Source organism: Culex quinquefasciatus, chromosome 3 (genome assembly GCF_015732765.1).
Source record: "Culex quinquefasciatus strain JHB chromosome 3, VPISU_Cqui_1.0_pri_paternal, whole genome shotgun sequence".
In the NCBI taxonomy this organism is placed as follows: domain Eukaryota; kingdom Metazoa; phylum Arthropoda; class Insecta; order Diptera; family Culicidae; genus Culex; species Culex quinquefasciatus.
In genome coordinates, this window is record NC_051863.1 from 119957949 (window position 1) to 120016545 (window position 58597).

General features: G+C 37.0%; 2 protein-coding genes across 3 annotated transcripts; one reads left to right on the forward strand and one right to left on the reverse strand.

Moving 5' to 3' along the window:
- Positions 1-6153: 6153 nt before the first annotated feature.
- Positions 6154-50529, forward strand: LOC6042325 (phosphatidate cytidylyltransferase, photoreceptor-specific). The gene is made up of 7 exons (XM_038259886.1): positions 6154-6915; positions 16691-16815; positions 30618-30714; positions 46367-46543; positions 46615-47223; positions 47284-47418; positions 48565-50529. The coding sequence occupies exons 1-7, from the start codon at positions 6784-6786 to the stop codon at positions 48652-48654; spliced, it is 1365 nt and encodes a 454-aa protein (XP_038115814.1). The 5' UTR covers positions 6154-6783; the 3' UTR covers positions 48655-50529.
- Positions 30849-38275, reverse strand: LOC6042328. Of its 2 annotated transcripts, none has more exons than XM_038259888.1 (5): positions 38124-38275; positions 36952-37790; positions 31507-31815; positions 31308-31444; positions 30849-31245 (listed from the first exon to the last, which is right to left on the reverse strand). In XM_038259888.1, the coding sequence occupies exons 2-5, from the start codon at positions 37660-37662 to the stop codon at positions 31173-31175; spliced, it is 1230 nt and encodes a 409-aa protein (XP_038115816.1). In that variant the 5' UTR covers positions 37663-37790; positions 38124-38275; the 3' UTR covers positions 30849-31172. The 2 variants fall into 2 exon arrangements, with proteins under 2 accessions (XP_038115816.1, XP_038115815.1); XM_038259887.1 differs by having other exon boundaries at positions 37858-38275.
- Positions 50530-58597: the final 8068 nt, after the last annotated feature.

A 58597-nucleotide genomic window follows, 5' to 3' on the forward strand; every position in this document is an offset into this window, starting at 1 on the left:
ACCTTATTCGAAAAAATATACACAATTTACCCGACGCAGCGCCTTCCGATCAACGATGATATAGGAAGGGCTTTGAAAAACACAAAACAATTAATTAAGATCACAAAAAAATCACACCAATTACTCAACGAAAATTACGCTCAAGACACAAACTATTCAGTAAGTCATGCTATCATTCGATTACCACAATCACTCACTCCATAAAAATAGCGACACAAAAGCACACCAAAAAATTAACCTGAATAATCACGACTTCGCGTCCCCACTTCCAGCGCAACAATCTCTCAGGTGTTTTACAGTAAATAAGAAATTTACTTGAAAGCAAATTTACGTGCCACACAAAATTTTTCCAAAAATTGAAAATAACTAAACACATCGTCAAATCTAAAACTATAGAATTACAATTTCTACCAGAGACACAAAAATGTAGGCCAATAAAATATGAACCCATCATTGGTATTATTGAAATTTTGAAAATTTTAAATTGAAATTTGGGATTTTTCTCAAAAATATAAAGGGAATAAGTGAAGGTAAGTTAATAGTTAGGACCCGGTGCCTGCAGTTCCCGTTACAGTTTATATGGAATTCCAATAAGAATGTAACAGAAAAATCAGGCTTCGGGTCCAGACTGTTAAAAAATCTATCGGATATATATTTATGTAATTCCAATTAGAACTGTAACGAGAATTGTAACGTGGTCTGGCCCATTAAAAATTGTAAATTTCCGGTCAATCATTCAAATCAAAGAGTCATGTAAATAGAATTAGCGCTGTTTGAAATGTTAGCGAATAAATCGATGACAATTCGCTTTTTTCTTGATTGTAATAATTTTGTTGAAACTTTCGTAAAATGAAGATTTTTAGATTTAGATTTTTTATTTTAGAAATTACACGGATGTCACGCGTTGATTTTAACAACAACTCATTTCCAAGTAGGGGAACAGCATCTAATTCCAGCGTGCGTCTAATGTTGGCAGGTCAGAACTTTGACATTCAATTAAAGCCAATTAAAAGCGTTTTCAACTGAAATCGAGTGATAAATAGCTCAAAAAGAAGTGAGCAGACAAGTTTCTATCAAAAGTTTTGCAAAATTAGTTGTTTAAATAGTGAAAATCAGCACATTGGATAGAGTTAGGAGCGAGTGCTTAACCTGCCAAACATACGAAAATTTCCCCTATTTCTAAACATTTCCCATTGTAACAGCAAAGTTGAATCGCAGTGAAACATTTCAAAACATTTCACAATTCATTCATCCGTTTCGTTCCATTCACGCGATCAACCACGCGAGTTCATTGAGTGCTGTGAGATGTAGTTGAAAGACCTTTGTTTATTTACTTTTTTCCCATTCATTCTCTTCACTTTTGGAATGCAGTGAGAAGTAGAGAAGTGGGAGAGTAGATAAAAACGAAAAGTTATAGTTCTAGATTAAATTTTCAAAACAACCTATTCCTCATGGGTTTCCTATGCAGATAGGATCTTTTGAAAATTTAATCTAGCGTTATATGTGAACAGTCAATGTTGTGTTTATCATATCAATTTGGATTATATTAATTGAAATTGTGTTATATTTTGATTCAAATAAATAAATCTATTTTTCAATTATGAGCAGTTCTCTAGGATTTCGGTCATTCGATTTTTTTTGTATTTTTTAATCCGACTGAAACTTTTTTGGTGCCTTCGGTATGCCCAAAGAAGCAATTTTGCATCATTGGTTTGTCCATATAATTTTCCATACAAATTTCGCAGCTGTCCATACAAAAATGATGTATGAAAATTCAAAAATCTGTATCTTTTGAAGGAATTTTTTGATCGATTTGGTGTCTTCGGCAAAGTTGTAGGTATGGATATGGACTACACTGGAAAAAAAATGATACACGGTAAAAAAAATTTGGTGATTTTTTATTTAACTTTTTATCACTAAAATTTAATTTGCAAAAAAACACTATTTTTAATTTTTTTTATTTTTTGATATGTTTTAGAGGACATAAAATGCCGATTTTTCAGAAATTTCCAGGTTGTGCAAAAAATGATTGACCGAGTTATGATTTTTTTAATCAATACTGATTTTTTCAAAAAATCGAAATATTGGTCGCAAATTTTTTTCAACTTCATTTTTCGATGTAAAATCAAATTTGCAATCAAAAAGTGCTTTAGCAAAATTTTGATAAAATGCACCGTTTTCAAGTTAAATCCATATTTGGGTGACTTTTTTGAAAATAGTCGCAGTTTTTCATTTTTTAAAATTAGTGCACATGTTTGCACACTTTTGGAAAAAAAATATTTTTGAAAAGCTGAGAAAATTCTCTATATTTTGCTTCTTCGGACTTTGTTGATACGACCTTTAGTTGCTGAGATATTGCAATGCAAAGCCCACCATTTTGTAATGTCGATATCTCAGCAACTAATGGTCCGATTTTCAATGTTAATATATGAAACATTCAATATTACGCCCTTTTAAAATGTAAGTCTTGATTTGAAAATTTTGAAAATAATGTTTTCGAAAAGATCGGAAAATTTCACAAATGTTTCATATATTAACATTGAAAATCGGACCATTAGTTGCTGAGATATCGACATTACATAATGGTGGGCTGTTTGGGTGAGACTTAGAAAACATCAATTTTCCTGTTTTAAAAACCTTTGCATTGCAATATCTCAGCAACTAAAGGTCGTATCAACAAAGTCCGAAGAAGCAAAATATAGAGAATTTTCTCAGCTTTACAAAAATATTTTTCCCAAAAGTTTGCAAACATGTGCACTAATTTAAAAAAATGAAAAACTGCGACTATTTTCAAAAAAGTCACCTAAATATGGATTTAACTTGAAAACGGTGGTGTGTGTGCAACCAACCAAACGGAACCACGCGGTCGCTTCTTACAAATTGAGTTGTTTCCATGTATTTTTTTAGATCTACATTCTATACATGCAAATAACTCGCATAGGCATTTGGAAGGTGTAAGCTCTGCCGAGCTTCGGTGACCCATTTCTACGCTGGCTAGCCGAGCGCGAGGTACTTCAGCTTTATCGACAAGCCCCGCCCTGAAGAACGTTTGGACCAATCGGATTCAAACGTTATTTAGAACTTCCGAACTCTTGTCAAATGGACAAGGACCCAGCGCGTATATAGTTGATAGTAAAAGTATTCCTAATTCCAGTCATAGCTCACCAAGTCGCGATGGCCTATTGGTTAGCATTTTTGCTTACCAATCCAAAGGACGAGGAATCGAACCCCGACTCGAGCGACTTTGATTTTTCGATCATGTTCAGAGTTTCAAGATTTATATTTCCTGTACTTTCTTGTTGGGAGCAGATGGGAATCGAACCCAGGATCATTCGCATACAAAGCGAATACCGTAACCAGTCAGCCACAGCCGCTCCTTGGATTTAACTTGAAAACGGTGCACTTTATCAAAATTTTGCTAAAGTACTTTTTGATTGCAAATTTGATTTTACATCGAAATATGAAGTTGAAAAAAATTTGCGACCAATATTTCGATTTTTTGAAAAAATCAGTATTGATTAAAAAATCATAACTCGGTCAATGATTTTTTGCACAGCCTGGAAATTTCTGAAAAGTTGGCATTTTATGTCCTCTTTTTGCAAATCAAATTTTAGTGATAAAAAGTTAAATAAAAAAATCACCAAATTTGTTTTACCGTGTATCATTTTTTTCCAGTGTAGTCCGTATCCATACCTACAACTTTGCCGAAGACACCAAATCGATCAAAAAATTCCTTCAAAAGATTCAGATTTTTGAATTTTCATACATCATTTTTGTATGGACAGCTGCGAAATTTGTATGGAAAATTATATGGACAAACCAATGATGCAAAATTGCTTCTTTGGGCATACCGAAGGCACCAAAAAAGTTTCAGTCGCATTAAAAAATACAAAAATTAAAATTGAAGAAAAAAGACCGATTTCGTAGAGAATTGCTCTTATATTAAAACTTGGGATATATATTTTTTCTTAAAATTTGGGATATTTGTTAAGAGGCTTTTGAATCACGATAAAAATTTTTTTTTTCGTATTTTTTGTTTTCTTACTTTCAGCATCAAATTCGAGTTCTGCAACCCCATTTTAGTCAAATTTGAATGGTTGAATGGTTTGAATGGTATTAAATAAAAAAGACTTTTTTCAATATTTCAACACTGCCATTTTGGCCACCATCTTGGATTAAAAAAAATCTTAATCACTTTAGAGTATTTTAGGGGTCATTCTGAAACATATCAATAAAAAATAAGACAACGAAGAACATTTTTTTTCGTGATTCGATTATCCGAAGAGAAATTTTGCCAAGGCCTTCGAATAATCGAGTCTGGACTGTAAAGAAATTATTATTTAATATTACATTTATGAACTTCTAAACCATGATTGATGTGTCGCATTTGGCAAAACATGACACAAATATTGGTCAGTGAGCAAAGAGACAAGTGCCTTGGTTCATTCGAGGCATAGATTATTAATCAAGTAGATGTCCCACTTGGAAGTTGCTCCATATACCTAGTTGGCGACACCCCTTTAGCGATCTGCGCGCCGCCATCGTCAATTTACAGGTACTAAATTGGAAAACAAAATCATAGTACTCTGGGCACTTGCCTGTTGAAAAATTGTTTTGTTTTTGACAAAGTGTCACCAAATTGGGTTCAACACGTCCTTGAAAAAACTATTTTTGTAATTTACCTTTTAAATCCCAAAACACGTAAAAAAAATTGGCCGCCAGGTGTGTACTCCAGCAGGGCAAGTAGCAGTGGCAGCAGCAGTAAAGAATCTGACTAGAATAATAGAACCGGAAACGGGAGGAGATGACTCTCTTCAAGCCGAACACGGGCAGTTCCCACTCTATGGCGAAACCTCTGCAGATTTGCACCACTCCCCCGGCCAGGTGAAAAAGTCTCGAGTGATGGCAACGAAGGTTAGCGAACTGAGCTACAGTACGCTCCTCAAAGAGATGGTTGTTTAGAATCCTTTACCATGTGTAGATGCTTCATTTTATTTATTTTTTCCAGACATGAAGAATGTAAAAAAATGCCAAAATGCAGCGCAAGAATAGACAAACAAACCTAACGCGGATTCCTCCGTTCATGTGCATCAGATTCAAAGAGGCCACCTCCGTATGCTAAACTACCCGGCTGACATTGAACCGCAAGAAGAATCTTCAGCTTTGGGAAAAGTTCTGGAGCTGCTCCAAAATCTAAGACCAGTGTTTCCAAAAGTGGGGCCTGACAAGTTCCTGGAGTGGCCGTGGGCCCCACCTTTGATGTGTGAAAGGTGGGGCCTAGGCGAAAATAGTTTGCGAATCATTGATCTAGACAAATAAAATTTAATCAGCATGTAGTTGTATGATATTCGTTTTATTGGGTCAACGTTTTATTATCATTTAACAAAATAGAACAAGAAACAGTTTTAACAAAAATCGAGGCATTTCATCATGGGGCCCAGCATGTGTTTAGATTAGACTTGTGTTTCCGCTCGCCTCCGCTATTCCGGCAACGGTGGATTGTCGCACGCCGTGGTTCTTGTAGAACCAGGCCCCGGGAAAAGCTTTGCTTGAGTTCTGTTCACACGAGAAAGCTGTGTCCGCTAGTAGCACCGACAGTTACGGTCAGATTCTAGAACGCTGCGCAGTTTCCGTTTGCTGTGATGGAATGGTTGGCAGGGTCTTCTTAATCAGGTTTAGAGTGCAACCAGGCCCTCGCCTGTAAAATAAATTTTCACATAAGCAATTTTTCTGTTAAACTTTGTTTGACTCACTTGCTAACACGTCTCCAAGATGACCGGATGGCACCCTCGGAGGAATCGGCTCCGTTCGTAGGATTTTTGGTGGTCAGAGATGTCCGCACCGGGTTCTTTTTAGAGGAAAAAAGCCAACGATTTGAAGTCCCACTTGAAATGTTGACAGAAAATAAACAAAGTTTGAAAAGCAGCTGTTGCTACGATGCAACCGTAACACTTGAACTGAAACTGGGGAAAAATAATTTTCCCTTTGGAAACATCGAAAAGTAGTACCTGTGAATTGCCACCAGGTGCAATTTTGGCGTGGCGGTAGTGTCGCCAGCCCCAACAGGGGAGTGGCGTATCTATATATATTTAGTCTATGTTCGAGGTGAGCTCTCTTCTCATCGGCCTGGCAACACTGCTGTCAGACTGGGCCAGCAGAATCAGTTTAGTCTCGGTGGTGGTAATGTGTAGAAGTGGTTTGTGATTGTGAGTGCGGTCTCGGCTGATCATAAAACGAGCAAAGGAAAAGTAAATTAAATTTTCAGAACCCGCAGTCGGTCCGGGGGAAAAAAACGAAAAACAACAATCATCACACGGCTAGTGAAAGCAAAGTTTACGGTATCGAACTTTAGTTTGAGGAAGGTGGAGTACCTCAAACGTCCAGAATCTCTCCGACTAACTGGCCAAGGTTTGGGCAGCAGCAGCAGCAGTGTGATGGCGAATGTAAACAGAGAAGCATCTTGGGCAAATTGAAGCGACAAATCGTGGTTGATTACATTAGTGCATGGTGTAGAAGTAAATTTTATCACTGAAAGAAAAAAAATTACAGTTAAATCTACGTAATTTGACAAATCAAAGTTACAGTCAAAGGTTGTTGAGGGTAGAAACCAGTTCGAGCTAGGAAGTCAAGTGCAAGGTGAAGGAAAAAGGTCGTCTCAGCAAGCTTTAGACTAGTGGAACCGACTGGTTTGAGCAGCAGGTGCTAGTTTTTAGTGCAGTGTCAAAGTGCACAACAAGCAGTTTGCTTAGATCTCGAGAGGAAAATAAAGCACAGCAAATAAAAATGAGTGCGGAAGCGGAAATCCGACGCCGGAACATCGGTGAGGGAGATTCCCTTGGGGAATCCTCGCTCAAACCGGACGACAAAGGCCAGAAACCCGCCCAGGAATCGACCACGGCCGAAAGCTCCGACCACGTAAGTTGGCCAACTACGCAGAAAGGAAAAAAAACCCTCCAGGATTTTTCCATTCCTCGCAAAAAACGGGATAAATTTATCGATTTTTCTTGCCAGTATCATCCTCGCCCTTCTTTCGCCAGCCAAGCTTCTTCCTTCGGGGAACGACATTCCGCGAGCCACACACACTCACACTCTGTTTGGGTTCATGGAGCGCCTGCCCGGTGAACGTCCCTCCTCACCCCACTGTTTAATCCCCCTCCCGAATGTGTTTTCATTCATCACCGGAGAGATTTGTTCCCAGCAGCTGTGCAAAATGATTTCACTCTCTCTTTGGTTCGGATTCGCACAAGGACATCCTTGTCCTTACATTACAAAAGATTTTTTTTTTCTGAAAAGTTCGAATTTGTAAAATTTTAACCATCAAACTATCTTCTTTATTAAATACCGTAATCTGGGGCGAATCGGGACTACAGTCTGAATAGGGACAGCAGTTTTTAGAGCACTTAAAGCTTTTAAATTTGGAAATGGATGTACACATTTTGTTGGTCTTAGTCTGGTCTAACCGAAACCAACCAGAAAAATCACAATATTGTGCTCCAAAATGGTTAAAACTGCTGTCCCAATTCACCCCAAGTGTCCCGATTGACCCCAGTTTACGGTACTAAAGTTGTTTTACTTTTCTGCCAAACTAATTAGTTAAATATAATTTAGACAAAATTTAAAATAATTAAAAATAATAATACAATCAAAACCTCATGAACTCTTGGGAAATTCACCTCACCATCCCTAGACAATGTAGACGACACTATCAATTTCACTAATTGAATTTACTGTCGTGTGCTGGCTGTTGTCCTGCAAATCGATTGAAACCCCACCGCCACCCCGCCACACGACCTGAGAGCTGTGATGGATACGCTGTAGGTACTAGGTGGATTGCGAAAGCCGCCGAAGCCGTAACACGCCGGGGAATTTCGTAACCCCGTGGGGGATTTAGGGTTTCAGCTTAGTGTTTCGGATTGATTCTTCATAGAATTGTGATTGATTGAAAAAAGGTCGTTTTCAGTGATTTGATAGGTCAATTTAACTCAACTAAATATTAGGATGTAACTAAATCACCCATTTTGAACAGACATTACAGGACATTTTTCAAAAAACATATGAATCTTTTAAAATGAGGTTTTTATTGGCCTTATGCAAATTTCTAGAATATTACAGATTTTCTAAAATTGCTGGAGATACATTCGAAAAAAGGAACAGATTGTTTGCGAGTATTTTCCTGTTTCCGATTTCTCTAAAAACAAACTTTATCTGCATTCATTGAGATAAATGTATTAGTGACAGTTAAAGGTTCCCTCAAAACTCTGCAACTGCACTTATATCAATAGTTTTGTAACAGGTTGCAAAAAGAAAACTTTTCAGCACGAATCGCTCATTAATACGACGAGTGCTGAAAAAAAAACTTTTTTTTTGTAACGAGTTAAAAACAGCATTTTTTGGCAATTTAGGAAACCACTCTATTTTCAATAAAACGTTTGTTTCCTCGATTGAATGTATTTTTTGCCGTCAAGTTAAGTGTCAAACTCCAAAATAAAATCACAAGTTATTATTTTTAGATATCAGTTCTGAAAAGTTTAAATTTTCAGCACTTAAGTAAATACTGAATAGTACAGCAAAAAAAATGTATAAAATTTAAATAACAAGCCTAGGTTTCAACATTTGGATGAAAAAAGTGTTTTAAAATGTATTTTATACGCGTCCAACTGTTTTCCAATCATTAGATTTTAAAATATCGAGGTATTGTCGTTTTTATTTTATAAACGCAGGAAAATGCATTTTAATTAGTTTTCTGTTGATTGAAGTTAAATTTGCATTCAAATTTGAAACTTTGAAAAATATTTGCAACGGCCTTAAAACATTTAGCTATTCAAAATCTCATTCTTATATTTAAAGTCAAATCTGCAATTAATTTTTTTTTCTAGTTTTAGCCATGTTGGGGTAAATTTGTCTACAAAAATAACAATTCTAAAAAGTTAAAGTAGTTATGCCGGAGATGTAACGGAAATGGCGTTGAATAACGTAGTTCCTTTGAAGTTGTTTGTATCGAGAAATTCTAAAATACTAACATTGATTAAAGCGTTTGGAAAACGCTAGTTTTACTGCACAAATATCTGCATTCTATGTACTTGCAGTTTACATTCACATACCGTAAACCGGGGTGCCATTGATAGGATTTTAATTTATATTTTATTAATTTTCCAACTGGTAAAATTTGTCTCAAGATTATTATTTTTTAAACATGTACTAGGATAGGCCACACAAGGTCCATGCGCTATTTTTGGAAAAACGTTTTTTCAATTGCTGGAAATTCTTATTTTGAATTCTGGGTGGCTTTGATATTCACAGTTTCTCTCGTTAAAATCGCATTTTTTGTATGCAAATTAGATTTTTGCCTTTCTTACTAAAGAAAGGTATAGGTTTTACTTTAAGCCAGGACGTCATTTCCAGCTTCGTAAATATGTCGATTCAGCATGAATTTTAAACCGAAAAATCGCTAAAAAATCACACTGCATCGATTTTCGACGCTCTATCGATTCACCTTGATAGAACTCGTCTATCTCGAACCCTCGAATTTTGAGAAAATAAATTCCGTGGAGGTCGAGTGATGTTCGTATGTGGTAAAATTTTGCAAAATTTTGTGTCGCGCCGTTCTCAGCTCCCATAAATCCGATTTCGATTCTCCTAAATGCAGATGAAAGCTAGTGTGCTGAACCTGGGCGAGTTGCCGCGCAAATTTCGAAATATCCATCTGTTTTCGGATGCGGCCAGACTTTTCCAGAAAATACACAGTTTTCAAATGAAAATATGGTCCAATTTTTCATTTTCATATCTTTTATTTATCTCAAAAATTGCATTTTCGAGCTCTACAACCTCCCAAATTTTCATCCAGATTCATAATATGGTTCTGGAGTTAGAGCCGTTTGATTGACCTACCATAAGAAACAAAATCCCTAAAAAAAGGTAAAAGCCCACCTGGTGACCTTCGCCAACATTTTTCATTTCTGATTTTATTCGAAATTTCTTGCTACATTCATAGTACAGACCATGAGTGAGCATCTGAAACAAATTCGACATCGATCGGCAATCCCGATCAATTTTTAGAACGATTTACTTTTTGCCTTTCTTACTAAAGAAAGGTATAGGTTTTACTTTAAGCCAGGACGTCATTTCCAGCTTCGTAAATATGTCGATTCAGCATGAATTTTAAACCGAAAAATCGCTAAAAATCACACTGCATCGATTTTCGACGCTCTATCGATTCACCTTGATAGAACTCGTCTATCTCGAACCCTCGAATTTTGAGAAAATAAATTCCGTGGAGGTCGAGTGATGTTCGTATGTGGTAAAATTTTGCAAAATTTTGTGTCGCGCCGTTCTCAGCTCCCATAAATCCGATTTCGATTCTCCTAAACTGCCGTTCTACGCATAGTTGTCCCATGTTCAAAAAAGGACAACTGAGAAAAACGCGATTGAAATTTTTCGACCGATTTCTGTGTTTCTACGCATAATTGTCCCGTGGGTTCCTTTTCGCCCTATGTGTCCCTAATCGCCCCAGTTAGCAGTTTATCACCCTTATTTGTAATTCTATTGCTATACAACAGGTAAACAAGACATATTGCTTAGTAAAACTAAAGATTCCGTGTAAGAAAATACTTGGTGGGACAATTATGCGTAGAAGTTTAACGATGGGACAAACAGACTTGGTGTTGTTTTTAATGAGTTTCCGAACAAAGTACCAGATTATATGTGTTTTTCTTAAAGTACACATCAAACTAAACTTAAAAATGTCAAAAGGTCAAAATCGTCAAAAAATGACATGGGACAATTATGCTTAGAACGGCAGTAAATGCAGATGAAAGCTAGTGTGCTGAACCTGGGCGAGTTGCCGCGCAAATTTCGAAATATCCATCTGTTTTCGGATGCGGCCAGACTTTTCCAGAAAATACACAGTTTTCAAATGAAAATATGGTCCAATTTTTTCATTTTCATATCTTTTATTTATCTCAAAAATTGCATTTTTCGAGCTCTACAACCTCCCAAATTTTCATCCAGATTCATAATATGGTTCTGGAGTTAGAGCCGTTTGATTGACCTACCATAAGAAACAAAATCCCTAAAAAAAAAGGTAAAAGCCCACCTGGTGACCTTCGCCAACATTTTTCATTTCTGATTTTATTCGAAATTTCTTGCTACATTCATAGTACAGACCATGAGTGAGCATCTGAAACAAATTCGACATCGATCGGCAATCCCGATCAATTTTTAGAACGATTTACTTTTTGCCTTTCTTACTAAAGAAAGGTATAGGTTTTACTTTAAGCCAGGACGTCATTTCCAGCTTTGTAAATATGTCGATTCAGCATGAATTTTAAACCGAAAAATCGCTAAAAAATCACACTGCATCGATTTTCGACGCTTCGACGCTTCGTCGCCAAGTCAAGTCAAGTTGAGCTTCGAATACTGGCGCCAGAATGCTGGCGCATATGTTTCGGCTCGACTTATACTCGTTCGTAGTAGCTTGTCTACCGATGTTTCCTTCAACATGTAAGATATCGTAGCTTTTCGGTTTCTTTTGCTCTGTCCGTTTTTGCATAACTGTCCAATGTTAATGCAAAAACTTTTTTGACATAGGACATTCATCCTGGTACAATCAATTTGTTTCCCGTGTGCTCCTTAAATCGCCTTTAAGTAGGCTTCATTTGTCGTGTCGTTTTATTAAACAGAGTTCGTTGGATTCCAATAGGAGCTTTCGAAGCTTCTAAGCTTACTATCGTTTTCAAAGTTTTCAATGCTCGCGACGCCAATGGCTATCTACCTAAGGTATTGCGATTGAGTGTGTAGTGGTGCGGTTGTAAAAATATCTATCTCTGACTCTCTCACTTTCGTAGACGCTGAATGGCAAGCTTCCCACTGTGCGGTTAATGGCCTATCAACAATCACTTAACTTAGAAAATTTCACTTAGCTTAGGAGTTTGAATCAATGGAAATGAATCTGATCTTCTACAATGAAAAGGAATAAAATTAGAAACTTGACGTATGGTTTGGAAAATTTCAAAATCTACGGTAAGTTGACGTTTCCATATCAAAGGTAAACAAACAACTGCATAGCAACGTATATCAGCCCAGCAAATTTTCTAAGTTGATTGTGGGTGACGGCCGTAAGTTGTGTACATTTTCTAAGTTTTACTTTACTTAACTATTCTAAGCTTAGTGATTGTAGATAGGCCATAACTCGGTTTTGCTTTGCGCCTGCTTTGTTCGGTTTTTGGGCTCGTAAACCAAAACCGCGGTGTGTGTCGTCACTTGCGCATTGGAAGCTAAGAATTTGTACGATTAAAAATATTCGATAGGTGAAAATTGCGTTTTCAATTTCTTTTAGAAAACACATCATTAATAATACCTTGCTTTCATCATAAGATTTTGTGTATCAAGTCGATGTTGTGAATTGAGAGAAGTTATATTCTTTAGTAAGAAAGGCTCTATCTCACCCCTGGTGGGATTAAATCGGGTTTTTACTATAGTATTAACTTTACTATAGTATTTAAGAAAAAAATCAGTGTTATTGTTTAGTTAACTGTATATAACTTTATAACTAAATTCATGTAAGTTTGAGGTAAACTTAGGTTAAAAATATCGGGAAAATTGCCCAAAGAATCTAAAACTGCATTCCACTTCGAGATTTAAACTCATTGAGAATATCATGACACTTTGAAAGGGTCTAGCTCAGCAATTCTCAACGGGGGTACCGGGCCTACTTGATTTACATGGCAGGGGGTACCGGCCTAGAAGAAGGTTGAGAATCGTTGGTCTAGCTCATTTCCCCGAATGAAATTTCCCCGAATGCCATTTCCCCGAAAATCATTTCCCCTAAATGGCCACATCCCCGAATACCACTTCCCCTAATCAGCTACATCCCCGAATGCCATTTCCCCGAATATCATTTCCCCTAATCTGCCATTTTCCCGAATGCCATTTCCCCGAAGTGACACTTACGCCAATTGCCGTTTATTTAAATTTAAATTTTCATATTCCCTAATCATCATTTTCGCTAAAGCCTTTTCCATGACTAACAGTTATTTTCTTTTTCAATTTTACCGAACAAACAGCTTTTTGGGTATTCTGTTGATTAAATGTTGTAAATTGGGTAGTAAAGCTCTTTGTAAATTTTTATGAACAACGGTAAAAAACAAAATTAAAATCCATTTCTGATAACTTTTTTTTCATTTTTATGCAAATAAAAAGTTATTGACAAGACAACATTTTTTCGATGGATCAACTATGGTCCCCTTGGAACGAGCTGTCAAGTAGAAGCTTTTATGCCAAGAAGGGCCGTGAAGTGATTTCCAGTGAAAATCCATTTTAAATCCTTTGCGGTCGTTCAAAGGGTCATTGTACTTAGAAATATAAGCCTTATCGTTGTGAACAATAATATCACAAATTATAGCGGAATAAAAAGGAACAACTTGTCTCTTTGTATTCATAGTAATGCATTCTGCTAAAATGCGCAACCAAACCACAACAAATTTAAGCTTAATTTTAGGACTCAATTACAGTCCAGACTCGATTATCCGAAGTTTCGATTATCCGAAGTTCGATTATCCGAAGGTTTGTATGGGACTTCGAATAATGGAATCAAAAACAAAATTTTGTTTTCGTTTTTTTTCTTCTTTTTCTTGTTTTAAACATCAAATTTGAGTTCTGCAACCCCATTTTAGTCAAATTTGAATAGTTGATTGCCTATTAAATAATAAAATGCTTTTTTTTCAATTTTTCAACACCGCCATATTGGCCTTGGATTTAAAAGTTCTAAATCACTTTAACGTAGTTTAGGGGACATACGCTCGACAATAAAAAATAGGCATAACAATTTTTTTTCGTGATTTGATTATCCGAAGTTTCGATTATCCGAAGTGAAATTTTTCCGAAGCCTTCGGATAATCAAGTCTGGACTGTACCAGATTTTTTTTGTTCAATTAACATTTGTATTCAACCGCATAATTAGATGTTGTTTTTGAGAAATTTGCAAGGAAATTTGTCTTTTTTCGAATTTTGTCAAAGAACCCAAAAATCGGACAAATAGGTACATAAGGCTGGTTCAAATTTTATTTAAAGTTTTTGTTGATTATACTTTTCGCCGAATCCCAAACCAGCAATGTGAATAAAATGATCAGTGTGTACGGGGTTCTGTACTACGAAAATCGCAGGGTATGTTTTTTGAATCATAAAAAATAACAAAACTTCTATTGCATTATTATTATCATGTCTATAAGAAAAAAGTATTTGTTTTGAGAATAAATGTGTAAAAAAAGGTCTGTAACAATATTCATTGTATTTGAATTTGTATTGAATCCCCCCTAAAATGCTACGTCTGTTCTGAATGAAGCCAAAAAGAAAGTTAATCATTCAAGGCCAATACGAACCTTTAAATATGTTGTTTGATGTGATAAAAATTGTTATCATTTTTTTTCTTTTAAAATGCCATTTCCCCGAACGCGGTCAAGCGGAAATGTCCGGTGCACAGGAGCGCGCGCTCCGGGGCACCGGGCATTTCCGCTTGACCGCGTTCGGGGAAATGGCATTCAGGGAAATGGCATTCAGGGAAATGACTATTCAGGGAAATGACTAATCGGGTAAGTGGCATTCGGGATTGTGGCCCATTCGGGAAAATGGCATTCGGGGATGTGGACGATTAGGGGAAATGGGAAATTCGGGTAAATGGAATTCGGGGAAATGACTATTAGGGGAAGTGTCTTTTCGGGGAAGTGGCATTCGGGGAAATGTCCCTTCGGTAATATGGGTTTCGGGGAAATGTCATAGATTCCTTTCTTCTTGAAGTAATTTGAACACTTCTCTGCCACAGTCAGTTTGATTCCATTCGCTTCTGTACTTGTTAAATTTGTTATGTTCATTTTGCGGAAAAAAATAAAACCTATCTCCCCGGCTCTCAATATCACTCCGGTTTACGGTACGTTGGGGAAGCGATTTTTGTTTAAAAGTTCTTAGCGATTTAAAAAGCATTCTTTAAATATTTAATGAATTTGGCAGTAGTCTATTAAATAAGTTAATTTTTTTATTTTGATTTGCAACAATATTTTTTGTCCTTTTTTTGAATAAATAATTAGCCTTATTATTTATTTCTTTCACAATTGATAAATTATTTCATGAAACTAGCACTGCCGACAAATACAATTTGTAAAGCTCAATATCCAGAAATGAAAACTTCTAGAGTTTTATAAGCTATGGTATTTCATAAGTTTACAGGAACTATCAAAAAAACTCTAGACTTTATCTTCTAGAGATTAGAAAGGTATTTGAGAGATTCGAAAGATTTAACTTTTCTTTTTAAAGTTTAAAAAGGCTGACAAATGCTACGTCATTTGAGGATGGTGCACATATTTGTTTGCCCGGTGCACTTTGCAATTGTTTGGCGCCATAATAACGAAATCTTCGCTTGCATCGAGAACGGGTTCAACCATGAATCACAAATGGGATTGTGTGCTTTCACACCACGTACACTGGGGGGCGCCTCGACCAGTACGACAAAGCTATTATTTTATATATACTTTCGTGTGTTTGGTCAACACTTAGCCGGCGCAATACATTTAATTACAATGAATGTTGTGTTAAAATGCCGTGTTTTCAATGTTGTACAAAAAATGTTTAAAATTTCAGAACAATGGTACTAAACTTGAAACTGTTTTTTTTTTCCAAGTTGACCTGCTTTAATTCTATCTAACATGCTTCAAGTGACAAGCACAATTTGTTGATACGATATACCAAAACAAATATAACACAACACCTGATTCATTCGCAGCATTCACCATGTGCTATAATCGTCCGATGTGTTGTTACGTCACTTGTCGCGATAAGAATTGATACTAATCTAACTGTTCAACCTTTCTTTACGATTATCGCATGTTGCACAGTTAAAAATAGAACAAAAAAAATTGTTACATTAGCATTTTCGAATACTTTTGTAAAACAAATTGCGCTTTTTTGAGAGTATTTACAAAAAGTTTTTAATTTCATGACAAATAACGTTTAATTTTGGTACTGTCTTACGAGACGTAATCTGTAATCTAAACCAGAAAAGTTTGCTGACGAATTATGCCCCAAGGAGTGCTGAATGGAACACAAATTCGTCAAAACACGCGAACGAGATTCCGTAATTGCTTCGTTCCATGGCGGTCAAAGTGGGGGAAGAGATGTCTAGCTCATGCAATTTACTCCGATAAGATTAAGCTAAACAAAATGTGAAGAACGTAATGTGGTCGCAGCTCTGTGAAACCCGATAGAATTCCACAGATGAATAAGCATTCAGAGACTTTCTCTTCTACTTTCTTCTAAGCGCCCGCTTCCCCCCCACACGAGATCACTGAGGATTATTTATATTTTTGCCTCAGCTGATGTGGTAGAACCTTCGTGAGAGAAACACTGCAGAAGAGTCAATCTCGGTTCGACTTGGGAAAGGCGTGATTGGGTTCAAAGTCTAGCGTGTAACGCATGTTCCGCGTAGACTTGGGTGAATTAATCTTTTCTTTTTTTCCTCGCTCTCTCGATGACAGACGTGGTGTCATTGTAGTCATTGTTTTGTTGTTTCACGTCATCGTTTAGTTGTTGGCACTATACTCTAATTAACAACCGGTCAATTTGCATTGCAATTGAGTTACACCTTGAGCTAAATGATTTGTTTTTTTTTACTCTCTCTCTCTCCCTTTTTTGATTCCAAAAATAGATTGACTCCGAGGAGGAAAAGCTACCGGAAGAGAAATATGTGGAAGAAATGTCCAAAACGTTGCCCCAAGGGACAAACAAAACCCCGGAAGTCCTGGGGCAAGCGCTAAGTGGACTGCCGGACAGGTAAGAATGATTTTAGCTAATTTTTTTTTTATGAATAGGGGAAATTCACATGTTATAATCTAGAGGTGGGCAAAACCGCTCTTTTTTAGGAGCCGCTCATTTTCGTTCGCTCTTTAAAAAGAGCCGCTCTTTTGAACGGTTCTTTCGCTCTTTTTCAAAATTTGGATGAAATGGGTTTTTTCAAGAATCGTGTGATTTTATAAGTTATTTCACATATGACTTTTATAAATTAGGCCGTACCAAACATTTTTTGAAGTATATTATGTCCCTCAACGGAACGGAATCGACGTAACACCTTATAATGTGGCCCTCTTAAACCTTGCGGTTTCGTCAACGGATCCACAGGCGTGTATCGTTCTTTTTGCGACAAGACTCCGCCTCCCGGGTCTCCTAAGTGTGAAGGTATGGGCACAGGGAGAGGGCACCGAATACCTATATTTATACTTAGAATTTTTATGTCCCTCAACTCTAGCCAAAGTAGCAAAAAAAAAAAACAAGCCATGGTATAAACATTTTAATGAAAAAAGAGTTTTGAAATGCATTTTACACATCAATCATTAGATTTCAAAATATCGAAGTATTGATGAACTTATTTTTTAAGCCAAAAAAAAAACTTTTTGCATTCGGTGCAAACGGAATTTCACAAAAAATTAAAATATGCTTGATCGATCCCACAATGCTTTTTAATTTGTTTTCAGTTGATAAGACTTCTATTTCCATTAAAATTTGAAAGTTTTTTGAAAAAAAAAAAATTGTTTTGCCCCCTGATTTTTTGGACCGATTTTGAAGGGGAGGGGTGACATAAACTTTGAAAAATATTTGTAACGGCCATATTTGATGAATAAAATAGATAAACCAAAAAACGAGAAGATGCCCTAGAAAACCATAGATCTTGGTGGTCTCTTTGTCAAGATTTCTACTCAAAACTAAACATTCGAGTAATTGAATGGCATCCATACTGAAATCTAGGATGCTGGAAAAATTGCTATTGATTTTAAGATTGAGTTTATTTCTGAAAGACTAATGCTGATATTTTATTTGGAGAAAACATTTTGTGAACTCTTCTCTACATTCTGATTTGAAAGATCTATAAGGTCTATAAACGCTAACGTTTAATCGGACAAAATGATTATTTTTTTCCGAAATTTCTCAAATATTCAAAAGATTTTTGGTAATATTTGACAATTGTACAATGAAAAGTTTACTCCATTTTATATATAATTTCATTTACTTTTGGGATTAATTTTTACAAGCATTGAAATTTTTGAAATTGCACTTTTAATTCTCAAAACAAATTTAATACTACATTTTTTGGAAATTCAATAACTTATATTTATAACAAAAATCATTCCATCTTGAACCGGTTCTTTCAAAAGACCGGAGTTTGAAAAAGAACCGCGGTTCTTTTTTTGTGAGCCATGGCTCGTTCGCTCTTTTCAGTGAACCGGCTCTTTGAGCGGTTCGCTCTTTTTTTGCCCACCTCTATTATAATCGGTCTTTTTGAATTAAATTTATCTGTTGAACATTGCATTTTTCTTCTCATCCTGATTCTTTGATAATAAATCAAGTATATCTTCAAAATTTTCAAATATTATTCTTGATCATAACGTTTAATTTTCCAAAGACAAAATGTTTTTTGAATGAACATGTGGTTAAACTATGAAGTTCTTAAGTTTTTAGCACTGAAATTTCGATATACTCTTTGATATTTTAATGCAGAAATTATGAAATGATAGTTTTTTTATCATTCATTTACAATACTGAACATAAGGAAGTTTGCTTGCAGTCTTCGCGAGTTTTCTTATCTTGACGAATGTTTTTTTTTATGTTTTCAATTTTCAAACTAATCCGCTGAATGCTTTTGAAGTTTTTTTTTGACTCTTTCAAAGAATAAACGCGATTTTCTTCAAAATTCGAGAAAACGATCTCATTTTTTTTCATTCGTTACATATGCACGGCGTGTTTTCTGGGCAACCTTAAGGAGAAAAAATAGTCATCACTACTTTCAAAAGTGTCTTATAGGAAATTTTCTCAGCTTTCCAATGCTTCTAAGAGCGAAATGTTTCATCGGGAAATTTCTGAGATATCTCTATTTTAAGTTTTTTCTTTTAAAATCATTGATCATTTATTGGAAACTTTTAAATAACAGTCCAGGAAACTTGTCAAATGATGTGTTTCATGTGTATTTTACTGACCAAAATGTGCAAAATAAGACAAGAAACAACTTTGTAGAAGGTTGCAAACCGCTAAACATTTTGAAAATTAAGTTTTACCCGAATTTTTGAATATGTGGGATTTATTCAAATAATAAAATAATAAAACCGTATTGAAATACTATTTTTACAAGAACCAATGACATAATTGTTGTGTACAAATAACACCGGTCTGCTCTGATTCAGCTTGGAATTAGCTGATACAGCCGAAATTTCTACAGATTTGAGATTGCTAGGGTATTACAAGATTTTTATGAATAAATATCATATTTCCTTAATCAAACACTAACTAGTTGCATGGATACAAAACATGTTTTATACTCAAAATTATACTGCAAATTACGGTTGCTAGCTTTAGGAGAAATACTTTTCATTAGTATGAAATGATTGTTTCTGTTTTTTTGTATTAAATGATCAAGGAATTAGCAATATTTTAGAAGTTTATAAGACTCTCATCTTCAATCTCATCTTTAAAAAATATATATGTCTTGATTTTTGTTAAAATAGTTTGAAAAGAAAGTTTCTGTTAGATTTTTTTTTGTTAAAATACTATTTAATTTTTGTTAAAACAAAAATAAATGTTTGTGACGTTGTTTTCAGAATTCTGAATTGGAAGACTTGAATTTTATTGCTACTTTTAAGTGCATTTTCTACAGAAAACATTTTATAAATTTTATCTTTATTTTATACTCATGAAAATATGACTTTTGAAGCTTACTACAGTAATATGTAGTACATTTTCGATTTCAAATCATATTTGTATTTATGTTCCTGGTTAATGTTTGCTTAAGAAAATATCAAATTTGTTCATTTAAATTCAATAATACCATTAACAATCCCAAACCTGCCAAAGTTTCGGTTGAACAAGCTAAATCAGAGTATACACGTGATATTTGTACACAAAAAATATGTAATTATCAAATAATTCTTGTAAAAAATACATTTTTACACTGTTTTATGATTTTAATTTCTGAATAAATCTCATATATTCAAAAACTTAGACAAAACATAATTTTCAAAATGTTTAGCGGTTTGCAAACTTCTACAAAGTTGTTTCTTGTCTTACTCATCAAAATGTGCAAACATTTTGATGAGTAAATGACTCATGAAACACATCATTTGATAAGTTTTCTGAACTGTTAGTTTAAAGGTTCCAATAAATAATAAAGGAATTTTAAACCAAAAAACTTAAAATAGAGATATCTCAGAAATTTCCCGATGAAACATTTCGCTCTTAGAAGCATTGGAAAGCTGAGAAAATTTCCTATAAGACACTTTTGAAAGTAGTGATGACTATTTTTTCTCCTTAAGGTTGTTCTAGAAAACACGCCGTGATATGAACAAAACCTTCAGAATAATTAATCATTCAAAGAACCATTCAAATGATTTTGTATATCTTGTAAATTTCAAAGCGCTAAGACCCAACCTTACTTCTAGACTAAAAATTGTACGAAATAAATTTAAATTTTCAATCTTCTTTTCATACATTTTTTAAATTCGTCACATATCAACGAAAACTAAGCAAATCAAACATTCAAAAAAACATTTAAATGTGAAGTCTTTGAAAATTTTTTCAACAATTATCTTTTTAAGAAAACTTTTTAGTGAAATCACGTAAACTCTTTAACCCACTAAGATCCAAAACCGCTTCTAGATTGATTTTGACCTAAAAAAACAATTTTCAAAACAATTTTGAATCTTCCTAAAGAATTGGAAAGCAAAACTCTTGGATCTCGATTCGATGAACAGATTTTAGGGTCGACTTAGGCCTAGTTCATAAATAATTTCCCCTTCTTTTATGTCAAAATAAGCATGCAGGAATATTTGTTAGGTCCCGAACGATATTTTAAGTCAATTAGTTGCAACTCAATAGTAAATAATTCCATTTAACGGTTACAAATGTGAAAAACACGCATAAATCCAAAAAGCGGCTGGAAAAATATGTAAAACACCAAATATGCAAAACATAATAATTTCAAGGACTAGAAAAGACTTGACACTAGCTGTAATGACAATGCTGTTGCAAATAGTTTTTGTCACCCCTTTCCAATCAAATCGGCTGTAAAAATCAGGAGACAAAAACATACCTTTTGAAAAAAAAAAACGAAAATTTACGTGAGCAACTCTCTACGAAATCGGCCGATTTCGACAATTTTTATTTTTTGTATTTTTTTATTTGACTCAAACTTTGTGGGGGCCTTCCCTATGACCAAATATGCTATTTTGTGTCATTGGTTCACCCATACAAGTCTCCATACAATTTTGGCAGCTGTCCATACAAAAATGGTATGTAAATATTCAAACAGCTGTAACTTTTGAGTGAATTTTCTGATCAATTTGGTGTCTTCGGCAAAGTTGTAGGTATTGTTGAGGACTATTGAGAAAAAATAGGTACACGGAAAAAAATTGAGGATTTTTTATCAACTTTTTCACTAAAACTCAATTTCCCAAAATACGTATTTTTTGATTTTCGAGATTTTTTGATATGTTTTAGGGGACAAAAATCCGCAACTTTTGAGCCATAGAGAAACATGGTCAAAAAATCTGCCGCCGAGTTATGAATTTTTGAAAAAATAGTGATTTTTGAAAAAAATCGAAGTTTCATGCAAAAACAAGTTTGACATTATTTTTTAATGCAAAATTGAATTTACAATCGAAAAGTACTCTACATATTTTTTGATAAAGGGCTCCGTTTTCTAGATATAGCCACCGAAAGTTTGATTTTAGCGAAATATTTGCAGTTTTTCAATTTTTAAAAATAGTGACCATGAGCGACCACTTCTAATGTCTCTTAGACAATTTTATAGCAAATTTTCTGAACTTTTCAAAAAATATATTTTTAGAAATGGTCACTCATGGTCACTATTTTTAAAAATTGAAAAACTGCAAATATTTTGCTAAAATCAAACTTTCGGTGGCATAGCCATCTAGAATCTAGAAAACGGAGCCCTTTATCAAAAAATATGTCAAGTACTTTTCGATTGCAAATTCAATTTTGCATTAAAAAATAATGTCAAACTTGTTTTTGCATGAAACTTCGATTTTTTCCAAAAATCACTATTTTTTTCAAAAATTCATAACTCGGCGGCAGATTTTTTGACCATGTTTCTCTATGGCTCAAAAGTTGCGGAATGTTGTCCCCTAAAACATATAAAAAAATCTCGAAAATCAAAAAATACGTATTTCGGGAAATTGAGCTTTAGTAAAAAAAAAGTTGATAAAAAAAATCCTCAAATTTTTTTTTCCGTGTACCTATTTTTTTCTCAAAAGTCCTCAACAATACCTACAACTTTGCCGAAGACACCAAATTGATCAAAAAATTCACTCAAAAGTTACAGCTGTTTGAATATTTACATACCATTTTTGTATGGACAGCTGCCAAAATTGTATGGAGACTTGTATGGGTGAACCAATGACACAAAATAGCATATTTGAGTATAGGGAAGGCCCCCACAAAGTTTGAGCCAAATCAAAAAATACAAATAAAATCCATTTCCGGTTTTGGTAGAGAATTGCTCACGTGCAATCAGCAGAAATCATTCAAAATTTATTTGAATTTTAGTAAATTTCGAATAAACAGTTCAACAAAAATCAAATCATTTTTTGAAAACATTGTTTGTAAATGCATTTGCAACAACTTTTCCACTGAAATCTTGTTATTTCAATTTTTTAAATTTTATTTTGTTGCCGGAGCCTGTGGTGAAGGGGTAAGCGTGGTTGCCTCTCACCCAGTCGGCCTGGGTTCGATACCAGAAGGTCCCGGTGGCATTTTTGAGACGAAATTTGTCTGATCACGCCTTCCGTCGGACGGGAAAGTAAATGTTGGCCCGGGTCTAACCTAGAGGTTAGGTCGTAAGCTCAGTCCAGGTGTAGGAGTCGTCTTCCTGTGTCCTGCCTCGGTGAAGTTGCTGGTAGGCACTTGGACTCACAATCCAAAGGTCGTCAGTTCGAATCCCTGGGTCGATGGAAGCTTAGATGTAAAAAGAGATTTGCGATTGCCTCAACAATCAAAACTTTCGGACACCTAGTTTCGAGTAGGAATCTCGCAATCGAGAACGCCAAGGCAATGCTGTAGAGCGAATAATTTGATTTTTTTTATTTGATTAGAATTTGTTGCCCACTCGTAGATTTTGGCCAGGATCGAAGGACATAACTGGAGTTTTTTTTGAAAAGGTCCAATAAACCAAATTTTTAGTTTTTGCTTTTGGGTGTTTTTAGAACCGCCTTGAGTCAGGGGTATTAAAAAACACCCAAAAATCAAAAACTGAAAATTTGGTTTATTGGTCCTTTTCAAAAAATACTTCAGATAATTTTTTTTTAAATTTGCATTGGCTTGAGGACAAGATAATTAATTCATATGAAAGTATTTAAAAAAGTATGAATGAATACATAAAAAAAATCAAATTAACTGCCTTTACACTGCGAAAATTCAAATAAAAACAAATGAATGCAACAATTTGTGGTTTTGCTTACTTTACAACATTGCATTGTATTACATTAGAAAGCCATAAATAATCTTGCATTTTAATAAAATGTTTGTTTTTTTTTATTAAAAATGCTTCACTTGGGTAGAAAATTAATTTTTTGCAGTTCCATCCAACTACTTACTTTTCCTGTCATTCTCGAACGACCAAACAGCCTACTTTGCTCTACCAAAAATAACAGAATCAAATAGTTACCCTTTTCAAAACAAATGGTGAAAAGGTCTACTTTTCAGCACTGCAATGAATGCTAAAAAGTTGACCTTTTCAACACTTGTTTGGAAAGTAATACTTTTCAATGTGCTCGTGCTGAAAAAATCCTCTTTTTGCAACTTGCTGCATAAACTACTTTCACTACTCGGGAAAACTACGTTTTGCCTTCCTCACTGAGGTAAGGCTATAATCCTGCTCTAAAAATGAACTTTGTATAAAAACGTCGTAGACCCAACTTCATGTATACATATCGACTCAGAATCAAAAACTGAACAAATGTCTGTGTGTATGTGTGTGTGTATGTATGTATGTGACCAACAAACTAGCTCATGTTTCTCGGCACTGGCTGAACCGATTTGACCCGAACCTGTTGCATTCGACTTGGTTTAGGGTCCCATAGATCGAGTTTTATACAGATTGAAGTTTCGATAAGTAGTTCAACAGTTATGTATAAAAATGTGTTTTCACATATATCCAGATCTCAATTAAATGTATGTAAACTAAATCCGGGTCCATCATCCGACCCATCGTCAGTTAGGTTATCAAAAGACCTTTCCAACGAGCCTAAAACATTGAAGATCTGGCAACCCTGTCTCGAGATATGTCCACTTAAGTGATATTGACGTACTTTTTGGATGCCGGATCTCACTTAAATGTATGTAAACTATGTCCGGATCCATCATCCGACCCATCGTTGGTTAGATTATCAAAAAACCTTTCCAACGAGTCCAAAACATTGAAGATCTGGCAACCCTGTCTCGAGATATGGCCACTTAAGTGATATTGATGTACTTTTTGGAAGCCGGATCTCACTTAAATGTATGTAAACTATGTCCGGGTCCATCATCCGACCCATCGTTGGTTAGATTATCAAAAGACCTTTCCAACGATTCAAAAACATTGATGATCTGGCAACCTTGTTTCGAGGTATGGCCATTTAAGTGATATTACTATTTATTTTTTTTCCGGATCTAAAAAATAGATGAAATTTTTGTACAATTCCATCATATCAGCCATTGTTGGTAACAAGTGAGGAAGGCTCCAACCACATAGGTGGATTAAGTTAGTTTTGTTTTATAAAAACACCCTTGCAAGAAAAGTAATTTATTTATAATACTTATTTTTTTACAAACAAGGTCAAGCATGAAATAATGGCATTAAAAATAGCGGTCTTGTCTAACTCTAGAACCGTCAGTGAGGGTGACTATAGGTCAAAAATCATGCACCTCTCGTAGTTTCATAATAACAAAACCAATTTAAGTAACATCGAAAATCTTTTAACGTAGAATTGTTCTTAGATAGTTCACTAACATTTTCCTAAAATATGGTGGAAGTTTATGAACTCTACCTTAAATGCCAACCGTTTGAAAACTGACCCAAGAGATGGTGACATTGGGTCAAATGAAACTAACATGATATGGTGAAAACAAGTCATCCCACTTGTTCGAAGGAATCGTACTGAGACGCTACAATGTTTGAAGTAGAGATTTTCAAGCATTTGGGTACTTTTCGAGCAAATCCAACAAAAAAAAAAAAAAAGATTTTTCGAGAGGGCATTTTTGGCCAAAAACGTACCTCAATTTTACACAGCTTGCCAAAATGGCAAGATTTGTTCTAGGAACGAGATTTTTTCAGCTAAGTCATCTTAAGATGTCCCCTACTCAACCCTTTTTTTTCGCAAATGTTTATCATGAGTCCACACTGGAGTACTTGTAAACTACTTGATAGCGTGTTTGTTTTGTATTGTTACCATGTAGTGTAACATCCGGTGCAACTTATTATCAAATAGTTGTTAGAATTTGCGAGGCATTGGACATGACATGGTACAAATACAGTTAAAAAATTTTTCAGTAATTAATATAAATTTTATTCCATATTTTAAAAAGCTGCAAACTCGCTTCACAGCAAAATCATAACCTAAACCCGATAAAACTGTTTCAAACGAAGAAACCCATAACGGCGGTTCCACCCAGCAGCAACTGTCATTTCACGGTTCATATGGCGATACCACCTTAGCTTAGAACGAGCCACTTTCGGAGCCGAACAAAATAAGACCTTCTTCGCGGGCACCGTACTGTGTGCCGCCTTTACGCGTGCACAAAAAGAGGCATTTAATTACCACATTAATCGACCTTAATGAGAGTGTTGCATTACCTGTTGCTGTTACCGCGAACCTTACTTTATGTGTCTGGGTGAACAGCAACGGTGCATCTACTAGAAGTTTTGAGGTTAGTCGCTGGCGTATTTGCGGTCAAAATGGGGGTTTTTGGAGGTAAATTTAGATTTGCTGGATGAAATGCTGAATTTTCTTTTAAAAATGTTAATGTATTTGATAGATTTGATTCAAAAAAGACTTCAAACGAAATTATGCCCACGATTTTCAAAATGTTAGAAAGATTACCTCACACGTAGCCCATGCCGTGAATGGGTGGAATAACACTTAATTAGATTAGACAATCGGAAGTCATGCCCATCGTTGCTGGTGGTGGTGACGTGAAGTCACTTTCGATGAACTTGAAAACGCGCGCGTTGCACGTAAGCATGTCTTAACCGTTTCTGTAATTCTAAGTTCCCAACAAATTCGGTGGTTTTATGCTGACGTCACTGTATGACTGTGTCAATACACACCTTGAGTATTCTTACTTGTGTGTAGTTTAGTGAAAGCAGAAAATCTTGACCAGTTTACAACCCAGCAAAAAAAGATACGTGCGAAGTTGTGGAGGCCATATTGCACAGCGCCGCCGGTTTAAATTTAGACCCTTCAGTTTGGGGGTGGTGTGGCGGCGAGACGACACACTGACTGCAACGCGAGAGGCTACCCTTAAGGTGGGAACAGAATGCGTACGTTAAGTGACGTCAGAATGAACTTATTTTGATATAGTTAAAATCTTGCCTTTGCCTTTTTTATCACTTTGCAAAACACATTCTTTGAAGTTTGAAGCTTATAGGACCTCTAAAAAACTCTAGAATTGTACCTTTTTTGCAAGCCGACAGGTTCATTACGTTGAAACCTTAACGTACTGTTAGGAAAAGATAAAAATTTTGCACGTCGAGGTTGAGAGCGAGATTTTGCGTCATCACCTTCGAGTACGTCCAAATTGTGACTAAAAGTTGTTTTCTATGGACAAGTGCATATTTTGAGATGCTGCGCATAAATACATCGAATTATTGTTTTTGCAATTCCGTCGTGAAACAACTTACTTTTCCTGTCATTCTTGAACGATGAAAAAGCCTACTTTTCTGTACCAAAAATAACAGAATCGAATAGAAAAACTTTTCAAAATAAATGCTGAAAAGTTGTACTTTTCAGCACTGAAATGGATGCTGAAAAGTTGAACTTTTCAGCACTTGTTTCGAAAAGTAATACTTTTCAACATTATTTTGTTTTAAACGGTTAATTGACAAAATACATGAGCATTTGACTTATAAGTCTTCTCAAAGGGTGTTTTTAGGAATTGCAAAAAATGTTGTATGGAACTCGTTGCAAAAATTGATTTTTTCAGCACTTGTCATATTTATCCAACTCGGTGAACCTCGTTGGATAAATGTATGACTCGTGCTGAAAAAATCTTCTTTTTGCAACTTGTTGCATAAACTACTATTTCGAAATCGCTGACATTTTGATAAAGTTTGTCAGGAAATGAATATCTATCTGCAACAAATTATTCTTCTTTCGGCATTGTGACTCTTTTAGATATTTGATTTCTAGGGCATTTCAAAATACGGCTGCGTTATGCATGCGTCGTTATATCTCCGGAGTCATCATTTCAAATTTCAGTTAATTAGGTCCATGCAGTCCTGCGATAAGCGTAGTACCCGTAAACTAATATCGTGTTTCCAGAAAAAAAACACGTGTTGTAAATTTGACAGTTGTGTTTGATCTAATATACTGCCCATTAGGGTGGTCCAAATCCGGGCTATCTCGGGACTACCCCCTTAAATCATAGATTGACCCGTCAAAATGTTTGGAGAAAAGCAACTGTTTCAGTTTTTTTACCTGTGGAGGGCGCATTTCTTTGTGGACCACCAATCAGTGAGGTACTCCTCGATATTAGCTCCTGAAAAGTGCAAAAAATGCCTCATGGCAAGACAAAGAGGCGGTCCTCACTAGCAGGATCGGCAGATTTGAAGAAGCTAAGGAATGCCGAAGTGCAATAAAGCCAGGCAGTTTGAGCAAGGACGCTCAAAATTCGTCTGGAAACCAGTTCGCTTCCCTTCCTGTGGACGTAAGCAAGAAGGAAGAATTTGAACGATCACAAAAATCTGTATATACAGATTTTTCTAAAATGATTTGATTTGAAAATTTCAAAAAATAGTAATTGAATTATGCTTTAATATGATTAAAAAGCTTAAATCTACTGTTAAAAAATCAAAAAAATATTCTGTGGCTTCGAATTTGACATGATACAGATAAAATACAGATTTATTCTTATGAAAATACAGATTTCCCATAAAATAATCATTTTTGTGAAAACATCGTCATCGGATTCGGTGCTAAAATGGCTGACCGGGTTTATCAAAACTGGTGCTTTACGAGCTTCCATTCGCTTATGTGCTGATGGACTCAAAATTCTGCTACCTAGCAGAAAGGATTACAACTATGTTCGGAATTTCCTGAACAACACAAAGATTGAATACTACAGCCATGACGATCCAGGTAAACGCCCCATGAAACAGGTCCTCCGAGGCCTGTTCGACATGGATGTGAATGTGTTGAAAGAAGAGCTCAAATCTCTGAAGTTGAACGTGATCGAAGTTTTCAAGATGACGAGACACAACAAAGACATCAAGTATCGTGATCAACTGTACCTGGTTCATCTCGAGAAAGGATCGACAACGCCGTCTGAGCTGAAAGCAGTTCGGACAATTTTCAACATCATCGTGACTTAAGAACGTTATCGTCCAAAGCACCGTGACGTGACGCAATATTCGAACTGTTTGCAGTTTGGACATAGTGGAAAAAAAAATGTTTCATCAAGAGTCGTTGTTGCGGGGTTAGCACAAAACTCAAGCTTGCGAAACAAAATCAACGAGAACATCGAAGCCAAATGCTTCAATTGCGGTGGCGATCATTCGACAAAGAATCGAAGCTGCCCAAAACGTGCTGAGTTTGTAAAAAATCGGCAGCAAGCGACGACGAGGCACCAACCAAATCGTCGCAAAACACCACCAGCATTCACGGACGTGGATTTTCCTGCTTTGGCGTCACCAGGAGCGGGATCTGCTCGAGTGGTTCCAAATCTGCATCCATTGTGGTTGAATCAGCGGCATAAAGTTGCAGAGAATACAACACCTCCTGGCTTCAGTCAGCAACCGAGGGAATGAAGGCAGTAGTGACCTGTTTTCACCACAAGAACTTCTGAACATTTTCATCGAGATGACAACAAAACTGCGTGGGAGCAAAACTTGCCAGGAACAAGTAAAAACCCTTGGAGCATTCATCTTAAAATACAGTTCATAGTTTACTCGTTCTAGTGATTTTGAATACAACTTAGAATGTAAATGAAATGTTATTATTATAAGAATGTTTAATAAAGACATATTTAATTAAAAAAAAAAAACTGTGGAGGGCGCAATAGTCGTCCAATCTTTTCAGATGTCTGCGCAAAACGGGTCCTTTTCGGAAGCTAATATAACATTTCAAGACCTGTACAACCCGCTTGGACATTTTGAACTAATTTGGTAACACCAGTTAAAGACACAGTAAAAAGTGTACACAGAATGCCAATAAAAACTAAAATAAGCCGAAATCAATATTTGTAGCGACTAGATCATTATATCAAAGTGTTTGTGAAAAAACTCGACTTGGGTCAGAATCGAGGGACATAAACATAAAAAAATACAGAGCTTGAAACCACGTGTTCGAAAATTGCCAAATGTTGAAACGTCACATAGGTTTGACAGCTGGTTTTGATGGTTAAGTGCTTTTTAATTCGAATATGTTCAAATTAGCGAGTATTCGAATTAGCGAATCCGCTCTGTACTAGTATCGGCCTTATTGACCTTAAAAAATGTTTTAAAACAAACCAACTGTTTTTCGATTAATCAACTATAGCCCTGTGTGACCCAATAGAATGAGCTGTCTAGCAAGATACTTTCTGTTCAACGAAGTTTTAAGGAAGTATTAGACTACGACAAACAAACAAACAAACACGCAAACAAACTTTTTGACAGTTTGCCTGTTCTGTTTGTTTGCAGAAACGTCAGCCTGCATACATTTGGCTTTGTTTACGAGTTTGCCTCAAACAAGTGAGAGAGTTTGGCAGGTTGTCAAACACAAAAATGTGTGAGTTTGTTTATTTTATTTGCTACAGTCTAATAGCTCCTTTATTGTACTAAGAAAAATAAGCGCTATTGTTGTATGAAATAAAATGCACAATCTATACTCGATTTGAGGACACAATTTTCCACGATGGGACTCATATTTTAACATTTCGAGCCGAACATTTCATCAGGCCATAAAAGCAAAAACCGCGATTCGATTCGCCTTTGAAGAAAATGGCAACCTCTACAAGGCTCTTCCGTGGCGATAAGATCTTGAAATTTGAGGTTACGTTGAAAATCGCCAACTAACCAGTATTTTTATGATAAATTTCAAACAGCCAAAAGATAAACACAACTACAAGAATTTAAGTCATTGTTTGACTGGCAAAAAACGTTCATGTTATTAAGCATATATTTTAACAATGATGCTATGAGACGCGGGTTCGATTCCCGCCTTATCCACTGAGCTTCTATCGGATGGTGAAGTAAAACGTCGGTCCCGGTTTCTCCTGTCTCGTCAGAGGCGCTGGAGCAGAAATCCCACGTTAGAGGAAGGCCATGCCCCGGGGGGCGTAGTGCCAATAGTTTCGTTTTTTTTTTTAACAAACATACCCCTATCATCTTTTTTCAGATGGCGAAACTGGGTAATACGAGGAATTTTCACATGGATCATGATCAGTGGATTCTGTCTCATCATTTACGGAGGTCCACTTGCGCTGATGATCACGGTAAGTAGAAGCTGAGTTTGATTTATATCTGTCAATGTGCGTCCAGGGTATCGTGGAAGGGAAATAACAATGATTTTGTTTTAAATGCAATAGACTTGTAAGGGCTGATGAACAAATAGAAAGTGAGACATCACTGTCAGTGTTAACAATAGTGTATATTATAATCTATTCATCTGAGAACGAACGGTAATTAAATCTTTATAACATATAATATTTTTTTCCTATTCATACACATATGGACAATAAACCTTACAAATAAAGTCGATTTCTCATAGAAAGTATCATTATACAGATTGGTTAAGGCATCTTTGTTAAGGCATTTTCGAGTTTCGCAACGAAAGTGTTAATAACTTAATATTCCTTTACATCCTGAATATCAAATCTAATGTTTCATGCCACGCACGTGCAGATCTTGTCGTCCATTTCTGCGCTGCCATCTGAGGCAATAGGGCACAATCTTATTTGTAAGCGGCATCTTTCAAATGATTGTCCAGTTGTTTCGCGCACTTGGAGCAGTTCTCGAAGCTGTTTCTACAAAAGATAGATTGAGAATATGTTTGTTTGCCATCTAAACAAGTCTTATCAATTCTCACCTTATCACGCTGGTTAACACCTTGTTTCGGTTGATCTCGCTGGCCAGCTTGGCTTGGAGGGCCGCAACGAGCTCGTCTTTGGTTTGGAGCTGTTGCTTCAGATGGGAAATGGTCTCTTCCTGAGCTTCGAATATTATCTGGAAAGGGAATTCAAGGTTATTTGCTTCAAGTATCTGGACCAACCCTCCTCCCTACTCACCCTAGATTCCTCCATGCTCTCGGAGTACGCCGGCGGCTCGTCCAGGCAGAAAAACTCCCGCACGGCCGGGGTGGTCCGCATGGCGTCATCCTCCAGGATGGTGTTGATGAACGTCTGCAGGCCCTGTATCCGGTTGTCGATGAAACCGCTGCTGAAGTTGTCGCCGAACCACTTTTTGCGCGGCAGCACCAGCATGCAGTGCGGGAACTGAACCCGGAGGCGGTTTTGGAGCCGCACAAAGTCGGTGTAGCGACGGAGCACCAGCCAGCAGGTGTGCGAGATGGCGTTTTCGATGCGCAGCTTGAAGATCTGCGAAGGTGGAAAGTGGGGAATGTTATTGGTGGGTGATGTGGACCGTTTTATGACGCTTCAATAGCTACGCAATGAATTGCCGCCGATTTGACGGTCATTTGAATGGTTTTTAACAAATATAAAACAAATTACCAGAAATAAATACATGTGTGGATCTTTGTGTTTTTTTTCCTACATCTTGTTTGATATCTAGACCAAAAAGTCTTAAGATTTTTTTGATTTAAATTTGCGATGGATCAACTATGGTCCCCTTTTGAACGAACTGCCAATAAGTAACTCACTGTAGAGAAAGGCCACGAAGCATATTGTTAATATTCAACCCCATTTCAAAACTTTTGTGATTGGAGAAAGTAACATTTCACTAAGGAATTTAAGCATTATTTTAGTGTTTATCAATGATTTATTACCAAATCGCGATATTTTTAGCTAAAAATAACAAAAAAAATCGTCAATACCGATCATAAGCTTAGACGATCTAGTGGTAATCCCTTATCAACAGCAGCATGTCGACGTCGTCGTGCTATCTTGTCGCACCCGCCATTTTGACGTTCCGAGAAAACGCGTTTTAATGTTTGACCTTGAATATTCAAAAACGAGAGCACGCAATGTAAACAATAACAAACACGTTTTGTTTGGCTCACCATTCTGTGCATTGTCCCAAAGTTTGGTTAAAGTTGGTTACTGGAGTCCCGAGTTATAATTACAAATGTTTACGGTAGTCTAGCTTGTACGTGCGACAAACGCATCCTGACTTTCCTGGCCTGAAATCCCTGGCCTGAAATCCATTTGGCCTTTTGTCGCATTTACATCAATTTTCATGGAGTGACAAGATAGCACGACAAGATTGAAACTACTTTCATATGTAAAGTGACAAAAATGCACGGAGTTTTTTCGGTTTTTGTTGAATATCTCAGGATTGAAATCGAATTTTGGGGATATGTGAAGGTCAAAAGGTGAGGCATTGTGAGCTGCACAAAATGGCGTTCTCAACTCAATTTGGCCCAAAATGCTCGTACGACAAGTTAGCACGATGGCGACGATGTATGAATGCGCTGAAAAGATCAAGCACCAAGGTCGTCAAAACTAGAATAGGTGCGAAACGGGTAATAGTCATTGGCCACCAACGGCGCCCGCCATGTCTCAAAATTTGCCATGCGCAAAGCGAACTGTCAAACTTTTTTAGCGTTTTGCCTTCCTTACTGCGGTAAGGCTATCGAGAAATTAAAAGTGAGAGTTTGTGCACATAGAGTTAAACTTTTTGTGAAGTTGATGTGAAGATTACCGAAGCAATTTGAAAAGTTTAACTCCATGTTGCACGCACACACACTCACTTTTAATTTCTCGATAATCCTGCTCTAAATACTGAACTTTTCATATAAAGCTCTTAGATTCATCTTCATGTATACCTATCGACTCAGAATCGAAAACTGAACAAATGTCTGTATGTCTGTATTAGGGTGTTTCAGCCAAACAAAAAAGTTCTCAGAATCAGGCAAACCGAGGTTCCCCTAGTAGAGGATACCCATAGGGACTCTCATGCCAAATATCAGCCCATTTGGTTGAGAATTGGCCTGTCCCCAGCGGTTCAAAGTTTACATGTAAATTACTATGGGATTTTTATGCTTTTCGTTCAATCGTCCCTACAGGTCTGGGGACAACATGGATTCACTCGGAATAAAGACAGGTGTTTAGGGGATGGTCCAATGAACACATTCCAGAAGGAATTAGGCTTGTCCATTCTGTCCCCAAGGTGCGCATTGGATCGACGTCCGGTGTCTCCAGAATCATCGATTCACCCTTCAAATGTACGCATTGTCCTTAGTATGCTATGACGGCTAGCTGAAAATTACGACGCTCCATGTCAGACAGTGAACACGTGGCAGAGCATCTACTCGAGTTTTGGCTCAGAAACATCCTTTAAAGTACTAAAATTATATTCTAAATAAAGTAAAATGATGATTTTGTGTTAATAATGCAATCGATGCCTCTCCACGTGTTCACCGTCTCATATGGGGCGTCGTGGTTTCCACCTAGCCGTCATAGCATACTAAGGAAATGCGATGCTTTTGAAGTATGAATCGTTGGTTTTGGAGACACCGGACGTCGATCCAATGCACACCTTGGGGACAGAATGGACAAGCCTAATTCCTTCTGGAATGTGTTCATTGGACCATCCCCTACACACCTGTCTTTATTCCGAGTGAATCCATGTTGTCCCCAGACCTGTAGGGACGATTGAACGAAAAGCATAAAAATCCCATAGTAATTTACATGTAAACTTTGTACCGCTGGGGACAGGCCAATTCTCAACCAAATGGGCTGATATTTGGCATGAGAGTCCCTATGGGTATCCTAAACTAGGGGAACCTCGGTTTGCCTGATTCTGAGAACTTTTGGTTTTGGATGAAACACCCTAGTCTGTATGTATGTGTGTTACCAATTGTCACTGAGTTTTCTCAGCCATGACTGACCCATTTTGATCAAACTGGTCGCATTCGACTCGGTTTAGGGTCCCATACATCACTATTAATTTGTTTATAGTTTTGACAAGTAGTTCAAAAGTTATGTATAAAAATGTGTTTTTGCATATATTCGGATGTAAGATAAGAGCTGGAAACACAATCAAATATCATAATGTTATGTATCGTTTGATAGGTAATCAAAAGACCTGTCAAATGAGTATAAAACATAGAACATATAGCAACCCTGTCTCAAGTTATACGTACTTAAGTGATATCTATAATTTTTTTTTTGAAGCCGGATCTCACTTATCTGTACGAAAACTATACTCGGATCAATCATCCAACCTGTCGTTAGATATGTAATCGAAAACCCTTTCAAAAGAGTCCATAACATTGAAGATTTGGCAACCCTGTCTGAAGTTATAACAACTTAAGTACTTTTTTTAGGCCGGATATCACTTATTTGTACAAAAACTATGTCCGGATCAATCATGCGACCTATCATTGGATAGATATAGTAGTTGTTCGGTAACTGGGCTGAGAGTGTAGTTCAGTCACCGAATGTTGCTCGTTAACTGAGCTGAACAAAAAATAACGAGGGGACCACCGATGCATAATATTTTCCAGATGAAATATAAAAATAAAAGTTACTCAAATTTATTTACAATGCTTATTTTTCCTATTTCTTTATTTGTAATTTGAAATTAAACAAAAGTTTGAAAAAAGTTTTTTTTATTTATTGAATATGATTTTTGCATCCATTAACCCCTCGGTCATTTTGGTTTGTTTTGTTTTTTTGACGTTTGTCTGCTTTTTAACTGGACGTGCCCAGTTATCGAGCGCCCAGTTAAAAAACAGCCCAGTTACCGTACAACTACTGTTATCAAAAGACCTTTCCAACGAGTCTAAAAGATTGAGGATCTGGCAACCCTGTCTCAAGTTATACGTATTCCAGTGATATTTGTATACTTTTATGAAGCATCTTTTGCTTTTAGTGGATCCGTACCATGAACCAATTTTGACGTCAGGTGTTAAGTATTTTTTGACTTTATGTGTGACCATTTTTTGGTTAAAGGAGTGAGGAAGGCATCATCCACAAAGGTGTATTAAGTTAGATTTTCTTGAAATATCGAGTTGTTTACGGGAGTCGCAAAATCTCGAGATTGGACCAAATTGGCTGAAATTTGGTGAGAATAAGACATTCAAGACATATCCCGTGTATATGACGAAGCCCGATTTTAAAATTCTGTTGAAAAAAAAAAACGAAAATCAAAAACCTGACGTTTTTTTGTATTAAAAACTTAAAAATATTTTTATTTATTTGCAAAATGAACTTTTTGAAAATCGGCCTTGTCGTACACACAGGACCGATTTAACGAGCCTTCAACAAAATGTTGAGCTGTTTTGGCAAGCGTTTTGGTCAAAGCGGTTTTTAAAGCTGCTTACTTCAAATAGCTTTATCTCGGCAATGATACAACCAAATGTCTGCAAATTTATTTTGATAATAGTTGAAAATTAATATTTTATGCCCTTGAACACAGTTCTATATATTACAATTAGTTTGCTGACAAAGCTACTAGAAATTCAAATTAGGTTTTTGTGAAGATATGCGTTGAAATGATCGACTTTCTTGATAAGCAAAGTTACAAAATTCATATTTTATTATTTTATGAAACTAACACCGTAGATCTAGGATGGTGCTAAATTGGTATTAAAAAATGTTCCGGAGACATTATTTAGTTTTGTTGCAGCATAATCCCAGGAAAATCAATTGTTTACAAAAGTGACTAGGAAATAGCAGCTAATTAGAGCGCCTATATGGAGAGGCGAAATGTCACTCTCAGGGTTCCAATCGAACTGTCAAATCGGGGTTCCAATCGAGCAACAAGAACAAGGTTGGAATTAATTTAAAATAGTTTTGGCAAAAAAAACGAGACTTATAACAATTACAAGTATTGTAAAACTGTTGTTGATAATAATCTGGTAGTTTTTGTTAAGTTTGTGCTTGTTCGGTATAAGAAAAGGGCCAGCTCGAAAGAAAAACTACAAGTTTTTCTACCTTAAATTTGAATGACTTTGGGTGTTTGAAATTTCTCCCAGAACATTTCCTTTCCCTATGTAGGTCCCTACAGCTAACAAGTTACTTGCAAAACAATGTAGATATGCTAACAAACAGTGTATCTTGCTCGCTCCTTATGTACACCAATTGACGTAATTAGGAATAAACTGTTTGTTTATACTAAGTTTTTATCCCATTTACATTGTTTTGCTTGAGTTGTCTTAGGATAAATATTGGCAAATCAAATATTTTTCATATGTGTGAAAGCAAAAGTAAATTTAAATCTAATCTGATCCTAATCAAAAACCTAAACATCCTACATTGGTGTTCTTTCAAGTGGTTCATAACCCTTATGTTTTGGTCATTAAAACCAAATGGGTAGGTGCAAAATTTAAAAAAAAAAACGAGCAGAAAATCCCAATTAAGATGCTTTTGCCAACATTCACTTTTCGCCACACACGCGCGCTCCGACTCTCACAGGCAGATAAACAACAACAACAACAGCAAAGTGCGATCTTTCGTTTCTATCGCGTCTATTCCCGTCGATTTTCTCGCGCAATCAATGTTTCGTTATCACAAGACAACACACGCGCACGCAAGCAATACACTCACCGTAAACCGCGCTCTCTCTTCCATGACCTCGTACCCGATGATCGGGATGCGAACGGCCACGCCATTGTTGTTGATGCCGATCCCGGCCAGCTTGTCGGCGCCGCCCAGGTCCGACGTTCTGCGATTGCTTTCGTACATCCGGTTGCCGCCGCGTTGGCCGCTGCTGCTGGATTGACGCCGGAACGGTGCGGGCGGCTGGTGGGTACTCTTCACGGCCAGCGTCTTGAGACACACCTCGGATTTGGCCCCCAGGTACAGGTTGTTGGCGCTGCTGGCGAGGTCTGGCTGGTTGTTGGAGGCGACGGCCGAGGTCCGCCCGGATTGCCCGTGGAGATCACTTTCGGACTTGGTGAACCGTAGCGATGTGGCGTTGCTGGTGCTGCGTTTCTGCAAGCTCGGATAGGAAACAGAGCGTTTCGCGTGAGTCAGCGACGGCTGCACTGAGGAAGAAGGAATCGACGTCGAAGATGATAGGCTGGCCTGGCTGGCTGAATTTCTCCACTTTTCATTTTTGCTGTTGCTGCTAGACGACTGTCGATGCAGTTGTCCACCACCAACACTACTGATGCCGATCGTGCCAACGGGTGTCGTCCCGAAGCTGCTGCTGCGACTTTTGTTGATAAATAGTTGCTGCTGGTGCTGCTGCTGTTGCTTCTGCTGGGCCGACGATAATTTGTTCCTGTCCCGCTTCTGTATGGCCCGAAGTGACATCTTCGCTCCTTATCGCCCACGGGACGTGGTCGTCGTAGACCAACACCAAGAACCGCCGCTCGCGGCCGAGATTCTGACTCACAACAAAGGGGAACGACACCACCCAGAGGCGACGTGATATATTGGATCTGTAAGCAAAGACAGATCAGTATTGAGTGACACACATGAAAAGTAGTACTAATAGCGACACAGTACAAGGTACTTGTGGTGAAACCTTGAAGAGGTTGTCCAGCTGAGCCGTTCGTTCCTACTCTGTAAGCCAATTTGCGAGGAAACCACACACCAACTTTCTTTGTGTCGAACTCACACGACGACGACGACTTGGCGCACTAAACAAATTTGAGTATATTACAGATTAGACACACGAACGACTTGACTTGGCTGGTGGTGGGCGAAAGCAAACGCGATAGTTCGACTAGCTGATTCAACGCCAACCGCTCGTAGCTGGCAGACCTTCTTACATGACTTTCGAGTTTTGTTGGCTTGTTGCGGGAATGCGTTTCGTTTTGCGTTGTTGTTGTTGTTGCTGTTCCTACTCCTCCTCCGCCGTCGATAGCTCTGTGTAGCTGATGTGTGTTTGGGGCTCTCTGTAAGTAAATCGAATAAACAGAGGCTACCACACTGAGACTCGATGTGGAAGTAGATGAATGTTTTCGTTTTGTACTGCTGGTTCAGCAGTAGCGTGTGAGCGATGAATGAGCTATCAGCTCACCATTACCATTCAACTCGAAGAGTTGGTAGTGGTAAAGCACCTCTTGATGTTTACGGTACGGTTGTATAAGTCTCACAGCAGTCGGCGGTGCATGCAGTCTTGTTATTTTGCTTTAGGTTGTGTGTTTAAAGGGATTTATCAATTACACTCGTATCACAACACCACGTACATGAGGAATTCATTCAAACGCTCAACAGATGGTGCTGAATGAGGAGGGTCGTACGAATGAAGTCGACTAAATGAATGAATTATTAGAGTTGGGAGTGTGTTGCTTGCTGGAAATATTTCAATAGTAAGAAACGAGGAGACGCATGGTTGTTTCGTATATTTTCAAGTTTACCGGTTCCTAGAGAAGCTACACCAAATTTTCATCTTTTTAATCTCAATGGTAAATAACATTGACCAAATAAAGCTTGCTAGTCATTAAATGGGAGAGGTGTTTTCTTAAATCTGTTCCAATCGTTGTCCCTTCACGAAATGCAATGGCTTGCAAAAACGTAAACACAATGTTCGACTGTTATTTTTTTGAAAAAAAGGTCTTGTATGTTGGGGTATTCCCTATGTCTAAAGGACTTTTTTAAATAAAATTCTAGATTTTTTCCCGTTTTCTGAGATTTTCGTTTTTTTTAACTTCTTCCGAACCAATGCATAGTGTTTGGAATGGCAAAACAAAAAAAAATTGAATACTGCTTTATTTGACGTCCTAGCCAAATGGTGTCTTCGGTAGAGTTATGGTACAGTCATCCCACATATTCGGAACACCCACAAATTCGGAACACTTTTATGATAATTTGTCAATAGCATGCCAAAAGTAGCTTTTCTGTCGACCTTACTATTTTTAGAACCTCCATTTGGACATTATCTTGCTATTTCACTAGTAAAAGTAGGACTTTTTGAACAAAAAACTTCATTCCAAGACTATTTTGTCCAGAGCAGCAAAACACTGCCTCCAAATGGCCTGTTTCATAATTGTGGGATGTTATTGTGCCTCCCACATTTGTGGAACACCTGAATTTAACTGATATTTTCACAAAAAAAAAGTTATCAAACCATGTATAAAACATCACTAAGCTTGAGTTTCATTGGTTTCAGTGTGTGAAGTCATTATTTTGTAATAAATATGTACTCCTGGAGAGATCCAAAGTTTGTTTACATTCGTAAGAAAAAAGTGTTCCGAATTTGTGGATTTCAAGGGTCAAAGTAATTCTTCAAAAACTTCATATAAAAGTTAAAATTTGCAGATGTTTGATACAGCATTCGAAAGATCGCAAGAAAAGCTTTCAAATGAAGGTAAAAGCGAATCATTAAGTTCAATTATCGATTTGCTATGATTTTTTGAACATTGGCCGATCTGGAAACCGTTCCGAATATGTGGAATGACTGTACTCGGGTTATCTTTTGAAGTTATTGACATACAGAGTGACGACCTTCCACGGAGGCAACCAAAATCTCACTTTGTTTGATGACGTTTTAGGGCTTGGGTGTCTTCGGCAAAGTTGCTCTTGATCTACACGAGACAAACTCCATTTTTGAAGGAAAAAAAATGGGTTTAAAAGCATTTTTTGGTGACTCTCTCTGTGTCGATATTGAATGGACCGTAGTGAGTGAGAGGTTTCAAGTTATAGAACGAAAAAATCATAGGGACTAAAAAAATAACCGTCTACAACCCAACCCCGCCTCTAGAAGAGCTTTGGTCAAAAAATGTGCCTAATATCAGTTTTCAACCAATTTTAGATTTTTTTAAGCGTTGGAAAATTAAAATTAAAAAAAGGGTTGGAAATTTGATTTGTTTTATGAGACTTTGACAATGTTTTTTTAAAAGAAATTTAATGTACTTTTAAAATCTACATTAACCCAGAAGGATCATTTTTCATTTACCAAAAAAAATCATTTCAAAATTTTGTGTTTTTTCTAACTTTGTAGGGTTATTTTTAGAGTGTAATAATGTTTTGCATAATTGTAGAGCAGACAATTAAAAAAAATTGATACAGACTTGATTTTCTGAAGGCCGGATAATCGAATCACGAAAAAAAAATTTTTTCGCTGTATAAATTTTGATTGTTAAGATTAAGTATGTACCCTAAACCACGAATTAAAAATTTAAATCCAAGATGGCGGTGACGAAAGATTGAAATCATGCATTTTATTATTCAATAAGCCAGGGCTGTGGAGTCGGAGTCGGAGTCGGAGCCGGAGTCGGTGCAGTCGGGTCTTTTTGGGGACCTGGAATCGGAGTCAGACTCGGAGTCGTCAAAACTCTAATAGCTGGAGTCGGAGTCGGAGTCGGCTAAATTGTAAGAGCTGGAGTCGGAGTCGGAGCCGGAGTCGTAAATTTCTGATAGACCCGGAGTCGGAGCTGGAGTCGGAGTTGGCAAAAAATTTAATATAATCTACGAACCTATTTATTGTTCAATATTTTTCATAATTGAGGTTAATTCCCATTTTTTTATATTTCAAATTTATTTATTGAATTGTGTGCACTGCAATGAATTTTTTTTGTTTAATTTATTTTTTGGTTCAAGATTTTTATCAGATACTATGATGTTTTCGAAGCATTTTTATTGTGATTGGAAAGCACACTGTCAGTATTTAATAAAAATAATAATGTTTTTTAAACATTATAAATCCTTGCACTGTAACTTGGATTTTGCCCGCACTTTTGACAACAAAATTTCCAAAAACTTAGGCAACCAGCAGTTGTTTATTTACATTTCCAGTCGCATTTTCCTCCAAAGTGGACATTCGCACTTTAAAATTGCGATTGACCGGTGAGCAACATTGTCTCGCTTTGATCATTTTTTGAGAAAATTAAAATTTCTCAAGGCAGCTGACAAGTCGGAATAGTGCGATCGATAGCAATAATTTAGTGCGAAGTCCAAGTCAGTGAGAATTGCGCAATATCAACTATTATATCAATCTTCTACTTGGAACGCAACATGCTCATTTTGTATGTAAATAAAAACAATTCAAAGTGTCGTGCTGAAAACTTTTCCAACTGACAAAGTTATCGAAAATAAGTTGCAGCTAATTTTAAAATACAGTTAAACACGCGCTCTTATGCCTCGCATATGCAACTTTGCATATACAGCCATCCCTCATATTCGGAACAGTTTACAGATCGGTCAGTGTTCAAAAAATCATATCAAATCGATAATTGAACATAATGATTTGCTTTTACCTTCATGTGAAAGCTTTTCTTGAGATCTTTCGAATGCTGTATCGAACAACTGCGAATTTTAACTTTTTATCAAGTTTTTGAAGAAATACTTTGACCCTTGAAATCCACAAATTCGGAACACTTTTTTCTTACGGATGTAAACAAACTTTGGTTATCTCCATGAGTACATATTATTTACAAAATAATGACTTCACGCGCTGAAATCAATGAAATTCAAGCTTAGTTTTGTTTTATGAACAGTCTGATAATTTTTTGTGTGAAAATATCAGTTAAATTCAGGTGTTCCATAATTGTGGGAGGCACAATAACACCCCACAATTATGGAACAGGCAATTTGGAGGCAGTGTTTTGCTGCTATGAATAAAATAGTCTTGAAATGCAGTTTTCTGTTCTTAAAGTACTACTTTTACTAGTAAAAAAGCAAGAGAATGTCCAAATAAAGCTCCTAAAAATAGTAGGGTCGACAGCAAAGCTGCATTTGGCATGTTATTGACAAATTATCACAAAAGTGTTCCGAATTTGTGGGTGTTCCGAATATGTGGGATGACTGTACGGTTCATTGAATTTATTACATATATCGATTACCCCAATGTTTACAATTTCTCTACAAAACTTTTAAAGTGTTGATCCTTAAATAATAACTTTGAACAAGTCTAATTTTTTTAAATGCCTTAAATCGGGATGATATAATTGATATTATTTAATTTATTTTTTAAATATTAGAATTTTCTCATGATTTGTATGTTAAATGTGTGTACTGGGCTGGATGACACAATGTCCGTGTACGTCTTCTCAAATAAATTCAAAAAAGCTTTAAAAAAAAGTTACTTTCAAAATTGTTTATTTCAAAATCAGGGTATCTTTGATAGTTACTGCACACCAATTTCTCATTACTGAATTCAGTTGAATTTACTGAACTACCCACCATTGAAAAAACGGCTAATATCCACTTTTGGCAAAAACGAGATATTAGCACCAGGTGGTAGAGGATGTTCCAACGCATCTTCTGGAACTTGAATTTCACTGAAATAGTGTTTAGACTTGGCTGCCGATGCGAAAAACCAAACGGCTAATATGCCACTCTTATGGGAAATTGCCTTGACAGAGATTTTGTGACAAACACTAAAACGCGTTTTTCTCGGAATACTTGATTTGGCATAATAGCCGAATTTTCAATTATGGGCAGTGAAATCTGCGCTTATTTTCAGTAAATGAAAACTTAAAAAAAAAACAATTGAAAATTAGTGTACAGCCATCCCACATATTCGGAACACCCACAAATTCGGAACACTTTCATGATAATTTGTCAATAGCATGCCAAAAGTAGCTTTTCTGTCGACTTTACTATTTTTAGAACCTTCATTTGGACATTATCTTGCTATTTCACTAGTAAAAGTAGGACTTTTTGAACAAAAAACTTCATTCCAAGACTATTTTGCCCAGAGCAGCAAAACACTGCCTCCAAATGGCCTGTTTCATAATTGTGGGATGTTATTGTGCCTCCCACAATTGTGGAACACCTGAATTTAACTGATATTTTCACAAAAAAAGTTATCAAACCATGTATAAAACATCACTAAGCTTGAGTTTCTTTGATTTCAGTGTGTGAAGTCATTATTTTGTAAAAAATATGTGCTCATGGAGAGAACCAAAGTTTGTTTACATTCGTAAGAAAAAAGTGTTCCGAATTTGTGGATTTCAAGGGTCAAAGTAATTCTTCAAAAACTTCATATAAAGGTTAAAAATTTGCAGATGTTCTATACAGCATTCAAAAGATCGCAAGAAAAGCTTTCAAACGAAGGTAAAAGCGAATCATTATGTTCAATTATCGATTTGCTATGATTTTTTGAACATTGGCCGATCTGGAAACCGTTCCGAATATGTGGGATGACTGTAGCTTAGCGTGGTTCACGTTTCTATGAAAAAAACAAAAGTTGTTATTTTGTCTTGCATCAACCGGAATTTCGTTCTTTTATGTCCCCAGAAGCACTCCTGAAAATTTGAGCCCATTTGGTAAGGTCTAGGAGCTCCAGTTTTAATTTGAAATTTATATGGGATTTTGATTTATTTTCCATGGAAACTATCTTTTACATTGTATTAGGAATTTTTTTTATAAATCGATGAAATGACTTGATTCTTATAGTAGGAGATAGGTTTTGAACTGGGGAACAACTTTGTAGAACATACCAACATGCTAGGAAGTGACCCTTTAAAGATACATATACTTTTAGATGGTGGCTTTTGAAGGGGCCAGCCTCCATCTAAAAGTATCTGTATCTTTAAAGGGTCACTTCCTAGCATGTTGGTATGTTCTACAAAGTTGTTCCCAGTTCAAGAAACAAGTCATTTCATAGATTTATAAAAAAATCCTAATACAATGTAAAAAGATAGTTTCCCATGGAAAATAAATCAAAATCCCATATAAATTTCAAATTAAAACTGGAGCTCCTAGACCTTACCAAATGGGCTCAAATTTTCAGGAGTGCTTCTGGGGACATAAAAGAACGAAATTCCGGTTGATGCAAGACAAAATAACAACTTTTGTCTTTTTCATAGAAACGTGAACCACGCTACAGTGTAGCTAGGTTATTAACTTAAAAAAATGAGAGTAAATTTAAAGTAGGGGAAATTCTCGTATGTTTGTCAGGATAAGCACTCGCTCCTAACTCCATCCAATTTGCTGATTTTCACTATTTAAACAACTAATTTTGCATAACTTAGGATAGAAACTTGCTTGATCACTTTTTATTGAGCTATTTATCACTTGAGTTCAGTTGAAAACGCTTTTAATTAGCTTTAATTGAATGTCAAAGTTCTGTGCTGAAAATGCGTTTTTTAATATTTAAAGTACAGATTAGGTGTCGGAGTCAGAGTCGGAGCCGGAGTCAACAAATTTTGGAAAGTTAGAGTCGGAGTCGGAGTCGGCTAGAGTTGGTAGGCCGGAGTTGGAGTCGGAGCCGGAGTCAACAATTTGTGGAAAGCCGGAGCCGGAGTCGGAGTCGGAGTCGGCTTAACTCAGAAAGCCGGAGTCGGAGTCGGAGTCGGAGTTGCTTGAAATATGACCCGACTCCGCAGCCCTGCAATAAGCAATCAACTATTCAAATGTGACTAAAATGTAGTCGCAGAACTCTAATTTGATGTAAAAAAAAGAAAAAGAAAAAAAAAGTTTTTTTTTTATCGTGATTCGATTATTCAAAGTCCCATACAATCCTTCGGATAATCGAACTTCGGATAATCGTTCCTTTGCCAAAATAATTAGACCCGTATTTTTTTGTTTGGTCATTCGGGTGACCTACGTTGTGCTTTTAAGCCCGATCGGAGAACTTTTTTTTCGGTTTGTGCCCTTTTAAAATGGAATTGCTGTATAAACATTAGGGGTTTGCTTGTAACCTTCACGAGTTATCGCGATTTTGCGAAAAAAAAGCTTTAAAAATCGATAAAATTTGGTATTAGAGGGTTATTTGACATATGGGACAATATTGATATCGAGAAGATCAACAGCCAGAGAGTCGACAGTATTTAGCCAAGTTGTTGTTCAAAATAGGGAAAATTTGGGGAAAAATTGGTACAATCTATTTTTTCGCATTTATTTTATTTTTTTAAAAGCAAAAAAAGTAAAAAAAAACACTGATTTCTGAAAAAAAATATTTATTATTTTAAAGTTTCCAAACAGATAATTTTTAAGTTCTAACCGGAGATGTCAAGTTGATATTTTTTTCGAAACTTGCGATATCGAAAAAAGTTTCCACGTGGTTTACGGGTGGTTCTAAACTTTTTTTTTCAGTCAGTTTGTAATCTTACAAGGATTTAAAATTACGTTAAAGTCTCTAGTCTGTGCTAAAACATTGTCAATCTGGCATCTTTAGCAAGAACCCATATAACCCAGTAAGAAGTTTGGCTCGAGTTCGAGCCAGCACACTTTTTTTTTGAATAATCGTTATTTTTGAATATCTGTTTTAGGTGCAAAATCTGATTCAGATAAAAAGCAGAAACTATGACAAAGTCCACCGTTTCGGCAATTAGGTATTAGTTTTTTTTCAATGGTTCAATGATTGCCCAACTTCAAAAAACGTCCTATAATTTTTTAAGAAACTTCGAAGATTGGACCATGCAAAAAAACTAAATTCCTGCAATTTGGCGTTGTCGTGTTAACTTGCCGCATGTGCATTTTGGGCCAAATTGAGTTTATGACGCCATTTTGTGCAGTGCCAATTTGTTTTACCTTTAGATCCTCAAAATTCTATTTCAATCCTGATGTTTTCAACAAAAACCGAAAAAAAACTCCGTGCATTGTTGTCACTCTTCATATAAAATAAGTTTCAATCTTGTTGTGCTATCTTGACACACCCAATAAACATGTGTAATTATAACTCGGGGCTCCAGCAACCAAATTAAACCAAACTTCAGGACGATGCACAGAATTATCAACCAAACAAAACGTGCTCTAATTTTTGTTTATTCAACGCATCGTCAAAACGCTACGTACTACCAGAAGCACGACAGCGTCGAATTATATAAATGGCAATGATTGAATTTCAAGATGAAAAGCAGAACAAAAAACTGTGGAAAGTGATTTCACTGCTGAATTTGTTGTGCCATTATTACGCAACATAAACGTCGTTGAAAAGAAAAGTTGTTCTCTAACACTTTCGCATCGTAATTGCAACGATAATCGACATTTTTGTGGGCCCCAGAATTACCTCCATTCTTTCGCCCCGTCGTTGTCTCGTTTGAGCGAGAGTAAACTAAATAAGGCCACCCATTATCACCCATTTTCTCAACTCTTCTTCCCACTTTTTTCTTCTTCTATGTAGGCCCTCGCCGTGCAGGTGAAATGCTTCGAGGAAATCATCTCCATCGGCTACTCGGTGTACCGGATTCACGGCCTGCCCTGGTTCCGCAGCCTGTCGTGGTACTTCCTGGTCTCGTCCAACTACTTCTTCTACGGCGAGAATCTGGTCGATTACTTTGGCGTGGCCGTTAATCGCGTGGTGAGTCTCGCAATCTGGTTAGGTTGGAGGAAGTGGGTATTTATGGATGTTTTTTTTTTGTTGTCGCACAGGATTCGCTCCGGTTTCTAGTCAAGTACCATCGGTTCCTGTCGTTCTGTTTGTACATCATCGGGTTCGTTTGGTTCGTGCTGTCGCTCGTGAAGCGCTACTACATGAAGCAGTTCAGCCTGTTTGCCTGGACGCACGTGGCGCTGCTGATTGTGGTCACCCAGAGCTACTTCATCATTCAGAACATTTTCGAGGGGCTGATTTGGTTTATCGTGCCGGTTTCGATGATTGTGTGTAACGACGTGATGGCGTACATGTTTGGGTTCTTCTTTGGCCGGACGCCGCTGATCAAGCTGAGCCCCAAGAAGACCTGGGAGGGCTTCATCGGGGGTGGATTCGCTACCGTCGTGTTTGGACTGCTGTTTTCCTACTGGCTGTGCCAGTTCCAGTACTTTGTGTGTCCGATCGAGTACTCGGAGAGCGCCGGCCGGATGACCATCGAGTGCGAACCGAGCTATTTGTTCCAGCCGCAGGAGTACAGCATTGGGTCGACCACGATCACGATGTACCCGTTCATGTTGCACTCGCTGTCGCTGAGCATCTTCAGCTCGGTGATTGGACCGTTCGGAGGTTTCTTCGCGTCTGGGTTCAAGCGAGCATTCAAAATTAAGGTTGGTTTGGAGTGAAGGAGAAGGTTAGGTCGAATTTAATTTTATTTTCCTTTTTTCTAGGACTTTGGTGACATGATCCCCGGACACGGTGGAATTATGGATCGTTTCGACTGTCAGTTCCTGATGGCGACATTCGTGAACGTGTACATTTCCAGCTTCATTCGTGTTGCTTCGCCGCAGAAGCTTCTTAATATGGTAAGTACCTAGTAGCCGGGACCGCGGTGTAGGGGTAAGCGTGATTGCCTCTCACCCAGTAGGCCTGGGTTCGATCCCAGAAGGTCTCGGTGGCAAATTTTGAGACGAGATTTGTCCCGGACTAACCTAAAAAGGTTAGGTCGTTAGCTCAGTCCAGGCGTAGGAGTCGCCTCCCAGGGTCCTGCCTCGGTGGAGTCGCTGGTAGGCAGTTGGACTAACAATCCAAAGGTCGTCAGTTCGCGAATCCCGGGATGGATGGAAGCTAAGGTGTCAAAAGAGGTTTGCAAAATTGCCTCAACAATCAAGCCTTCGGAAACCTATCTTCGAGTAGGAATCTCTCAGTCGAGAACGCCAAGGCAATGCTGTAGAGCGAATAATTAGATTTTTTTTACCTAGTACAGTCATCCCACATATTCGGAACGGTTTACAGATCGGCCGATAGTCAAAAAATCATAGAAAATCGATAGTTGTACAAAATGATTTGCTTTTACCTTCATGTGGAAGCTACTCTTAGGATCTTTCGATTGATGTATAGACCGGCTGTAATTTTTTAGGCTTTATATATTTTTTTAAAGAAAAACATTGACCCATGAAGATTACAAATTCGGAGCACTTTTTTTCTTACGAATGTAAACAAACTTTGGTTCTCTCCAGGAGTACATATTTTTAACAAAATAATGACTTCATACACTGAAATCAATGAAACTCATGCTGCGTGATGTTTTATACATGATCTGATAACTTTTTGTGTGAAAATACCAGTTAAATACAGGTATTCCACGATTGTAGGAGGCACAATAACATCCCACAATTATGGAACAGGCAATTTGGAGGCAGTGTTTTGCTGTTCTGGATAAAATAGTCTTGAAATAAAGTTTTTTGTCCACAAAGTACTACTTTAACTAGTGAAATAGCAAGAGAATGACCAAAAGAAGGTCCTAAAAATAGTAGGGTCGACAGAAAAGTTGAATTTGGCATGCTATTGACAAATTATCATAAAAGTGTTCCGAATTTGTGGGTGTCCCGAATATGTGGGATGACTGTAGTTATTTGTTGTTTTACCAAACTCCAGCTGATTCCTCAATATCAGAGCTACAGTGCAGCAGTGTTTAAAGTTTAAGCATTCAATTCAACATTTTTTTACAGGTTTACAGTCTGAAGCCCGAACAGCAGTTGCAGTTGTTCAACCAGCTTAAGGACAACCTCGAGGAACGCAACATCATCAATTTGAACTAAGCCGCTGACGCCGTCCAACGACGCTGTTGGAGAAAGTATTTTTAATTGATGAAAATTCCGTACTGAATTTGCAATATTTACAAACATTTGAATATTCACACACTCACATACAATCCACACACACACAGCAACTGGGCTGAACAGATTGAGAATAATATATACCAGCCCTGCGTTGCAAGAATGAAATTGGAAAAGGGATTTTGAACTATTTTCGGGATCTTTTCTAGCTATCGTGGGCGCGTTCTGGCCACAGCATGAATTGTTACGCGGCGTACCAAAAAGCAAGGGTCAGAATGCGGGGAAATGTTTTCGAATGTGGTGAGTAGAATTTGTAACATTTTTTTAACAACCGTGGACGAGATATTTCACGGTACCGTGGCAAATCTGTGTGTGCAAAAGCAAATATTTATATATGAAATGCAGTTATATAAACATCATGTAGCGAATAATATAGATCAATGTGTAGGATTAAATTACAAAACTGTTGAAATCATACGATTGATGTACGTTGCCGATGAATCATTCTCTTTATATAACTGGAAATGTTTACAACGTCGTTGCTATCTAGAGTGTAAGATTCTATGCCCAATCCTTCATATACGATGATATGACCTTACTGGTTGCCCCAGTTTAGAAGCCTCCCTTCCTTCCCAGTCGTCTTCTTGTTATCACCCTTTAGACTAATATCATTGTCGAGAAGTTGTAACGAAAACAATGCCAGCTTAAGTTAGCAAGCTTGATTTCTGATATTCCGTTAGTGTTAGAGAATACGTACGTAACGAAACCCGACATGAACAGTGTTACACACTATACGATGGAGAGAAAATAAAGAGATGGGAATATAAGTAGAATTTGCTGTGCCTCTACATTCCAGAAATGCGTTTGCGACTCCATCTTCTGTAGTGTTATTCTTAATACTCGATACAACGAAGACGCGCGCCTGTAGATTTGAACAGCAATTTTGATCCCAGTTTACAGATTTCCCGTAATCATCGTGTTCAGTAAATCCATCATTGAATTTATTTATACCTTATATTTCCTAAAGTGCAATCAAAATCGAAATGATTTCAGAATCGAGCAAGTAAAATTGGTTTATGTTGGTTGTAAATTTGGTTTAAACTATCTTGTTATTTGCTGAATTCGAGGCAGTAATGAAATCAAATGTTATTTGCGTTGTTACCATTATTTTAATTCAATTATGTGTTGAAATTCTTCTTGTTAAGTGCTCGAAGCTTTCCGAAAATAGCTCATATTCAGCGCAATGCAGTTCATGTTATCAAGAATCGGTTAAATTTGTGTAGATATTATGTTTGTTTTTAAAGTAGAAATAGTTCAGTGTTTAATTTTCTTTGTTTAGTAGTTAAAATAGTTATATTTTTACTTTATTTACGATTAATTACTTTAAAGACTCAATGATTTTCAACAGACAAAACCGATACAATCAAACCTAACCGATCGTTGCTTCAAACATCGACACCAAAAGTTGTTTCAAGCTGCAACGTAAAATTACCCCCTCCTCCTACCTTCCGACAAATCCCCCGAAAGACCTTCTCACGCATGTGGGTAGAAACCTCACGTTTGGTTGGCCATTTGAGGTTTTATTTTTCTTTCTTTCGCGGGGAAATGAACTAATCGAAAAACTTTATAACGTAAGATTGTGGTGAACCTTAATCGTTGGTAAAGTGAAGAATTAAAAAAAAAACAAATAACAATGTCGAGCAACCCAAACATTATAATTATCATTATGAAATACCAAAATATATCTAAACTTTCTGTTGTACAAACAAACAGGTTATGGCAGTGAAAATGGAACAAAAGAATCAAGTTGTAAGCTATATTAAAACAGACTAAAAAACCCTTCTATGTAAATGTGAACGTGGCCCGTGTTTTCATTTTGCATATCACAAATTCCTAGTTTTTAGAGCCTCAAGGTTGTATATAGTGTAATTCATTTTTAGAGCAATATCAATAATGGTTACCAAAATTATTATACCTTTTAAACTACTATCATTCATTTAAACACAATTGGATGTCCATCTTGTGGGTCTCGGGCGCAGGGGTAGCGGCTTCGGCTGCCGATCCCGATGATGCTATGAGACGCGGGTTCGATTCCCGCCTTATCCACTGAGCTTCTATCGGATGGTGAAGTAAAACGTCGGTCCCGGTTTCTCCTGTCTCGTCAGAGGCGCTGGAGCAGAAATCCCACGTTAGAGGAAGGCCATGCCCCGGGGGGCGTAGTGCCAATAGTTTCGTTTTCGGATGTCCATCTTGTCAATAGATTTGGTTACAGAAAGCAAAGCTACTTTTAAATCTTGGATAGTTTCCCTGTTTATCTAATCTTATCTAATCTGATCAAATCCTAGCGCAACCAATTTTCCGAAAAGATCCTGGAGAAAGCCATAGGTTAGATTACGCCTAGCTTTCTTTATTAACATTTGAAGTGCGCCATGGCATTAAAATGTATTGAAACATCACATACGTTAAAGCGGCCAGGCTTACTGGGTAAAGTTTACCGCAGAGATGATTCGTTGAAGTGGGTTGCGTTTGAGCACGGAGTATTCAAACGACAACAAAATTCTGGATATGGGTCATTCCATCTGAAGCGGAACAGCATTTGAAAATTACCCTCTCCGATCCTGCTCAAATTTGGCAGAGATGTTGATACTATCAAAACATGCAAGAATCCCGAATTTCATCCAAATCGGACCACCCCCTCCATTTTTGTACCTCCCCAAAAAATCGACTTTTTGGCGATTTTTGGCCAAACCTCCTAGTTTCAAACGGCGATAGCTCAGGAACCACAAATCTCAGAAGGTCGGTCTTAGACTCAATTTTGAAGGAAATTGGACGTAGAATCCATTTCCGTGATCAAAATGTTGATTAATTTATTTTTTCTACCTGTATTGCGCAATTGAAAACTTTAAACGGCCGTATCTCAAAACAGCCCAACTTATTTTTTTTTATTTGACCACACCATCGTGTTCCCCGGCCAATTTTACATAAGAATCACCTATCGACAGAAATGAATATGTTTCGTTCCATAGATATCGAATTTTAAAGTTTTGTGTTTTCGAGATTACCTGCATCAGCTTCATTCGCCGCATCTGCTAGAAGCACACAGGCGGGCTGATCAATAACTGCTACCTGGCCATTTATTGAAATAATATTTCATCATAAATAATCTTCATCAAATTGAGCAAAAATTAACTGTATAATACTGTAGGAAACTGAAGATTAATCGCAAATGTTTATCTGCTCAAAAAAATTAATGAAGTGAATTTCTGTGTTAACCCACTGGACAGAGCAATGACGACACACAGTAAAGGGCAGAATTGGATTCCGACGGAGCGAGAGGAAAATGCAATTCTCGGATTAGTTTTCAAAAAGCCGTAAGAGCCATTGTTAAACAAAGTCCTTTTTGCATCGGTATTCGACCTACTTACGAAAAACCAATATCAAAATGCTCGAGATTGTTCATCTACACGTCCTTCAAGTGCCCCAAACTTAAAATAAATGAAATTTTGTTTCATTTTCTAGAAAAACGAAAATTAGTGTCAGAGGTCACAATGGCTCTTACGGCTTTTTAAAACTCACCCGAGAATTAATCTTGTTAGTAACACTGAAAAATAAGTGCACGATACATTATTGAGTAAAAATATGAATTAAAATGAATAAAATTTGTTGATACGTTGTACTCTAGTGAAGGACGATCACAAAGAGTAGGAAAAGGATTTCTGGAATGTATAAAACTGAAAAATGTAAGAAAATCACAAAGTTTGATCTGCTGCAAAGCGGCTAATTCTCCAAATTTAGTTGCGATGATTTCGACACCGTCCGAACAACAGTGTTTTTTTTCATCTATCATTCTTGGATTCTTGGAACACAATACGGCTGCTGTCCTCACGTATAAGGATTTTTTTAATTAAATGTACCTTGACCAAAATCATATTTTAATGAAATGGAGCTGGCTCACTATATAAAAATTGATTTAATATGATCAATCTAAACCATAAATCAGAATTATGGTAAAGTGTCAATAATAAACTATAATAATAATAATAATAAAGCAGGTTTTGGGGTTTTTGCTGACTGGCACTATTTTGCTCCACCTCATTATTTTTTTTGAGCAGATAAACATTTGCGATTAAACTTCAGTTTCCTACAGTATTATACAGTTAATTTTTGCTCAATTTGGTGAAGATTATTTATGATCAGCCCGCCTGTGTGCTTCTAGCTGATGCGGCGAATGAAGCTGATGCAGGTAATCTCGAAAACACAAAACTTTACAATTCGATATCTCTGGAACGAAACATATTCATTTCTGTCGATAGGTGATTCTTATGTACAATTGACCGGAGAACACGATGGTGAGGTCAAATAAAAAAATAAGTTGGGGTGTTTTGAGATACGGCCGTTTAATGTTTTCAATTGCGCAATGCAGGTAGAAAAAATAAATTAATCAACATTATGATCACGGAAATGGATTCTACGTCCGATTTCCTTCAAAATTGAGTCCAAGAACGACCTTCTGAGATTTGTGGTTCCTGAGCTATCGCCGTTTGAAACTAGGAGGTTTGGCCAAAAATCGCCAAAAGTCAATTTTTTGGGGAGGTACAAAAATGGAGGGGGTGGTCCGATTTGGATGAAATTCGGGATTCTTGCATGTTTTGATAGTATCAACAGCTCAGCCAAATTTGAGCAGGATCGGAGAGGGTAATTTTCAAATTAGCACTTTTTCGTGCACAGTTGAGATGGAATGACCCAATTGTTTTTTTATATTTTTTTTTGTTTTAATTCCAATTTTTTTTTTATTGAAAATATGAACAAATTGTCTTCAGGTTGAACGATTTTCTTTTATTCCAAAGTCATATCCATAATAAGACTTTTGAAAGAAAGGTTAGAAAAAAATGCCCCAGACAGCACTAATGGGCCGTACGTCAATGTTCTAATAGGTGTTACATTTTATTCAACACCAAAAAAAGTTAACCGATTTAGAGTCATTACGGCTTCAGAAAACTACAGATCATCCACGTCTAAGGAGTAAATCGCTTCCGTCGCTACAAAAATACCAAGATCCCAATCTGTTTTTAGTACGGCAAGCTTGTCTAGCCGTAACAAGAAGACCGATTTGCGCAAAACCCAAACATATGCTGCTCTGGAGGTGTGGATAATTATGCTCGTTTGACGTCATCGATCGGGATTAAACTGGCTGAGCTGGCTCGGAAAAGCGATTTGGTAAAATCGATCATGAAGCAGCAATTATTTTAATTCGCGACCATGAACCTTACGTCACCAAACTCCCGCCAGCCAGCCAACCTTCCAGACCGGCCAGACATGGTCAGTTCCTTTCAGAACGAGAAGGCACAAGCCCCCTCTAAGCTTCTGGAACAAAGTTGTTGAGAAGCCAGACAGCCGATTTGGCTCGCCAATTGGTGATGGTGTTTAGGTCTGTTTTTGCGACTTCCAAAGCTACCTCAACTAGACGAGATCACTCTCCTCGTCGTGAAGTTAAGAGAGTGCTTCTCGACAAGCACTCAATCTTTTGCGACGAACACGGCGACGGTCCAGAATGTATCCGGGAGCAGGTTAAACACCTTCGAATCGTTTGCTGCTGGTTCTGCTGGGCCGCGCCCCTCCCGTAAGCAATCCACCTGCTCTAGACCTTTGGACCGACGTGGGTCTAGACGAGAAATGTGTCTTCCTACGATCCGTAGCATTATGACATGGTGTTGACTCATTACCATTTTTCTCATTCTAGTGCGTTACAATTAAAAGCATTTCTAGAGTTTTTCTTTTGAACAGGTCCTATAAACGTTAGAAAGACAATAGCTTATCAGACCCTTAAAAAAAACTCTTGATTTCAACCATTAAATTGTGTGTTTCAAATTAGGCCGTTTCTTTATTTCGGAAGGAAATGGAAAAAAAAAATCTATGCGGAATCGCGTAGATATATTTTTATTTTATTATTTATCTTTTTAAATACATGACCGGTGCCGGAAAAAATCTTTTTTTTCTGCATCTTGTTACCGTATACTGGGGTCAATCGGGTCACATGGTTCGAATTGGGACAGCAGTTTTAACCATGTTGGAACATAATATTTTGATTTTTCTGGTTGATTTCGGTTAGAACAGACTCAGACCAACAAAATGTGTACATCCATTTCCAAATTTAAAAGCTATAACTGCTCTAAAAACTGCTGTCCCTATTCAGACTGAAGTCCCGATTCACCCCGGATTACGGTACATAAACTACTTTCTGGCTATTTTTCTAAAACACTGAGTCAACAGGTTTTGTTGAAAGCGATTGGTTCAGATCCGATAATCATTCAGCTCTATATTTTACAGAGTTACGTCGAGTTGACACCATTGAAGCAAGCTGTGTGTTGAGTGAAAACTACTGTCCACTTGTCGCATGGAACACGCCTAATTCTTATCCATTTGAAGAGCTGGGGAAATCCCATCCGAAATTGGTTAGTAGTCGTAAAATTGTCCCATTTGAATTTGAGCTATTGAACAATTTTTTTTCCATCGGTAGCGAATACTTTTATTTTAATACAAGTTTTGTTTTTGAACTTTTCCTCAGTTGAAAGTTTTGCAATTAGGACATTTTAGCAAATATCGTAGTTAAAGAAGGTACAGTAGCTGCTCGGTAACTGGGCGTTGTTTAAGTGGGCTGCTTTTTAACTGGGCGCTCGATAACTGGGCTGTAGCCCACTTAAAAAGCAGACAAACGTCAAAAAACATAAACAAACCCAAATGACCGAGGGGTCAAAGAATGCAAAAATCAAGTGTAATATATAAAAAAATGTTTTGAGTTTTTTGTGAAATTTCAAGAAACAATTAAAGGAAACATGAAAAATAAGCTCTGGATACAAATTTAAGCAACTTTAATTTTTATATTTTATTAAAAAAATATAATGCATTGGTGGTCCTCTCGGCAATTTTTGTTCAGCCCAATTAGCGAGCAGCATTCGGTAACTGGGCGACGTTCTCAGCCCAGTTTCCGTACAAGTACTGTATTTGCCATAAAACTGGTTCAAACTAGACTTGATGGGACCACAATTAAGTTCTAGACGTTTCATTCCCGTTGAGAAGCTGGCCTTCATGAACCCGTAAGCCCTTGACAACTCGAAATTCTTCAAGTTGACCAAAACAACACAGTTTGTGGACTCTGGCCCTCCAGAGGAAGAAACATTGTGAAGTGGCTCTCGCGTTAATTACAACCGGCGTTGGCACTTCTCAATGTCTAAAAGTCTGTTTGAAGAGGTCTTCAACGCCGAACTAATCGTATTACTACCGTGGCGTTCGGCTGGTCAAGATCCGGCGCGACAAATTCTTTTGCCCCGCAGTTTTCGCGCACGTGTTTAGATCATAAACTGGCACGCACGAGATTTCCTTTCGAGACGGGAACACGGATGAGATCATTGCTTTGTAACGTGGGACGCCTTCTGTAGTAGATATAATGGAGCCTTCTTGACATATTTTGGATGGATTAATCACCAAAGGGTAAACAATTACTTTTTAAATGAGAGCATTCCGATGTGGAATATTTTTTTCGCCAAGTAATTTCAATGTCCCTGGGAACTCTTGAACGCTTAAAAAGGCGCACATTTTTTTGTTGAGCATGGCTTAATGCTTTTAGAAATGGGCGTGATCTAAGCTTGATTAACCCCACATAAAGAACGTTCGTAGAACATGTTTGTAATATTTATCAAAATAAATATGGCGGAATTGAAAGGAACAACTCGTCTCTTTGCATTTCACATGTTTGAAGAATTTTTGTAGGATATGTTTCATAAGATTCATAATTGGATTCGAAATGCGTTGTATCAGGGGTAGGGTGGTCCTAATCTAGGTTTTATCGGGGCTATCCTCTGAAATCAAAGATTGACCCATCACTAGGCTAAATTCAAAATTTGCGATCATTCCCTCATCTCTCTAAGCCCTTGTAGTTTGTATGAGAAAAATCAATTGTTTCAGTTGCTTTGAAGGGCTCATTAACTATCCAATTCTAATTAATTCTCGAAACTACGATCTTTATTGATTTTGTAAAAACCCCGTGGTCAGAATGATCTCAAATTAGGCCTGGTGAACCAGTGGTGATGAACCAATCTTTGATTTCAGGGGAACGATGAAGCCCGTATTTGGACCAACCTATTGAGCAGTTGAATAAAATATCATATCAGCCAAGAATGTTATGTTTAAGAGCGAGTCCACGGCAAACCTCTTTGTTAGGGACATCCTTTGGAACTCACCAACTGTTTGGACACAAATAACTAGCAAATAAGCTAGAGGTGGACAAAACCGCTCTTTTTTGGGAGCCGCTCATTTTCGTTCGCTCATTAAAACGAATGGCTCTTTTGCTATCTTTCAAAATTTTAATGGAAAGGTTATTTTAAGGAATTGTGTGATTTTTTAAAGATATTTTTTTGGGTTTATGTAAATATCTTTGAAAAAAAAAAAAAACTTAAAATGAGAAGTTGCGCTTGAAAACCAAAAACCTATGTCAAAATTTCTAAGAAGAATTGAATAGTATCTAAACTTAAATCTAGGATTTTGCAGAAAATTGCTATCAATTTCACGAAATAACGTTCATTTCTACCGAAATTGAAAAAAAATGCTAGTATTATTTTTGGAAAAAAATATTCTGCGAACTCTTTTCTATATTCTGATTTTATTGATAAAGTCTATACTGCCGTTTTACGGCGATATGATGTATACGCCATTTTGGAAATTTTTAATTTTATTGTACAGTCTGATAAAGAATCTTAAAAGCTACCTTCTGACGAAAGAATTTTTTTAAAAAACTGCTCTGGGGCCCATTTTATTAAGCAAACAAACAATGATGTATACGCCAATTTTACTCATCATGATGTATGTATACATTGAGAATTGATAGAAGTCAAATTCAATACTGTTTGAATGTTGATTTGAGGTTTTGGGACCAAATCAAGACTGGGCAATATTTTATTACATTATTTCGATTTAATTCTTAAGGGGACGTCCATTAGGCATCATCCATAAAGTACGTCACGTTCTGAGGGAAGAGGGGGGTTTTGAGAAAGCGTGACGTGCATAGGGAAATCGTGACAAAGGGGGGTAGAGTAAATTTTGGCTGATTTTAATGTGACGTACTTAATGGATGACACCTTATCCACATCCACGTAGACACTTTTTTGAAAATTCTAGACCCACCCACCTCCCTAGCTGACAATTGTTCATGCAAAAAATGTGTTTATGGAGCATAGACAATCGCTAAGGGAGCGTTCTTTTATTACGAAACGCAAAAAATCGGATTTTTAGACCCCCTCGTAACAAAATTTCCATACAAATTTGATAAATTTTGTATGGAGCGTAACACGGCCTCCGACCCCCCTCCCCCCAACTGCGTAACGTAATAAAAGAACGCTCCCTAATACCTCCCCCCCTTAAAGTATCCACGTGGACAATGCATTACGGGATCCACTCAGCTATCAAAAGCTTTGATCGCTTTGAGCGAGCAATGTATACATACATCATTGGGCAGGAAAAGTAGTGATTTTTTATTGCTATTTTTTCGGCCAAATGATGTTTGTTGTTTAAAATCGTAGAGAATAGGAAAAAACAAGAAATTTTGTAGGGGCCATATTTTTATTGTACTTTTTAACAGTTTCTACAGAGCAGACCTCAAATTAGTCAATTTAAATTGAAAAAATGAACAAAAACAGAAAATCGTGTCTACAGCAAAATCACCTCAATGGCGTATACATCATATCGCCGTAAAACGGCAGTATAAATGCTATAGATTGGTCGGGAAAAGAGGATTTGAAATGCTGAAATTTGTGGGTTCTGAATAGTGTTTCGCAAAGCGGCCTTAATAATAAATCGATAAATTATTTAGAACTGTGAAAACGGAACCAATACAACAACAAATTACAAATCAATTTACTGTTCGCTGAAAGCT

What these genes read in the sequence shown, in the direction of transcription:
- LOC6042325 (XM_038259886.1), top strand. Translation starts at nt 6,784, where the DNA reads ATGAGTGCGGAAGCGGAAATCCGACGCCGGAACATCGGTGAGGGAGAT. An exon ending in CTAAGTGGACTGCCGGACAG is followed by an intron (nt 16,816 to 30,617) that starts GTAAGAATGATT and finishes ATCTTTTTTCAG; the next exon opens with ATGGCGAAACTGGGTAATAC. An exon ending in CGCAGAAGCTTCTTAATATG is followed by an intron (nt 47,419 to 48,564) that starts GTAAGTACCTAG and finishes ATTTTTTTACAG; the next exon opens with GTTTACAGTCTGAAGCCCGA.
- LOC6042328 (XM_038259888.1), bottom strand. Translation starts at nt 37,662, where the DNA reads ATGTCACTTCGGGCCATACAGAAGCGGGACAGGAACAAATTATCGTCG. An exon ending in AAGAGAGAGCGCGGTTTACG is followed by an intron (nt 31,816 to 36,951) that starts GTGAGTGTATTG and finishes CCACCTTCGCAG; the next exon opens with ATCTTCAAGCTGCGCATCGA. An exon ending in AGAGCATGGAGGAATCTAGG is followed by an intron (nt 31,445 to 31,506) that starts GTGAGTAGGGAG and finishes TTCCCTTTCCAG; the next exon opens with ATAATATTCGAAGCTCAGGA.